Here is a 69,544-nt window from a genome sequence, read left to right on the forward strand (position 1 = left end):
CAACACAGCTCGTGGTCGTGCCAAAAGTTACGTGACGCCATGGCCATGTCCGATTAATTATAATCATATAAAAAATATCGGGCGTTGTTCAGCTTCTTGTGAGTAGTATAGTTGAACATAAAGAAAGGATGGCGCTTCAACCTTTTTCCCCCATGTACTTGGTTAGAGACACGGACTCGGTGGGTGCCTTGTACACGTCATTTTATACATTTTATGAAGGAATCGTCAATGTATGTCTGATTCAAAGTGGTGCAATGAATTGATGGTGATACATGGTTACTGGGGTTTCAAGTTATGAAACATAAATCTCCGTACCTTGTCTCAGAGATTTACATTAACACTAGCAGGCATGTTTTTACAGGGAATATGATATTACAAACAACACACCTTACCAGTCTGGGCAGGTTCAGTAAATACCATTACAATTGTTCATTCAGCGTGTATTATCAGCATTAAGACAAGCCTACGGGCACAGCATGGCAAAGTGGTATTCAAAACACATTATCTGTGGGGCTCGCAACATGTCACACCGTGTATATACATACTAAAGGAGATTCCAAACACTTGAGTTGAAGTCGCTTACAGTCTATAGGATCAATAGGTATTGAGACCCGTTCAAGAAATATCTTGAATTACTGCGTGTTCATTTTTAATATATTCTGAGGATCGGCTTTGGGTGATAGTTTATATCAGGCATACGTGTTAATCTGTTGGGTGAGGTGAGGTGAAGTGGGGTTTAACGTCGCGTCCAAGATTATTGCACTGATATAGCGACATGCATGCACGTGTGTGTGTGTGGGTGCGTGCGTGCGTGCGTGCGTGCGTGTGTGTGTTTGTGTGGCTGCTTGTACTAGTCCGGACTGATGCCGATTTATAGTGCTAGCACACTGAGATACCATGCATGCGGCAGTTTAACATGAATACCCCACTCAGACACAGTATACTGACTCCGAGCGGATTAATCCTTGTTTTAGCCCCTTAATGCCGAGCGCCGGACAGGCCATCTTTTAACGTCTTTTGGTATGACCCGGCCGGGGATCAGACCCCCGAACTTCCGCTGTCCGGGCGGACGCTCTACCACTAGACCACGGAGGCGGTCAGTTTATCTTTTGGAACGGGAATGAAAAAAATGTTTCTTACACATCTGTGGGTGAGAAACCCATTTGCGATAATTGGTATCAAATGTGTAAGATAAAATTACAGGCCCGTGATTGGCTACTTCATTACTTAAAAGCGGCGTTAAACATAACACACTCACTCATTCACTTAAAACAGTTTGTTACTCTAGACCATCATTCTATTTTTATATTGATATGGTTTCTATTTTCATACTTGTATGGATTTGTATGTTTAGAAAGGGACACAACTACTTTGCTCTGTTTTGATACGTTTGAGTAGCTGACCATATTTCAGATGAGTAATAGTATGTCTTTTTTCTTATTTGAGTTTGAATTTTGTATTTTGTAGAGCCACCTGCAAGCCTTACTTGCGTCCCATTGGGTTTGCCATTTGTGGGCTGTGGAGGCTTTGATTTTGATTTTCTCCAGTTTGCTGAAGGGAATAGGGTGTATCTCTGCTTTGTCCAGGACTAGCTTTGCCAGTGTGTCTGCTGTTTCACTCCCATGAATGTCTATGTGAGACAGGGATCATTTACAGATTCAAGTGTCTTATTTAGGCCTCTCTAAACTCAGATTAATTACTTTGTAGTTTAAACTTTGATCTACACTTTGCTAAACCATTGTGCACAACGTACCCCTCTATTCATCGGTGTTCGCCCGCTTAACCTAATTTACAGTACAAGACAAACAAGTACCTAGGTGCTCTGCCTTTGCTGTGCTTGACTGGGTTGATCGAGCAGGTGATGTGGGTATGGAAGAGCCCCCTCTTGAATTCTTAAGGAGTGACCAGGGAGCCCAATAATAGAACAAAACAAGGGTGACAGTGATACTAGATTTATTCACAGCATTATTTGTCAGGTTTTACCTGTTTGTGTGAACAATGACTTGTTTCAAACGTCCTCATCATATGTATGAAGTTCCCTCATATGTCCATGTATTTACATGCTGATTCCTTTGTTCAGGTTGAGTGCCCACGCTTACCCGGATTGCAGACAATACCTTCTTCTTTTATTTACAAATTTAATACGTTAATATATGTATATTCATATTGCGTTATATTTTGAGAAAAACGTCCACCAATGACACAGAAGAAGATTTTGGTCTGTAGGTACTGTCTTCTGTAATATGACGGGGCAGACGTCAACAATCTATCGATATATATACAAAAATGAGGTAAATATTCAATCGGTGTACATGTAATATATAATAAAATAATAAAGTCCACGTTAGTCCATCATCTTCTTTATATCAGTGTACACATGAGACAGCGAAAGTACTATGTCTGAAACTGATATAAAGAAGATGATGGACTAACGTGGACTTTATTATTTTATTTTTTGGGTTGAGATCAGAAATTGTTTTCAATGCTCAGGTGCTCAGTTATTTATTCGAACATAAACCAATGCTCAATTACTTTTCTCTTAAACTACGTACAAATAACGGGCTGTATTCTTTGAACGCTTTAATATAGTCTGTAAGAAAAGGACACATAATTCTTTTTTCAGCAAAACAGGGACTTTTAGAAACACGCACGCACACACGCACACACGCACACACGCACGCACGCACGCACGCACGCACGCACGCACACACATCCGCACGCACACACGCACGCACACACTCCTCTCGAAAACCAATGGTTGCTTCCTTATGGAAACTATCGGCGTCTAAATAGACGTTGAGTGCCACACCGATTGAGGACCGCGCTCCAGGGATGACCGTGCTCACCTGGCTACCACTATATCGCCCACTGGTTTGTCGGGGCAAGATTCGTTTAAAAAAGAGAGAGACAAGTCTGTAATATTGTAAGCTGAAAACAAATATGTTCCGGACGGGACTCAACCCAAAAAAGTACGAGAATCTGTACTTTACTAAGAAAGTGTTATTCCAAATATAACATTTGTTACATTTGACCACTTTCTAAATGGCATTGTGTATTCATAAATATATTCTATCCTTAAATTTTGGGAATGTGTTCATATTTAAGAACGAAATATTTGAGTATATTTATGTACTCGTCACAAAGCTGTGTCCTCCCCCTTGTACATCTGTTTCCTTATGTATTCGAGTCAGAATTTCAGCTCAGATTGGCAAAATCAAAACAAGGAGAAGAGCGTAGGAAGCAATATACACGACAGTAGAACAGTGGAACATGATTCAAAATGCCCCACCCCCCACCCCAAGTTTTCTGCTTTGGAAGTTGATTCATTATTCGTTATTAGTTGGAGTTTTCACTCAGAGAGAAGGACAGCAAGTGCAAGGTAGCCATGAAGGGGTCTATCATTTCAGTATGCGCGCGCGCGTGTGTGTGTATGTAAAATGCGACAAAAAAATAATTTGTCCTCACCTGTTACAATACAACCTGTAAATAGACCCCGCCAACCAAAAGTCGTTACAGTGAACAAAGAAGTTGTCATCCTATTCATGATAAGTATGATTGAAAACGGGGGCCCATCCCTGTTCGCAACCTTGTCTAATGTCAGAGTAACCTCGGAATCTAGTTCACTGGTCGTCGTGACACGTCATCCAAAGACGCAGGGTGAGTGTCTACAACGATTAGCTTTCTGTGTTTGCTGTGTATCAATGTCTACTCCACACGCTGTGTCCACATATGTATTTAGCAGTAAATGGACACTGTGAGTGTATCAATGTCTACTCAACACGCTGTGTCCACATATGTATTTAGCAGGAAATGGACACTGTGACTGTATCAATGTCTACTCCACACGCTGTGTCCACATGTGTATTTAGCAGGAAACGGACACTGTGAGTGTATTAATGTCTACTCCACACGCTGTGTCCACATGTGTATTTAGCAGTAAATGGACACTGTGAGTGTATCAATGTCTACCCAACACGCTGTGTCCACATGTGTATTTAGCAGTAAATGGACACTGTAAGTGTATCAATGTCTACTCAACACGCTGTGTCCACGTGTGTATTTAGCAGTAAATGGACACTGTGAGTGTATCAATGTTTACTCAACACGCTGTGTCCACATGTGTATTTAGCAGTAAATGGACACTGTGAGTGTATCAATGTCTACTCAAAACGCTGTGTCCACGTGTATTTAGCAATAAAAGGACACTGTGAGTGTATCACTGTCTACTCAACACGCTGTGTCCACATGTGTATTTAGCAGGAAATGGACACTGTGAGTATATCAATGTCTACCAAACACGCTGTGTCCACATGTGTATTTAGCAGTAAATGGACATTGTGAGTGTATCAATGTTTACTCAACACGCTGTGTCCACATGTGTATTAGCAATACATGGACACTGTGAGTGTATCAATGTCTACTCAACACGCTGTGTCCACATGTGTATTTAGCAGGAAATGGACATTGTGAGTATATCAATGTCTACCCAATACGCTGTGTCCACATATGTATTTAGCGGTAAATGGACACTGTGACTGTATCAATGTCTACTCCACACGCTGTGTCCACATGTGTATTTAGCAGGAAACGGACACTGTGAGTGTATCAATGTCTACTCCACACGCTGTGTCCACGTGTGTATTTAGCAGGAAATGGACACTGTGAGTGTATCACTGTCTACTCCACACGCTGTGTCCACATGTGTATTTAGCAATAAAAGGACACTGTGAGTGTATCAATGTCTACTCAACACGCTGTGTCTACATGTGTATTTAGCAGGAAATGGACATTGTGAGTATATCAATGTCTACCCAACACGCTGTGTCCACATGTGTATTTAGCAGTAAATGGACACTGTGAGTGTATCACTGTCTACCCAACACGCTGTGTCCACGTGTGTATTTAGCAGGAAATGGACATTGTGAGTATATCAATGTCTACCCAACACGCTGTGTCCACATGTGTATTTAGCAGGAAATGGCGACTGTGAGTGTATCAATGTCTACTCAACACGCTGTGTCCACATGTGTATTTAGCAATAAATGGACACTGTGACCGTATCAATGTCTACTCAACACGCTGTGTCCACATGTGTATTTAGCAATAAATGGACACTGTGAGCGTATCACTGTCTACTCAACACGCTGTGTCTACATGTGTATTTAGCAGGAAATGGACATTGTGAGTATATCAATGTCTACCCAACACGCTGTGTCCACATGTGTATTTAGCAATAAATGGACACTGTGAGTGTATCAATGTCTACTCAACACGCTGTGTCTACATGTGTATTTAGCAGTAAATGGACACTTTGAGTATATCAATGTCTACCCAACACGCTGTGTCCACATGTGTATTTAGCAGTAAATGGACACTGTGAGTGTATCAATGTTTACTCAACACGCTGTGTCCACGTGTGTATTAGCAATAAATGGACAATGTGAGTGTATCAATGTCTACCCAACACGCTGTGTCCACATGTGTATTTAGCAATAAAAGGACACTGTGAGTGTATCACTGTCTACTCAACACGCTGTGTCCACATGTGTATTTAGCAATACATGGACACTGTGAGTGTATCAATGTCTACTCAACACGCTGTGTCCACATGTGTATTTAGCAGGAAATGGACATTGTGAGTATATAAATGTCTACCCAATACGCTGTGTCCACATGTGTATTTAGCAATAAATGGACACTGTGAGTGTATCAATGTCTACTCAACACGCTGTGTCCACGTGTGTATTTAGCAATAAATGGGCACTGTGAGTGTATCACTGTCTACTCAACACGCTGTGTCCACATGTGTATTTAGCAGGAAATGGACACTGTGAGTGTATCAATGTCTACTCAACACGCTGTGTCCACATGTGTATTTAGCAGTAAATGGACACTGTGAGTGTATCACTGTCTACTCCACACGCTGTGTCCACATGTGTATTAGCAGTAAATGGACACTGTGAGTGTATCAATGTCTACTCCACACGCTGTGTCCACATGTGTATTTAGCAGTAAATGGACACTGTGAGTGTATCAATGTCTACTCCACACGCTGTGTCCACATGTGTATTTAGCAGGAAATGGACATTGTGAGTGTATCAGTGTCTACCCAACACGCTGTGTCCACATGTGTATTTAGCAGTAAATGGCGACTGTGAGTGTATCACTGTCTACTCAACACGCTGTGTCCACATGTGTATTTAGCAGTAAATGGCGACTGTGAGTGTATCAATGTTTAACTCTAAAAGCTGTGTCCACACATGAAGCAACCAGAGTATGGACACTGTGAGTGTATCAGTGTTTTCATCAGGGGAAGGGAGTAGATCCTGCAACACAAGGAAGTGCAGAGGTCCGTAGATTAATTGCGGACTCTTGCTGTCCCAAATGTGTCATCAACCGAGGGATATCTGTGGATGGCCTGTTTTGGTGCCCGATGTGTGGCTGGACCCAAATACAGGTGAGCTACAAGTCTCAAGTTGGGTTGCAAAAGGTTCACGGTTTTGGTCAGTTACTCTGCCTGTCAACACCAAATTTAAGACCTGCATCAAACTTAAGAAAAGAGGCATTGGTAACTTGGCACAATACCGTGGAGCCTTGGCTACGTATGGACATGGTAGGTAGATGACTCAGTATACTGACTCAGAGCCGACCAGTTCTTGTGTTAGCCCCTTATTGCGCAAGGTCTCAAGTGTCATCATTTGGTATGACGCTGCCGGAAATCGAACCCCGACCTTCCGCTCTCCGGGCGGACGCTCTACCACTAGACCACGGAGGCGGTGACATTAGAGTGAGTGAGTTGTGTTTAACGCCGCCTTTAACATTTTTTCCAGTTATATCGCGGCGTGTCAGCTTAATGTGGGAGGAAAGCCCGAAGTGATGCAGGTCTCAGAGGTTTACCACTTTTGTGAAACCCACGAGCACGGGTATGGTGCTGACAAACCTAGAAACTCTGCACAGCGAATCGCGGCGCCTTAGACGACTGGGCCTCGGTGACATTAGAACATTCCCATGTAAGAAAATATAACAATATTGATAATAAAACAGGCTATTTGTTCAATTATTTCAGATACGTTCATCAAACAGTTTTGAAAATTTTTGATAGCGAAAAAGATATTTAGGTCATAATAATTTTATTGGTAGTTCAGTTAAGTTTACTTTGTATCCTCCAGGAAAGTAGTTACAGAAAGTGAACAATCCAAACGCAACCAGAATCACCTCTGTCTGCTGGGGCGACAAGAGCCGAAACGAACTCTGCGTCACCGGTCTCAACTTGAAGGCAAACAGTTTACTGGTGAACGATTCGCTGGATGGTGCTGCGTTCAGAGTTACTGGAAGCACGTGGTCCCCCAGCAGACGTCTATCGGGGTTAAGTTAGAGGACAGTTTAAAGACGTTCCTCCATACCCCAGAACTCAATAGCCACACTTTCACTTATCGATGGGTAAATTTGGATTAGTTAAACAACACTCTGAGTATTCCCTTACACGTAGGTGCAGAATGGATTACTAACATGAACGGATATTGGGGTCAATTAGGGGACAAGTCGCGAAAACATGACACAGCGAAAGAGCTGAACTTTATCACAGCTATATTGAAGGGGAAGGGTAACTGAAAAAAGACTATTATCTTGTATGCCCTGAAATTTAGCGATTAACTAGTATTCCCCAGAATGTAACAATTAACTTGAATACCCATGTACTTATTAACTAGTGATGATACCAGGTGGTCGCGAAAATGTGAGCGTATCCTACCCCACCCGTCACAAACACATGCAAGGGCAAGTCAAAACAGGGAATAACATCATTTTTATCACCGATGAGTCAATTTGTCCTCCACGTGTCTACCAAAAGCTTTACTGAGGCCTTGAATGTTGTATCCCTGATCGAACAACTTCTGAGCAAGATTCGTATGACGCTCTTTGAAAGAGCATACTTGATTGTACCTTAAAAGTTGTGAAATATAGACACCAAAGACTGGAGCTGCAGGCATATTGCGCTACAGAAAGGGGAAGTTGACTATTGGAAAGTTGAAGTCATCCCTTTTGTCATTAGCTTGTTGAGTGTATCGTCGCTCTGAAACTTTATGCATAAATCTAAATATGAAACAGACGAGGTGGTCTCACTGTTCTCCTATAAAAAAAATTCTAGTTCAGGTGGGTAAATCAGTGGAAGGGAATTAGCTATTTAATGGTCAATAATTTTTTAATTTGAAGTTTACACGATATACGGCTTTTCCATTGGACGAGAGGTCGGTCACATGACCGCGAAATTGACGTTCATAAGTGTATGAACGACACAATTTGACGTTCACACGTTTTTCACGAGATCGTGTTCTTGAAATGACGTAAACACTGACGGACTACTTCCACATTCCTGGGGAAATCCCTGGGAATTCCCTAGCACGAAAACATACATAAGCATTTTTTCTGATCATTTAGAACCTTTATTCTTGGTCTCAGTGTTTCAGTATACATTGAGAAATGTCAGAGAGCGTGACTGCATGATTGTTCACGAATATCCTCGCTGCGGCGTATCCTAATGAACAAACGAAGAAATGCACATCTAGACTATCGTGGTATCGACTCAATCCGTGCCTAGGCTGACATTGACCGTCTCCAGCAATCTATGAATTTACCTTAGTGTCTGTTTGACGCATCTTTATTCACCTTTCAATGATCGGCCAGTTGATCAATGATGACTAAAACATGTAACCGCCACATGTTCATTAAGAACTTCGGAAATCTCTCCCGTCACGTTTATCGTCATTCGTCACCACTCGGCCCTTTCCGTAACCTGTCCCGGAATAACACGAGTTGGTCACGAATAGTTTATCGTGTCGGCCATTTTGACGTCTTGTACTTGATGTAAATGTATTACGACGCGCTGTCATTGTGACTGACTTAATAAGGTAGTTCTTTACAGACCTTTCTCATCTAATAAGGATATGATTTGAACATATGTGCTGAGTCAGATGTTTCTGAAGAGCAAGTTGTGTATCCATACGCCCATGTCACCTCTCTTTTTGAGGAACTATTTTACTATATAGCTGGTGGTTGTACGGCTGTCAGTGTAAACATGAAGTCACACGTACTAAATAAAATTGTGTTTAGATTTTGGCCTACATGATTTGAGGTAAGAAATTGTGATAAAAAGTTTATAAGAATTGACTTTCACTTTGTGTGAGTTCATTGGAGTATGAACCTTCATAGAGTGAGGGCCAAACATTGTATGATCGTCGTCGCAAGCTCCGACGTTCATACAGTTTGGCCCTCACTCTATGAAGGTTCATACTCCAATGAACTCACACAAAGTGAAGGTCAATTCTTAATTGAACGATATCAGATCATCGATGTCCCTGAAGTTAAACTTCTTGGCCAAATTACCTTGTGTGATCGTCGCCAATCCGAGCAGAAAGTCCGACCGATTCATGTCAAGAAAGAAACGGCGGCATGGTATCTCAGTGGGCTAGCACTATAAATCGGATAGTACAAGCAGCCACACAAACACACACACGTACATGCACGTCGCTATATAAGTACAATAATCTTGGACGCGACGTTAAACCACATTTCACCTCACCTCAACTCTTCGTATCTTTTGGCCCATTGTTTTTGACATATGCTTCGACAGCATCCATAATGATCCCAATTGCTAGGAGGCTGCTCGCGATATTTTGGTCCATATCTGAATAACTGACGAAGGTTGTTATTGTCAACAGAGAGACGTCATCAGTGATCACATGACTTACAGGTTGGTTGAAGTGTGATGAGTCTTGTTATGTCTGGAGTGAAATATGCATTGGTGAACCCAGTGATGTGGTTATGTTTAGTGGTGTCTGGAGTGAAATGTGCATTGGTGAACCCAGTGATGTGGTTATGTTTAGTGGTGACTGGAGTGAAATATGCATTGGTGAACCCTGTCATGTGGTTATGTTTAGTGGTGTCTGGAGTGAAATGTGCATTGGTGAACCCAGTGATGTGGTTATGTTTAGTGGTGTCTGGAGTGAAATGTGCATTGGTGAACCCAGTGATGTGGTTATGTTTAGTGGTGTCTGGAGTGAAATGTGCATTGGTGAACCCAGTGATGTGGTTATGTTTAGTTGTGTCTGGAGTGAAATGTGCATTGGTGAACCCAGTGATGTGGTAATGTTTAGTTGTGTCTGGAGTGAAATGTGCATTGGTGAACCCAGTGATGTGGTTATGTTTAGTGGTGTCTGGAGTGAAATGTGCATTGGTGAACCCAGTGATGTGGTTAATGGGCATTGGTGACCCAAAAATATGAATGTGCATATGTTAATAAAATGTCCTTGCAAAATATGTTTAGCCAGCATTCCGCTTCACACAAGAGGTAGGAGGTACTTATGTATTGTTGCAATCAACCAAGGGATATGTTTAGTTTACCCTTATGACCAATGTGAGGACACTGAAGGAACAGGCGTTCTACCAGTCTGTTATGGCTTAAATATTGACAAGAGGCTGAAGTCTACATGATGCAGCGCATCGTTTAACAGAACAGTACCAGACGTAGCCCTCCCTGACAATATTGCGATGATCAACAGGATGTGTACGTTGTACATAACCAAATGGTGATTGCCATGATGAACCTATTTTCATGGATTCGGTGAAGAAATGATTCTTATTATCATGACCGCCTCCGTGGTCTAGTGGTAGATCGTCCGCCCGGAGAGAGGAAGGTCGGGGGTCAGATCCCCGGCCGCGTCATACCAAAAGACGTTAAAAGATGTTATTTGTTGTTACCATGTAAGGCGCTCGGCTCGGCATCACTCACACACACACACACACGCACGCACGCACGCACGCACGCACGCACGCACGCACGCACACACATCACTCACACACACGCACGCACGCATACACACGCGCACGCACACACACACACGTCGCAATAAAAGCGCAATAATCTTGGAGGCGACGTTAAACCCCATTTCACTTTACCTCTAATTATTTTGTACTGTAACGATTTTCAAAATATTATACGTACGAAGTTTTGCAATACACATAATTTTTAATGTGATTGCATATATTATAAAATTTGTCCAAAATAACCATTCATGTGAGTTAGACATGAACAGGTTGATAGCATCGTAGATAGCCTCATTGATAGCCTCGTTGATAGCCTCGTTGATAGCATCGTTGGTAGTATCACGATGCATATCGTGATCAAGTATAAAATCCCACGTGGAATAAAACAATGGCACGATGTTACATTGTTTGCCTTCTGTAGCATCCACCCTCAGGGGTGCAGCTTTGGAAGAGGATCTCTCCTTAAATCCATGTCCCACAAAAACGTCTATTGAAAGGTATTATGGAAGGCATATCCATAAGTGGATATTGTAAGCGGACGTTAAAAGATTGTACTTGTTGTTACCCTGTCTGGCCCTTGGCATTAAGGGGCTAAAACAAGGACTGGTCAGCTCGGAGTCAGTATACGGTGTCTGAGTGGGATATTCATGTTAAACTGGCATGGTATCTCAGTGTGCTAGCACTATAAATCGGCATCAGTCCGGACTAGTACAAGCAGCCACACACACACATATACACGTCGCTATATAAGTGCAATAATCTTGGACGCGACGTTAAACCCCATTTCACCTCACTTCTCTGGTACATTTAATCATTAAAAGCAAAAAACAACCAGAATGTTTTTATGAAAACAACAAAACCCTTTCCATAGACATTTCTGTTTACAGCTGAGTCGATTGTACGATTCCGACTGTATCATGAGCACGAATTTCAGATACGTTGGGAATTTGAGTGAGTTAGGTTTAAGGCCGCTTTCGACAGTATTCCAGTTATATCACGGCATGTCAGCTTGAGGTAGGGGAAACCTGATGTGAAGCGGCTCTCAGACGTTTACCACTTTGGTAAAACCAAGGAGTACGGGTATGGTGCTGAGAAACCCAGACACATAGTTGGGACGAACCGGGAATCGGAGCCACGATCATAGGTTTCTGGAGTGGCAAGGAACCCAACTCTGCACAGCGAATTGTGGTGCCCTAGCCTACTGGGCTACCTGTGCTCCCTTGTGAATTTGAAAACTACTTAAATAATTTACCTATAATCATAATCGGTTGGATTAAGAACACCGTAGAGGTGACTCGATGGACTGGTATTCCACAAATCTCATTGACCCGTGAAGATCCGGGGTAGAATAGGTCACCAGCAACCCATGCTTGCTGTAAAAGGCGACTGTGCTTGTGGTAAGGGGCGACTCACGGGATCGGGTGGTCAGGCTTGCTGACTTGGTTGAAGCATGTCATCGATCCCAAATGAGTGGATATCATGATATCAATCACTGCATTGTCTTGTCCAGACTCGGTTATTTACAAAGCGCCGTCATGCAGCTGGAATATTTCTGAGTGCGGCGTAAAACAACCAACAAATCTCATTAAAATGAAATCTTAGTTCTTGCTACTGCTAAACAAAGATCTGAGGGCATCCCATCACAGGTCACGTCAGAACGACCTTCCGCGAACTTTGACCCACCAATGAAATGACTAGCAAGAAGTCGACATCAGCCAATCAGAAAGCAGCTTTCTCGAGCATTACGGGACTGGTTTCAAACTGGCGACATCCATTACAAACTACGCTTTGAACAATATTTGACAAAATTCTCCATTCAAAATCTGGAAAATGAAAGCTGTGATCAGTGGCGTTCGGAATCACAACGAGCCCACTGGGCCAAGGTCAACAATTTCTGATGAAGGTCGCAGCATAAATTGAGCCTTTGCCTTGCTGGTTCTCACCCCAACCTCTGCCGAATGGGAGACCTGTGTTGAAGGTACCACTACCCAGCTTTGTGAAGGGGGCACCTTAGAAAACGTCAATACAGACAGCCCGATCTCGCCTCAGTCACGAACAAGAGGCAGACGTGTATTAATCAATATTTGGACATAGTGTCACATCTGACTGCATATTAGTTTCTGAATCAATGTTTGAATCAACGTCTGAATATGAATGTAGTTCATTGATTGCACATCCGAATATATCAGACATCGCATGTTTTAGTCTGAATTTCGGGCTGATGCATTATCCATGATATGAGGAAACAGACTACACCCGGCTTTTCTCTGAGCTTGACCATCGTGTCAATACTATACAACAAGGGGCCGGAATAGCGGGACGAGAGAGAGAGAGAGAGAGAGAGAGAGAGAGAGAGAGAGAGAGAGAGAGAGAGAGAGAGAGCTCTTGACCTCGTTTCACTCGTACTTGACAGTTCTTTAGGGACCAATTTTCATTTGTGTGTGTGGTGTGGTGTGGTTAGTGTGACGTGTGGTCTGTGGTGTGGTGTGGTGGTGTGTGTGTGTGAGAGAGAGAGAGAGAGCGAGAGAGAGAGAGAGAGAGAGCGAGATTACTATTGGATGTGAAACATATTTTATTACCCCTTTATCCACGCTCTTGACCTCGTTTCGTTACCCATATTCAGTTATAGATTTGTTATCGTGTGTGAGGTCATCGTTACCTCGGTATGTTACACGTGGCATCCGGCTGACACTGTGTCTTCCGCTGCATAACAGGAGGAGCCACCACAGCAAGCAAAACAGGTCGAGCTCGTCACAACCACCGCACAGGGCCAGTCAGTGATTGCCAGCGTCTATACTCAAGGTAAGTGCACATGTATGGCTTCTTGCAGTTTCTCCCGCCAACCATGCAGTAAAGGTTTTTCACTTATAAAGCCCCATATCCCCGAAGCTTTGGGATAAAGTAGGCCCCTAGTACCCTATGCTTGGCGTAAGAGGCGAAATATGAGTGAGTGAGTTGGGTTTAAACCGCTTTGAACAGTATTTCAGTAATATATGAGGCATGCAAATTTGACGCGGAAGGAAAGCCCAAAACGAAGGCATTATAATTAGACTTGCAACACGTTTGTTTGTTTGTTTGTTTGTTTGTTTGTTGTTTAACGCCGCACTCAACAATAATCCAACTATATGACGGCGGTCTGTAAATAATCGAGACTGGATCAAACAATCCAGGGATTGATCAACCAAGTGATTGACATCATGAGCATCGATCTAAGCAACTGGGAACCAACGACATGCATCAACCAAGTCAGCGAGCCTGACCACCCGATCCCCTTAGTCACCTCTCACGACAAGCATACTCACCAAGCATGGGCTGCTGAAGACCTATTGTACCCCAGATCTTCACGGGTATGTGACACGGTGGTGAAACCAGTGAGCGGAGGCGGGTGCTGACAAACCCAGCAATATTATCAGGATGAATCAGGGAGTCTAACCAACGAGCATATGTTTTTGTGCATGACTCTGCACAGCAAACTGCCTCGCTCACTTGTATTCGTTCTAAAATCTCAAGGTTTTGACCCCAAATTTCAGAGTTATGCATAATTATTGATTTTATTTACATGTCGAATATTTTGAAAAACATTCCATAAGTTAAATAATCGAATTTGTGTAAGGTTCTTAAATTTTGATTCAAGGCGCGTTTACCCCCTCTGTAACAACTACGGAGATCTTCCCAAAGAGCGGCAAGGTTGTTTTCGTTGTCTTCGTGTAAGATGCCCCCGATCACCCACGCCCTTTTCTTTAACTTGGCCTTTAGCTCCGATTATAAGTGGTTGGCGTTCCGTATTATCGAACTTGACACTTATCTGGTTTCTTCTTACCAAGTCTGTGAGCTCTCTCGATTACTCTACAGTTCAGCTTAATCATTGGTAAAACACTGCTTAACAACTCCATAGCTCTGAGAGTGTGGGTTTGAATCCCAGATGAGGCTCAACCCAAAAATGTACTAGAATTTGTACTTTACCAAGAAAGTGTTCTCCTAAATATGTTTATATTTTATATATATGACAGTGGCCTGTAAATAATCGAACTTTACACATCAGTGAGTGTTATTATGAGCAACGCCCCATGCCGTCAAGGACGATGGCACACAACCAAATAGACGCCAAGCCAGACCAACCCATCCACTATCTCTCTTCTTGCAACAAGTAGGTCACAAGGGATATATGGTAACTGGAACCCTTACTAGGACCGTTAACATGAAATGTTTGTTTACAGAGTTTCAAGATGTCCTACAAGGTTGAAACAGTTCTGAAGAACCCTGTGTCCACCATCGGCGAAGGTCCCCACTGGGACGACGCCACACAGACGTTGCTGTTCGTCGATATCATGAAGGGAGACGTTCACAGATACGACCCCGCCACTGGCAAAGATGACGTCATCAATCTAGGTGAGCTGACCGTTACCCATCCCGCATTTTTCAAACAAATATAACTCTTTCAGTTCTAGTGTCTTGAGAAAAAGTTAGTTTGCAAAATTCGTGTCAGTTCAGCTTCAGACGAACCAAATCGTCTGCAAAGGCAACATCTCTGCCAGTATTCTGAACATTGGTGTAACAATATCGGCTACTGCTGCAGTTTCCTTCACGATGCGTGCACATGTCGGTAGGGCAGCCCAGCGATTATAGCGTCCGCTCGTCTCGTCGTAGACCCAGGTCCGATTCCCCACATGGGTACAATGTGTGTAGCCTATTTCTGATTTGTTGTTTTCCCCGCCGTGATATTACTGGAATATTGCTTAAAGCGGAGTAAAACAATACACACTCTCACTCACTCCTTCAGGTTGTGTTAAAGCTTTCGCTTGTCACGTCGAAGACCCGGGTTCGATTTCCGACATGGGTACAATGCGTGAAGCCCATTTCTGGTGTCTCCCGCCGCGATATTGCTGGAATATTGCTAAAAGCGGCGTAAAACCATACTCACTCACTCACTCATTTACGTTGTCAATAACGCATGTCCCACGTTCTGCTGAACAACTGTTTTATCAGTGGTGACATGTGAAGGAACATATAAGAACCTCTTTGAACACTTAACTTGACTTTGCATGTGTTTGTGACGAGTGCCACCGGTGGGGCAGGATACGCTCCAGACGATTCGCGAACACCTTGTTTCATCACTATTTGATAGTGATTCATAAACACATGCTCACATTTAGAATCGTACATTTGGATTGTGAATGTTTGAATATGGATTGGGCTTAACGCTTTTATTTAGAATATAACAAGGAAAACACCGTGAAAGAGATTTCAGTGCATGGGACCATCATGATCGCTGACGTCTCGGCCGAAATTTTGTTGATGTATCAATAAGCTTCACATTCTAATAGTAATAGTTTATTTATTTCATTTTATTTTTAATTTATGCAAATATTCGCATTCTAGATATGATAGCCGTTGTGCATTAATGGAACATTTCCTTCGCATGTTTTATTCATTAGATGATCAAGCGGAATGGCCACTTTTCGTTCCAATAGTCTTTGACTACATTCCATGTCATTCCGAGCACTTCCTGGTACGAAGTGGAAATAATCTTTTTCATTCTACATGGGTCCTACTCCACAGACGACGTTGTGGGGTTCGTTGTTCCTCGCAGCAAGGGAGGACTGGTCGTGGGGCTCGGTCTGGCGTTCGCAACATTGGACTGGGAGACGAAGACGGTGACTACACTGGCGGAAACAGACCCTGGAACAAAGAACCACAGGCTAAACGACGGGAAGTGTGATCCTAGAGGGAGGGTGTGGGGAGGTGAGTAGACCCTGGACCACAGGCCAACACGGGAGAAGTATGACCCAGGGGGGATGACATCATGAGATCCTTTAACAACCAGCCACAGGCTACACGACTGATAGTGAGACCCTAGGTGAAGGTGTGTGTTGGTGTGTGAGAGTGAGAAGACCCTGGAACACTCAACCACAGGCTAAACGACGGGAAGTATGACCCCAGGGGGAGAAAATAATTATAATAATCCTATAATTAACAACCACAGACTTCACGACATTGCGGACTTTAGTTGTGTCGGACTTTGGCCTGTAAGCCTAATTCAACAAGTAGATTCTTACATTTGTCTCCCGTGCATGTCATGGTGGGCATAGTATGGGTATGCCATTCCCTCCATGGCGACGTCGCATGTTTCATGTCGCTCCGGTTGTTTCCAGGAACCATGGACAAGGAGTTCGCCCCAAAGGAAGGTAATCTGTATTGCCTGGACACAGATGGCACTCTGAGCAAGCAGGATGAGAACATGACCATTTCTAATGGCATGGCGTGGTCTCCAGACAACAAGACCATGTACTTCAACGACACCACGCCTCGGGAAATCTACGCCTACGACTTCGATATCGAAACAGGCAAACTGTGTACGTATTATAACATCAATACATGGTATATAATGTAGGTACCACGATACTAACTCGGGCAATACATATTATTACCATGACATCGACACAGGACAAACACTATGACATTGAAACAGGGGCATGGCAGAGTCTATACCACATGGATTAGTCAAGGACATGATACATTCAATATCACATGAATTCGTAAGGACATCGCAGTCTATAACAAATGTATTAGTCCGGAACATCACAGTATATAGCACATGGATTAGTCAAGGACATGATACATTCAATATCACATGAATTCGTAAGGACATCGCAGTCTATAACAAATGTATTAGTCCGGAACATCATAGTATATAGCACATGGATTAGTCAAGGACATGATACATTCAATATCACATGAATTCGTAAGGGACATCGCAGTCTATAACAAATGTATTAGTCCGGAACATCACAGTATATAGCACATGGATTAGTCAAGGACATGATACATTCAATATCACATGAATTCGTAAGGGACATCGCAGTCTATAACAAATGTATTAGTCCGGAACATCACAGTATATAGCACATGGATTAGTCAAGGACATGATACATTCAATATCACATGAATTCGTAAGGGACATCGCAGTCTATAACAAATGTATTAGTCCGGAACATCACAGTATATAGCACATGGATTAGTCAAGGACATGATACATTCAATATCACATGAATTCGTAAGGGACATCGCAGTCTATAACAAATGTATTAGTCCGGAACATCACAGTATATAGCACATGGATTAGTCAAGGACATGATACATTCAATATCACATGAATTCGTAAGGGACATCGCAGTCTATAACAAATGTATTAGTCCGGAACATCACAGTATATAGCACATGGATTAGTCAAGGACATGATACATTCAATATCACATGAATTCGTAAGGGACATCGCAGTCTTTAACAAATGTATAAGTCCGGAACATCACAGTATATAGCACATGGATTAGTAAGGGACACCACAGTCTATAACACGTGGATTAGTCATGTACAGTAGATAGCACGTGGACTCTGAGGCTAAATACTATTATCATATATACTTCTCATGTGAGAATAACGAGATCGGATTGGTCCACGTGATCTTGATAAAATACTATATATATTTCTGAGAGGAACAATAAATCCCTTATATCTCGCCACGAAGAAAACAGGCTGCACGTGGATTTCTCAGCGGGAGAATACATCCCTTCTACCCCGTTTCGAAGTAAAAGGCCACACTCTTTGAAAGTCACGTGACATAATACAAATTAGCCTCAGCTCAATCGAACAGCTGTTTTCTATGAATTTGAATTAATTTTATTTCTTTAACAATAGCAGATCACAACATGGAGGTAAGATAAATTCGTTGTAGCAGGATCACTTGGCGTACATGTACCCCTCGTGATCCTGCTACAACTTGTAGTATACCCCTTTAACAGCATGAGGGGCACGGGTGGCCCAGTCGTCTAAGGCGCCGCAATTCGCTGTGCAGAGTTGCGTCCCTTGGGCACGCCAGAAACCTATGATTGTGGGTTCGAATCCCGGTTCGCCCCGATTATGTTTCTAGGTTTGTCAGCACTATACCCGTGCTCGTGGGTTTCACCAAAGTGGTAAACGTCTGAGACCTGCATCACTTCGGGCTTTCCTCCCACATTAAGCTGACACGCCGTGATATAACTGGAATACTGTTAAAAGCGGCGTTAAACCCAACTCACTCACTCACTCACTCACTTTAATAGCATGCAATAATAATTATGGTACAAGAACATATTATGCATTCCAGCAAATCGTCGAGTGCTGGTTAATTACAACGATATCCCCGAACTGAGCGGAAAAGAAGTATTTGGCCCTGATGGCATGACAATTGACACCGAGGGCAATCTATGGGTGGCCTGTTTTAATGCCGGGTGTGTGGCCAAAATTGACTCGAAAACAGGTGGGTAATAAATAATCCAATCTCCTCCCTGACATAACAGGTCTACAGAAAGTGTGTGTTTATCAATAGTACTGTGAGTGGTTAATAGCGGTGGCAGCATCAGATGTGACGCAATATATTTTGAGTGAGTGAGTGAGCATTGTTTTACGCCGCTTTACTCCAATAATATCAAGGCTGGGAGATACCGGAAATATGCAATGCACGTGGGGAAATGAACCTGCGCCCTTGGCGTAACGAGCGAAAACTTTAACCACTCGGCTACCCAACAGCCCCATCACATAGTGAATCATCATCACAAATCCGTGGAACGACGTTGCTACTGGCATACGATGGTGTGCGTGCTCCAGTTCTAATCTTTTTTGTAGACCACTATGAAATAGTTCATATGCCGGTGGCAATTTACGTTAGGTTGACATGTGCTGTTGACGTTCACTCGAAGCCGCCATGACATTCTGTTGACACAACATGTTTAGAGACGAGGCGATGTTGAAATAATTATTGGATTCGTGGCCGTCGTTTATTTGTTGATATACTGCCAACACCGATGGCCACCGAGAAATACTCAATTTACTGAAACGCCCCAGAAATACTTGATATATTATTGACGTAAAAAGGTTAATATCCTCATTCGGGTGCGTGGGTGGCCCAGTCGTCTAAGGCGCTGCAATTCGCTATGCAGAGTTGCGTCCCTTGGGCACGCCAGAAACCTATGATTGTGGATTCGAATCCCGGTTCGCCCCGATTTTGTTTCCAGGTTTGTCAGCACCATACCCGTGTTCGTGGGTTTCACCGGAGTGGTAAACGTCTAAGACCTGAATCACTTCGGGCTTTCCTCCCACATTAAGCTGACACGCCGTGATATAACTGGAATACTGTTAAAAGCGGCGTTAAACCCATATATCCTCATTCATGCTGAGAAACATGTATTGAAAAACGTTTGTTCTTTTAGCTCTGCATGCTAAAACTTGTGTTTGTGTTCTGGTCTGTACCTGTAAATGTCTGTTGTGTTTATATTATTTTAATTATTGTTATAGTCCGGTTCTATCCTTTTTATTTGAATAAATGTCGTAGAGTAACAAACCTCACATCACATCACATCATACCACCTCATCTCACCTCACGTCCCTAGGAACACGGGTGTCCCAGTCGTCTAAGGCGCCGCAATTTGCTGTGTAGCGTTGCGTCGTCCCTTGGGTTCGCCAGAAACCCTTGATCGTGGTTTCGAATCCAGGTATGCCAAATATGCTTCTCGGTCTGTCAGCAAGTGGTTTTGACCAAAGTGGTAAACGTCTGAGCACTTAGCGCATTCCCCCCAAAGTAGGCTGAAAAACCGTGATAGATCTGGAATACCATTCAAAGCTGTGCTAAACCAACTCACTCACTCACCCTAATATCCACACTGTATTTAGCGTGTTTATTTCATTCAAAAGCGGTCAGTAAAAGTCCAAATGTATTATCTCATGTCATTTCAGGAAAATTATTACAGAGAGTTGAAATCCCCAATGCAACCAGAATCACCTCTGTGTGTTGGGGCGGCAAGGACCGAGATGAGCTCTACGTCACCAGTCTAAAAATGCAGCCAAACACGAATTTCACCGTCAGAGACACGCTTGATGGAGCTCTGTTCAGAGTTACCGGCCTTGGGGCACGTGGTGCGCCAGCAACTATTTATCAAGGTTGAACTTGCTAATGGGCCTTTACACAGGATGGCGACCTTTGTGCCTCCAGTGTACGACCATATCATTTGCCAGGTCGTCTTTGGGGGCTCAAAAGAGGCAGAATGGTTGCCTAGGTCGTTCAAAGGTGGTACACAGGAGGTTCAGACATCGCCATGGACGCCATGGTCGCCGTGAAGTTTTGAACATGTTCAAAACAGTCGCACAAAGGTCGCCGAGGAGGCTGGTTGGTCAAAGGTGGCTCAAAGGAGGCAGATGGGGGGCACAAGCATTGCCGTTGTTGCAGAATGAAGGCACAGTGGTCGCCCAATGGTTGCCTGGTAATAGATGCGTTCTGCTGCAAATTTTCCCGTCAATCTGGGCGATGCTTCTGCCTCCCTTGTGCCTCCTTTGGGCGACCAACAGCGTGCATTGAATGATGACTGTGGCGACCGCCGTGCCTCCATTCGGCAACCACGGCAACCCTTGACACACCATGGCAATGCTTCTGCCTTTTTTCTGCCTCCCTTGAGCCCTTGTGCCTCCTCAGCATGCCTATAAATAGAGGGCGTGTACCTGCAGTGTATCATTGTGGTTGCAGACGCTGAACGAATCGAGCAGTTACTGCTGAACAACTGCTGGAGCAGTTACATAGAAACATGATTTTCTGGCGTCCTGGCCAGTTTTTGATCGCTGTAAAGGGGCCTTAAAATTAGATAGAGACTGTGACTCTGTGCGTGCACATAGTGTGCAGTGTGGTATGGCTCGGCCTAATTTTACCTACTTATTGTATATCGTTTTTTCGATACTTTTTTAAGAATAAAATTGTATATTCCTGGACATGATAGATTTGTATTGTCTTCATCGTCGGCGTCACCCATTCCCCTTCTGGCATAACAGAGTTTATGACATTTTTACTTACACAACTCAACATGCTAGCATCATAAGTATACACGAAAACACTTACATGCTGGGCCAGTTTATACAAGGCGCCGCAGACATGTTGGTTGGGGGTTCGAATCCTACATCATAACTGCATGACAAGATTTATGATGCAGGTAAAATTGGTGAAGGTAAAATTGGTGAGATTATAGGTCTAATTGTTGAGATCATAGGTAAAATTGGTGAGATTATAGGTAAAATTATGCACGACCGGACGACAGACAATGGGTAAACAGTTCACATGTACATGCGAATGGTATGGAGAAAATCTAAACTTCAAAATAACAAACAAAAAAGTCAAACATCGTGGATTTTATTACATATGACACTTTACTACATCACACGGTGAGGAATACTTAATATTTTACCTTCGCACAAGATATGTATTGCTCAAGGTGTATTTTTCATAAACAGAAAACATATCTCCACCTTCAAATCGCCATCCCTGTTGCAAATTGAATTCAAATCCTCGCACTTCTTGCAGTAAGGGTTCCACGCATTACGACATAATTAACACTACAATTTTAAGGAGAAATGAAACAGCGCACCAACAAATTTCAGCATAACAACAGACATAACTGGCATTGTTTGTTTGTTTGTTTGTTTGTTTGTTGTTTAACGCGGCACTCAGCAATATTCCATCTATATGACGGCAGTCTGTAAATAATCGAGTCTGGACCAGACAATCCAGTGATTGACATCATGAGCATCGATCCACGCAATTGGGATACGATGACATGCATCAACCAAATCAGCGAGTCTGACCACCCGATCCCGTTAGTCGCCTTTTACGACAAGCATAGTCGTCTTTTACAGCAAGCATAGGTTGCTGGAGACCTACTCTACCTCGGATCTTCACATGTCCATATTGTATTATGAATAAAGTATTGTCATCCATGTCATAGTACAGGTGCTTGACGTTATGTGGTCGGTGGAGCAACCTTGTGCTTATTGGCAGGATTGGTACAGTATTAAAGTGACGCAGTGTGTGACGTCATACGACGAGTGATTGATATTTTCTGAGCCTCACATAGAAAGGTGAGGTGAGGTGAAATTGGGTTTAACGTCGCGTCCAAGATTATTACACTTATATAGCGACGTGCATGCACGTGTATGTGTGTGTGTGGCTGCTTGAACTAGTCCGGACTGATGCCGATTTATAGTGCTAGCTCACTGAGATACAATGCCGCAGTTTAACATGAATACCCCACTCAGACACAGTATACTGACTCCGAGCCGACCAGTCCTTGTCTTAGCCCCTTAATGCCGAGCGCCAGACAGGGTAACAGCAAGTACAATCTTTTAACGTCTTTTTGTATGACGCGGCCCGGGATCGAACCCTGGACCTTCCGCTCGCCGGGCGGACGCTCTACCACTAGACCACGGAGGCGGTCCTCACATAGAAAGTTCAACAGGTTATGCTTCGTTTATGGTCTCGCCTTTTGGAAGATAGTATAACAATTAATAAATGAATAATAAATAATAAATAAATAAAATAAGTGTATTTATATTATAACTATGAAGACACTAAGTGTCTGCAAATTGATATTAAATATTTTACGTACACACAAGGAATAGGAAGGGAAATCTAGCAGTGAAAATGTTTTTGGAAGAGGAAAGTCTTTAAGTGGGATTTGAGTGTTGGCAAGAGCCGAATATCATGTGACAGGGAGTTCCACAGAACTGGAGCAGCGTAACTGAATGAACGGCAGCCGAATGATTTTAGGTGCGATTTCAGTGTTCACGGGAGATCGACATCAGCAGATTTTGACGATATTGCGAGAGACACCCCCGGCATCCCAGAACACGTAGGCCATTACCTTCTAGTAGATGGGACAGTTTGGTGGCGGCGATGTCAGACGTTTTCACTGTTTCGATTGATGTTTGGTCTCAGACTCGAAGTGGTGAACTCTGGTTTCATCCATGGTGTCATGCAAAAAACTTTCTGGCTGAGCTTCAATCAGAGCTAGATTATCACGGGACATGCTGTGCCTGGTGCTTTTATATCAGATGTTAGAAGCTGTTGAACATAACGAGCTGATACTGTCTTCATTGCCAAAGTTTCTGGGATAATGGTATGTAATTTCATGTTTGATTTCATTTTTAGCCACCATCAACATATAGGTGTAAACTTGTCCGGCAGTTTATGTATGAAATCATCAGGCTCCGATTTCTGGAAACTGAAAAGTTTCTTTCGAGAAATCGCGGCCTGGTCCCCGTTCCACAAGGCCATCTTAGCGCTGAGGTGATCGTCACTTGCATTACAATAACACTGGTTTACGATAGTGGGACGGTGTCCAAGAAACTAAAATACAGAAAGTTTGCATCTGGCTAATCTGAACATTCTGAAACTGGCGAATTATATGTACATATCAACACTAATCTGTCGATCTCAGATGGTGTTTGACGTGGCTCGTGATAATAACTCCTGCATATTATTCAGTGACATGCGTCTAAAGTTAATGATCCATGTTGATATAACACACACACACACACACACACACACACACACACACACACACACACACACACACATCGTTATTGATAGTTACAGTTCATTATATCTGATGATCACGCGGAAAGTCACTGGCGCCACCTGGCGGTGAGAAGTGCACGTACATTGGCCGGAGTGAGCGTTGTGATGGTGTTCAGATAAGATTGGACAAGCAGAAGCACAACATGGCGGCGGTAACTCTCTCCCTCGTTCTTCTTGCGCTGGCAACGACAGGTAAATAATCACAAGGATACTATATGCAGGAATTCTTTTTTGTCCTTTTATGTGTGAGAGTGCTCGGGACTTTTAAAATACGAGGCGAGGTGGATGTGGCGAACTGGGGTTTAACGCCGTGTTCAAGATGATTGCACTGAAATATAGTTACATAAATACGGTAGAGGCAATGCTATTGACGATTTCCTCTTATCATATAGCAAATCAGTGCTCTTGCTTGTCTATGCGCGATGCTGTGGTAGATTAAGTCTAGATTTTAAATGAGTATTCAGTTTCGGTAACTGCTTTCTTGCTTCGTTTGTTGTTGTTTTTGGGGGGGGGGGGTTTGTTTGACGCCACACTCAGCAATATTCCAGACATGTTATGACGGTGGTGTAACGTTATTGTGTCAACTAGTATCTATTCCTGAAGGAAACTGTTCCTTTGTTCTATATTCCCCCAGGGAACAGTTTTTGCTAGAAAATGTTTTCCACAATACAATAACACTAGCAATATTTGTTTCGAATGAAACTAATTTCACGTAGAACTCACCATCATTGAAAATTGAAGCACAGCGGTACTTGTAACACATGATGGCATCAGGGCAAGACACACTGTAGATATTAGGAACTGCATAGAAGTCCAAGACTGCATGGAAGTCCTAGACATGGTCGACCCGTGAAGATCCGGGGTAGCATAGATCTTCAGCAACCCATGCTTGCTGTTAAAGGCGACTATGCTTGTCGTAAAGAGGCGACTAATGGGATCGGGTGGTCAGGCTCGCTGACTTGGTTGAAGCATGTCATTGATGCCAATTGCGTGGATCGATGCTCATGATATCAATCACTGGATTGTCTTGTCCAGACTCGATTAATTACAGACCGCCGTCATATAGCTAAAGTATTGCTGGGTGCGGCGGTAAACAACAAACAAACATTACATTAATAATCAATAATTACTTAACAATACCTCAGTGACTAAGTCTGCTACAGGGACAGTTCGTTAAATGAACTACTTTCAAGTGGTGATGATATAGATGGGAATGGCAGGAATGCATTGATAAAAAAAACAGTCATCAGAGCTGTTTGATATCCAACACGTAGGCATTTCTTTCCTTCATATTGTGACAATGAGGGGATTTAAGTAAGTATACCAGGGCGATCCCCAAAACATCGACAAGGAGGGAGGAATAAAGGGTTGACAGTTATCGGCCCAAGCCGCCATGGTTCGAATTTCTGTTTCAAAACCAGACCCAGCACTGGTAACTGCCACGAATCAGGTGACATATTGCCGACTTGTTCATCTTTGACCATTTCCCCTTCAGGGTGCCTGGCGGCAGACGACACACTGCGTTTCATCGTGATCGGCGACAATGGAGGGGCTGACACATTCCCCTACACCACCCCGCTCGAGCTTGGCACGGCCGACCGTATGGCCATGTGGGCCAAGAAGGTGGGCGGCATCCACTTCGTCATGGAACTCGGCGACAACTTCTACGACTACGGCATTAAAGACGTGGAGGACGCGCGGTTTCAAGTAAGACACGGAGATAGAAAAGTGGACGGTTTGGGGGGTTACCGATTTGTACTGCTGCAGTATCTCAATCTGTATATATGATTACGCTTTGTGTGAAATACTATTTTGTAATGTCCTGTACTCTCTAAATAACCGGGGGTACGGGTGGCCTAGTCGTCTAAGGCGCCGCAATTCGCTGTGCAGAGTTGCGTCCCTTGGGCACGCCAGAAACCTATGATTGTGGGTTCGAATCCCGGTTCGCCCCGATTATGTTTCTAGGATTGTCAGCACCATACCCGTGCTCGTGGGTTTCACCAAAGTGGTACACGTCTGAGATCTGCATCACTTCGAGCTTTCCTCCCACATTAAGCTGACACACCGTGATATAACTGGAATACTGTTAAAAGCGGTGTTAAACCCAACTCACTCACTCTAAATAATCGCACTGACTGAAAAATGCTCAAATATTCGACTCGATTATTAAGAATAGAATGAAGCTGTGACCAAAAACAACACTCACTCGCTATCTGTTTCACATAAATGTCTCCAGGAAGAAACTCAAACCACACCAGTAGCGAACCCTCTGACAAATATCGCCAGGGAAATTATTTCACGAAACATCTGTCACGGTCGGAAACGTAATGTGGCGTGTTTGCCATCATGTGTTAAATTCTCTACGTGTTATAAGCCATCTTCCCGAGGCAAGGGAGTGTGGCCTTGACTGTGGCCAGTTAACTCCCTTGTTTTGGGGAGATGGTTAAAAGCGCATCTGTGATATTCTCCGACATTGCATGATTTAGCTGCTGTAAGAACAAAAACAAAACCCATTCACTTATCTGCTTCCTGTTCCCCAAGAACACCTTCGAGGACGTGTACACAGCCCCATCCCTGCAGGTGCCGTGGTACATCGTGGCCGGCAACCACGACCATCGCGGCAACGTCTCCGCCGAGATCATGTACACCAAGATGTCAAATAAATGGTACGTCACGTCAGTGAGTGAGTGAGTTTGGGTTTGCGCCGCGTTTAGCAATATTTCATCAATGTCAGGACGGGGTCCTAGGGGAATCGTACTCAGGTATTCGGCGTGACGAGCGAACGCTTTAACCACTGGGCTACTTTACCGCCCCACATGACGTCAGTGAGTGAGTTGGGGTTTACGCCGGGTTTAGCAATATTTCATCAATATCACGACGGGGTCCTAGGGGAATCGAACTCAGGTGTTCTGCGTGACAACGAACGCTTTAACCACTGGGCTACTTCACCGCCCCACGTCACGTCCGAGTCTATAAAAAGGACTTACAGCGTTGCTTCAATTCTTTAGCAGGTATTTGTCTGAGCTAATCCTTGTCAGTGACAGGGGACTGTGTGAGGGTGGCCGCCGCTTTGAACACTATTTCAGTTATAACAGGGCGTGACCCCGTGATGAGGTAGTGAAGCCCTAGTGATGTAGGACGTTTGCGCCTTTGGTGAAACCAACGACCACGGGTATGTTACTGATAAAGTAGGGATCATAATCAGGTCGAATTTTGGGATTCGAACCCACCATTGTAAGATTCTGGCACGTCACGCATTAGACGACAGGGCAACCCGCTCCCTCTTGGGATTAAAGCTTTTGGCGAACAACATCATGGTTAACTTTCCCCGTGTTTCCCGATGTGACTTTAATATAGTCAATATTGCAAACTGACATAAACCCCTCGCATGTTGTCCCCCACAGGCGGTTCCCCGACTTCTACTACCCCCTGAGCTTCAACATCCCCAACAGCAACGCCACCATCGACTTCGTCATGATCGACACCGTGGTGCTCTGCGGCCAGGCCGACGACGTCATACTTCATCCGGAAGGACCCGAGGACGTCAAGGCCGCTGCCTCTCAGTGGGTCTGGATTGACGAACAGCTGCGTTCCAGCAAGTATGTCACGTGTAGAGGAACATCCTCCGTTAGCCGGAATATGCTATGCCCATTTTCGTATCAAATACCCTGACCTATTCGCTGACGTTGTTTCTATTTTGGGAGTGAAGTCCCAATGTCCATCTATCTTATCAGTAGCTTATCACAGAGTATCTTGGATGAGTGTTATTTGAGTGAATGGTTATATTAAGTGTCTTGTCGTTCCATCAACACGAGGTGAGGTGAGGTGAGGTGAGATGGGCCTAAACCTCATGCTCAAGAACATTGCACTTCAACAGCGAGGTGCAATGTGCGTGGCTGCTTGTACTAGTCCAGACTAAGGCCGGTTTTATAGCGCAATCGCCTTTAGATCCCATGCCCCAGTTTAACATAGACACACCACTCAGACACAGTATACAGACGAGTCTTTGATTTATCCGTTTAATGCCGAGCGCCAGGCGGGGAAAGAAAGTATCGTCTGACCCGTGAAGATCTGGGGTGGAATAGGTCTTCAGCAACCAATTCTTGTCGTAAAAATACATCTATGCATGTCGTAAGAGGCGACTAACGGGATCGGGTGGTCAGGCTCACGGACTTGGTTGATGCATGTCATCAATCCCATTTGCGCGGATCGATGCTCATGATGTCAATCACTGGATTGTCTGGTCCTGACTCGATTATTTACAGACCTCCGTCATATAGCTTGAATATTGCTGAGTGCGGCAGTAAACAACAAACAAACAAACTGCAAACGTCTTTTGATATGACGCGGCCGGGGATCGAACCACCGATCCTCCGCTCTCCGAACAGACGCTCTCTATCAACAAGTCCACAGAGGCGGTCTGACTCAGTACCAGGGCGCTGGGGATGGAGTAGATGGGGTGGGAGTCAGCTGCAGCTTCTGATACTGTAGGCATGTCACTGGGTAAGAGAGTCAGTACAATGACCCGGGCTACAGTGGAGGACTAGATCAAGGACACTGGGGCAAGATAGCAGGTCTGATAGCAAGGACACTGATATCGGAGCTGGAACGCAGGTGTACTATCAAGGACAACTGGAGTGAGATAGCAGGAAGAAGAATGCGGTCTGATAACACTGGGGACCAAATCCAAAGCTGAATTGGTCACAACTATCCAAACTGTGTCTCTTTTTGGAGATTCCGGGGAAGAATTGTTTCCAGTATCCACTCAACACATGCCAGATTTGGGATAACACCTTCTGAACACTCCCTGATTGGACGCAACCCTAAAAGTACTAGAATTTGTACTTTACTAAGAAAGTGGTATCCTACATATAAGATTTGTTACATTTGACCACATGGGTAGGGAACAGGTCTTTAGCAACCAATGCTTGCCGTAAGACGCGACTAACGGGATAGGGTGGTCAGGCTCGCTGACTTGGGAGATGCATGTCATCGATCCCAATTGCGTGGATTGATGCTGATATTGTTTATCACTGGATTGCTTTGTCCCGACTCGATTATTTACTGGCCGCCGCCATATAGCTGTATTATTGCTGAATGCGGCGTTTAACAGCAAAAAACAACAACTGCATGCTGGCCATTACCCGTTTTTCTCTGTTACAGATCCACCTATCTGTTCACTGCTGGTCACTATCCGGTTTTCTCTATGTTACAGATCCACCTATCTGTTCACTGCTGGCCACTACCCGGTTTGCTCTGTTACAGAGCCACCTATCTGTTCACTGCTGGCCACTATCCGGTTTTCTCTGTTACAGATCCACCTGTCTGTTCACTTCTGGCCACTATCCGGTTTTCTCTGTTACAGATCCACCTGTCTGTTCACTGATGGCCACTATCCGGTTTTCTCTGTTACAGAGCCACCTGTCTGTTCACTGATGGCCACTATCCGGTTTTCTGTTACAGAGCCACGTATCTGTTCACTGCTGGCCACTATCCGATTTTCTCTGTTACAGAGCCACCTATCTGTTCACTGCTGGCCACTACCCGTTTTTTCTATGTTACAGAGCCACCTATCTGTTCACTGCTGGCCACTACCCGTTTTCTCTATGTTACAGAGCCACCTATCTGTTCACTGCTAGGCCACTACCCGTTTTCTCTATGTTACAGAGCTACCTATCTGTTCACTGCTGGCCACTACCCGGTTTTCTCGGTTACAGAGCTACCTATCTGTTCACTGCTGGCCACTATCCGATTTTCTCTGTTACAGATACACCTATCTGTTCACTGCTGGCCATTATCCGGGTTTCTCTATGTTACAGAGGGGCGGGCAGGTAGCCTAGTGGTTAAAGCGTTCGCTCGTCACGCCGAAGACCCGGCTTCGATTCCCGACATGGGTACAACGTTTGAAGCCCATTTCTGGTGTCCCCCGCCGTGATATTGCTGGAATATTGCTAAAAGCGGCGTAAAACCATACTGACTCACTCACTATGTTACAGAGCCACCTATCTGTTCACTGCTGGCCATTATCCGATATTCTCTATGTTACAGAGCTACCTATCTCTTTACTGCTGGCCACTACCCGGTTTTGTCCATCGCCGAGCACGGCCCTACCCTGGCGTTGGTGTCAATGCTGCAGCCCCTACTCTACAAGCACCGAGCCAGCGGCCACATGTGTGGGCATGACCACAACCTCCAGGTGTGATGCACTGACTAGGACACATAGAAATAGGCAGTGCCAATACCGGGGCATATATCCTCCATATATTTTTAACAGTATTCAACGCCGCGCAATCTAAGTGAGTCAGTTGGGTTGAGTTGGGTTTAACGCTGCTTTGAACAGTATTCCAAGTAAATTCACGGCGTGTCAGCTTAATGTCTAAGGAGAGCCTAAAGTGATGCAGGTCTCAGACGTTTACCGCTTTGATGAAACCCTTGAGCACGGGTATGGTGCTGACAAACCTAGGCACATAAATGGGATGAACCGGAATTCGAACCCACGATCATAGGTTTCTGGTGTCCCCAAGGGATGCAACTCTGCACCGCGAATTGCTGCGCCTTAGCCGACTAGGCCACTCGTGTCCCCTTTAAATGTAGGGGAGATAATACAGGTTTGAAGTATGACGCTAAAAGGAATAGGGACGTGGCTCAGGAACTGGCTGAACTGTTTGAAGAGCTAACAGTAAAATATTCTTTCACGCCAGTTCCAGACCAAGCGCCTCTCAGTTGCAAAATGAAGCCAGGCATTATTTAACGCCAGTTCCTGACCACGCCCCGCTCTGGTCATAAAGTTTGAAATGTACGCCAGTTGTGAGATAATAAACTCGTTGACTTGGTCCTGACCTGATGTTCCTCCATCGCAGCACCTGCAGCAGACGAAGGACGGTGTGACCTTGGACTTCATCCTGTCTGGGTGTGCCGACAAGATGGACACGAGCGAGGCTCACAAGACCAGCGTTCCCGAGGGAACATCCAAGTTCCACTGGGCCGACCCCACCAGCAAGGGAGGGTTTGTGTACGTGGAGGCGTCAGCGTCCAAGATGGTGTCCACCTACATTACCGCCGAGGGCGACATCCTCTACAGCACTACTACGTACCCTAGGGAGCTGAACTAAATAGTTCGTGAACATGTAAATATCTGGCAGTGGGATAAAACACATTAAACGCAACATTGTCTTGGGCCTTTTTCATTACTTGTTTAATGAAGTTTCGATACGTATTTAGACGTAGAATCTTTTAAAGTATACTCGTATATACTACGTGACATCAGTTATTCGTTTATCCGGATTAACGGGAGTTCATTGGAGATGTGACACATTGTGGGTTGCGGGAAGCCTGGTAATTGGTAGAAAAGCACTGACACATCCTGGAGAAATACTTAAAAGACTGCCATTATTTAATTCTCCATCAATGTGTCAATAACTTACACACCTCGTTCAAAATACTCCAACCATAGCACCCATGAAGATCCGGGTAAGACTAGGTCTTCAGTACCATGTTTGCCATAAAAGGCGACTATGCTTGTCGTAAGAGGCGACTAACGTCACTATGATGCTTATTATGGTAATGGCATAGGTCGATGCTGATGATGTCAATCACTGGATTGTCTGGTCCAACCAGATGATTTACAGATCGCTGTCGTATAGCTGGAATATATATTACTGAGTTTAGACAAAACAAACAAAACTCCAGCGATAGCATGGCAGAAGAAATGGCTTCACATATTGTTCCTGGTGGGGACATCGTATCCAGGCTTCAGCTTCAAGGTGTCGCTTTACCCACAAGGCTACCCCACCCTCCTAAGAATATTAGAAAGATTGCAAATCAGGAGACCCACATGAATATGTTGTGATCTCTATATTATCAACAGTTTGTGATCAATCTTCAACATGAGTCACCTTTCTATAGTAGACGAACAAAACCTGTGCATGAAAATTATGGAACATGCATTAGTCAATGTTCACGATCTCCCAAAGGTTCCCTCAGTGCTGGTATATCAGTGATACATGAGTTCGATTGGGACAGTGCATGTGTTTTTACACCATCACAGTAGTCATAACACAGAGGCTCAAGTTTCATTAAAAATTTAACAAGTTCACACCTAAGTTGACGGAGTCATTCTGTTTTCATGATATTCATACAAACAATGTAACAACCACAGCTGATCTATGACGCCTGGTGCTTGCCTCGTCGGGACCACTTGAGGGTGTAAGATCTCGTCACACACCTTAAGTTGCAATGGATATAAAAACATATCCGGTATATTATTGTTTGTTGTTTAACGCCGCACTGAGCTTTCTATGACGGCGGTCTGTAAATAATCGAGTCTGGACCAGACAATCCAGTGACTGAGATCGATTACATACATCCACCAAGTCAGCGAGCCTGACCACCCGATCTCGTTAGTCGCCTCTTACGACAAGCATAGTCGCCTTTAATGGCAAGCATGGGTTGTTGAAGACCTATTCTACCCAGGATCTTCACGGTCTCCGGTATATTAAACGCCGTCACGTATTGAAATCATGAGCAACTATCCATGTTATCATAATCAACCATCAGCAACATATTTTCACCAGAAAACCCATCCCACATTGTAAATAGTGTTTTAACACTGTTCACTTGGTGAATCTGGTCCTAATGTCCAATCTGCAAACTGTAACCTGAAGTACAGACCAGTTGATAGCTGAACACACAACTCCAAGCTTGGCCTAGAACTGTACACCCACATACAAATTAATGACCCTTGTCACCCTGGCGCATGTAACTCTCCATTGAAAACAAACACTTTGCATCTGATCCGATGTATTTATTTGGGGTAAAATGTCACTGTGATTAAGACAACTAAGACAAATGCATATATGGTATATAATGATGATCGAAAGTCTAGCAATGAATGTTTATTCTGTACTTTTCTGGACACATAATAAATAAAATCAATTGACTCCACAGTTTTTTTTCTTAAGTTTTTTAGGGATAGAGGCATGTTTACATAATGATAATTAACCTTTACTTTCAAATATTTGATACAATGCATTGCAAAATGTATGATGTTCAATGCTACAGTTTCACAGATCTAAATGGTTATACAAGCACTGCCCAGGCATCAAGGAACATCCATAAAACAGCAATGTGTGCAATGGAATTCACATTCTTGGAGTATCTCTCAGATTGACCAGTTGCTCATTGGCAAAGCTTTCCAGTGCCACAATTGCTGAGGTTGCAGAACTTTTTACTCATATACTCAACTTAAATTTGACATGTGACTGATGAATACTGAACTGGAGATGTTAGGTAAGTACATCAGAAATTGTCATGCAACTAAAACATACAAGATTTACAGAATGATCATGTCATATGTCAACTACAGAACCAAACAAATAGGAAAAACATTCATAAAGGTGTGTACATAAACCAGAATGTCAGAATTACACCATTGTATCCCTTATCCTAAATAAGGTGTTAAAGCAATCATGTTTTCTCATTTCTACTTCGTCAGTCATGTTTCAAATTTTAATATTCTGTATTTTATATCCAAAACTGCATGGAAACAAGCCTGAAATGTTCAATCGTGAAGTCACATCTTCTGTCAAAAACTGACATCAGTATGGCATTCAACAGTATCTTCAGCGACAGAACACATTTGCTGGAGTATCACTTCATACCTCAGCCTCGTAATGCACTGGATGTAACCACCACCCTACTCGGTCAAGGTGTCCTGGAACAACCAACAGTCCATCAAGGTCATGATGGAACAGGTCTCGAGAGCGCCACCTGTGCACTGACAACAATGTGCGATGTAGGATATGAGTGGTTGTTTTAGTCACTCATCTCCATGTCGACCTGCTGCTGGTTGGAGTCCAGATCCTTGGATGAAGGTGGAGGATTGGGTGGAGGCGGGGGAGGCGGAGACTCCTCGCCTGCTGAAAGTACCGGAGGTTTGTCCTTGTTTGCATCTTCAGGCTCAGCAGCTTTCGGCTCTTTCTTCTCTTCACTTCCACTGTTGAAGCCCTTCTCTTCCTCATCGTAGTCCCGTTTTACTTTTGTATCCTTATCCTTGTCCTTGTCCTTTTTCTCTCGCTCCTTCTCCTTATCTCGACTTTTTTTACTTTTGCGTTCCTTCTCTCGTTCTTTTTCACGATTACGTTCTCGATCTCTACTTCTGTCCCGGCTCTTATCACGGTCTCTCTTCTTTTCCTTCTTTGTCCTGAAAATAACATACCCAAATCAAGTCAAAAAAGTACAATCACATGAGTAGATCTTATACCACTTTTGATAAACAAAACAGCAATACAATGGCCATGAGCAGTAAGAATGAGCTCCACATGCAGGAATGAATCCCTAGTCGTGATGAACCAATGCGTGTAAGGATCCTGCTTACCTGTGCCTTGACCCACTTCGAGACCGCGAGCGACGTCGAGACGTGGATCTGCTTCGGCGACTTTTCTTGGACTTACGACTGAAACACATATGAAGTAAACTTACTAGCTATAAATTAGCTTGGATTTCCTAGTAATAGAAATAACACTCAAAATAAAGGGGAGGTCAGGTGAACAGGGTTTAAGGTCGTGTTCAAGATTATTGTACTCATAAAGCAATGTACACGCCATTGTTCATGTCTGTACATGTGTGTCTGCCTGAAATAGTTCGGACGTTTGCCAGTTTTATAGTGCCTGCCCACTGTGATACCATGCCACAGTTTAACATGAATACCCCACTCAGACGCAGTATACTGACTCAAAGCTGACCAGTCCTTGTCTTAGCCCTTAATGCCAAGCACTAGGCAGGGTCACAACAAGTACCATCTTTCAACGTCTTCTGGTATGACAAAATCACATACCTTGGTGACCTTGATTTTCGTCTTGGGCTCCTTGAACGTCTGGAACTCTTCTTTGGGCTGCGACTTGACCTCCGCTTGGAGGTCGACCTTTTCTTAGGGGTTAGGCTGCGACTTTTGCTACGTCGCTCACTTGATGATCTGAAACACCAACAATGGTGTCATGGTAACTGACACATTCACTTCAACAGGAGACCAGTGTTAATTAACAGTGGGGTGTACCAATACTGCGGGGAGACAGTATACTGACACAACTGGACATTTCACAATACAAATAAAAAAAGTATGATCCTATCCCAATATAAGACTTCATCAATATCTGGAATTGGTAATTGTGTATGGCTATATTTCAGGTGATGATATTGTTACAGCCCAAGTACATGTAAGTAAAGGCAGCAATGTAATGACAGCAACCACCACACTAAGCAGACCAGTACAGGGTTAGATGAGGACCTCAATACTTAACATTAAGAACAGAGTTGCATGTAGGTCATTATCATAGGCTTGATTAGTGAAATGATTTCATTCCAAACATGATAATCTTGAAATCATGTCAAGTGATGAATACTGATTCTAATTTATGAATCATGGTCACATGAGATGTTAAAACAGAACATTTTCAGGAAGGAGAGTGACATGCAGCTGTCAAGATAGAAAAATGTGAGTTTTAGGCGAGGCGAGGTGAAATTGGGTTTAACGTCGCGTCCAAGATTATTGCACTTATTTAGCGACGTTGTGCAGAGTTTTAGAATGATTAGCGAATGATTAGCATGTGCTGAAGGGTGTTTAGTGTGTATTAGTGAATAAGTACATTGATGCTGCAGGCAGCACTATTCCAGCTATTTGACAGGGGCCTATAAACAAGTCTGGATCAGACAATCTTGCGATTGATATTGTGAGCAACGATCCACGGTCAGGGTACAATGACACACAATCAAACAGGCCTGACCACTCAATCCATTTGCAGGGCTTGATTTAGCTATATCAAACATGCACCAGTGCAACTTATCACTGAAAAAAGCCAACTAATATATATGTGGACATGCACCAAGTGCATATTATTCATTTAGACTAGTTGATGCATCTGTTTCAACTTTGAGAAATTCATAGGACCATATTGCAACCTGGTTTTGTCTGGTGCAACTAGCTTTTCATGTCAACATACACCTGGTGCAAGTTAAATCAAGTTCCTTAAATCGTGCCCTGATTTGGATGCCTCTTAAGACCAGCATAGGTTGCTGGTGACCTATTCTCCCCCGGAATAAAAACAACAACAGTATAACACAGCTAGGAGACACATAGTAATTATTTCATCTCAGTCCATTATTATGCAGAGCTAGGATTTGCCATTGGGTGGTACACAGGGAAACTTAAGTACCAGGTATATACCTTTTTTCTTTTTCTTTTTTTTTTTGGGGGGGGGGACATCTCTCATTGAATGAACACTTTGGGACAGTGCTTGTAGATGGTTTATCCTAAACAAACATTCTAAGCACCAACTACTCTATATTTCAAGATGAATACAACTTAAAAGATGTTACAGACCACACTTTTCTTTCATATAACTTATGTTGTTAATCTGTCATGGCATGACAGTAACTATAATATTGTGATAAAAACGAGGTTCCATAACTTCTTTGGAGTAGTATTTGTTCCTGGATGTAGTAATTTTCTTGTTAGTAAACTAAAGCAGTACATTTATTTTGGAAAATGGCAAACTTGTAGACAGCATGTTGTGGAAGTACATTTCGGTGTAACAAGAATCTGATATTTACCAGGGCTAAGCTACTTCAGGCACTAATATGTACACTGTCCAAACAGTTCAACTACACAAAACATTTCATCAAATCCTATTAGATTACAGTGTGGAGTTTTGTGAAGCTGCTGCAGTGTGACCCAGGACCAGTGGTTGCCTGTGTGTGATCAACCAATGTCACATACATGTCATGTGGCGAGTGACGGGAGGAAAGAAGATATTTTCACGAGTGGCATAGCCATGAGCGAAAATATTCCCCCCCCCCCCCCAACCAATCACGAGATGAGGGAAACATGATATTACACAAGACACATGGAATATCCTATTTATTATATACTTTTTGTGTAGAAAATTAAATTATTTCATTTTAAATGTAAAACCTTGAAATGTTAATTCTCCCTACCTAACAGAGGGACGGTTCACCATCCCTGTTTTTGGAAGCGAAAGAATACACGCTGGTTAAGTAACAAAAATGGCGCTTTGCGAAAGTCTTGATTGACAAGTTAAGTGAGAAATTTACAGTTTATAACCAAACATTTTCAAGAGAATAACAAACAGCATGAAGCAATATTAACACTTGTTAATGTGGAACTAACGCAAAGAGGAAGTCAACAGTTTGTTTACGCACGAGACATTAACAATAAAGGGAGACAATTTAAGGGGAGGTCACTCTTGTATGACAATAGTTCCGTTAAAGTGTTATGTTGACAGCAGTGAAATATCAATTGTTATGTTCACAACAATGAAATTATCACTTTTCTCAACTTCAGAAAAACACTTTCACACTTAAGTATATAATACATCCTTGTAACACCTAGTGATCTTCCTCACTCTGCAGCTAACATGGTCACCTGAGCTATTCGAACCTGGGGAAACACCTACATTATTTCAAAAGGTGCTCATGGGGACTTTCACATACAAAATATTACTGTGCCCTTTAGAGCAACATATTATCAAAACACTAAATATGTTTTCGATCGTATCTTCGGCTTTTGATGTTAATTCAAAGGTAAGTTTTATCAATCTTTGTCAAAATCGGAAGAAAACACATTTTTGCGATTGGAATATGTTAACCTTTTATCGTAACCTCAAGTCTTCAGTTAGCATTCAGTAACGATTGATTTAGAGATACATTCCGAAAATAATGACTGTTGAAATGTGAGGCATGTTTTGATTGGCTAGTTCAATTATAAGGCCCAATTGGCTTTAAGCTTTCATTTTACAGTCTCATATCCCTGTCACATGTGGTAGCCAGCTTGTCATAGCATCTGAGAAACAGAAGCAGACTAAGGGAAGTTTAGTGAATTTTCACCAAAAACAATGTACAATTGATAGTCAGATGGTCCTGGCTACAGATAATAAACAGTCTGCCTGCCAAAGCCATTTAGTTTGGAATCCTAGATGATAGGGCTGGGACGAGTCCAAATTTACTGGAGAAGCCTGTGAGTAAGTGATGGTCATTCAATGTGTTCATAGTATGATAGTTTATTTAATTCAATTGGATTAACATACAATAGTGGTGTAAAGGGGGTTATAAAAGTTGGTATATTTTTACTGACTGACATTCTCATCATGAGTTTGAAACGAAAACGCCATGCTTACGATGTTGAATTCAAACTGCGAGTCCTCGCTCTAGCTGAAATATTTTCTCACGAGTACATAATTCTATATACACCGATTCACAAAATGGCGCTTCGTTGTTGATGGCAACATATAACGATCATTATGAGATTAAAAAAAAACACGAGAAACAGCTTCCCACATTATGAAAGTGGACGACTGGTTTGTTAAATTTTTATTAGAAATAATAATGACTTTTTCAATATAATTACAACGTTTTTCATCTTATATTTTTGAATATCTGCGAGTACCGGCACATGTCTTGCAGTCCGACTTCACAGTGTTTTTTTGCCTTTCAATTCCTGGCTCGGCTTATCTGCGGGTCATATCATTTTCTTTCGTATTTCAATGGTCAAGTTAACACCTCGGCTTATCTACGGGGTTGGCTTATCCGCAGTCATATACGGTACCCAGGTACCGCCCCTCTATTACCCGCCCCAACCCGGGTACCTGCTGTAGGTCATAAGTTGGGCACAAAATGTTAAATTGGGAATTGTTTTACCAGAGCCCCTGCAAAAAGTGTTCAGATATAGTATAAAACAATCTGATTGTGTATACACTGAAGCTGACTGAAGCTTTGTCTTTACTCAAACATATAAAAGTCAGAATGAATGTGCCAATAGTCAGAATGAAATGCGAACATGTGGGACTTGTACTTGTGTAACCATGGAATTTTACTGTTATTGTCATTTAACCATTATCACATGACTAACCATGGGTCCGGGAAGTCCTGCGGGTACCCGGGTCCTACTCAGGATCCACCCTACCCGAGTACCCGAGTTACCCGTCCCAGCCCTACTAGATAAATCTGTGATCAAGTACCAATATGACTGAACTATTTCTGGATACTAACTCCACAAATTGACAATTTCCAAGCAATTCACATGAAAATGAACCACACTAACAGAAGAGTAACTTCTACTAAACTATCTGAATCAATACAGCAACTACACAATGCTGTCATTGATTAGTGGCTGAAAAAAAGACGAATGCATAAATTCAGGAATAGTTACCTCGGTTTGGAGGATTTAGATTCACTGGCAGTCACACTAAATAAAAACAGAAAATATGGATACCTACAGACATCTGATGAATCCTGATGACAATGAGAATTTGTTCATAATATTCAACGTAAAATGCATGAAGCAAAATGGCTACTCTGCTATGTATATCCCAGAGTGAGTGAGTGAGTACAGGGGAGGTACAGCCTGTAACTATGTGTTGACCTGCACCCAGCCAGATGTCAGTGAATGTGGTTTTACTCTACAGTCAGCAATATTCCAGCCATGTCATGGTAGCCTACATATACTTGAGTCATCAGCAGACAAACTAGTGGCCAACAGACGAGCAACAATCCACTCACTGGGGTGCGATGACACCCAATCAGCCAGGTCATGCTTATTACCCAGATCAACAAGTCAAATTTCTTCTCACCTAGCCAACTTTGTAAGTTCAAATGTTTAAGGATGATTAATTTCACACTGCTGTGAACAACATTACAGCTCAAAGATGACTTTTCAAATACATAAATCAAGCATAGGAGTAACGTCTATTGAAATTTATATCCTAGTGTGTAAGACAAGGAGAGGAGGGTCCTCTCTTGCTTTATTGGTGTTGAGTTGTAATCAAGGTCGAGTATCCTCAATTGCAAATACTACTCACATGCAATCATTTCTTAACCTTATTCCTGCTTAAATCATCATAGACAAGAGCCTATGCTAGTTGGCTTGCATAATATCTGCTGTCATGACTGAAATCTGCACATTGAAATCTATGTTGGTTATGCAATTTTGATTGGACTATGCATAGAGACCAGTCAAACAAACTCTGGAATTCCAGCCTAGTTGAGCAAGGGTGGAAACTGGGCTTTTACAGTCAGTTACCAGCCGTGTCTCGGGAAGAAGTGGAAAAAGTAACTGAGCAGCAGAATGCTGGGGATATTTGAGAAGCTCATTTCTATAGTCACCACAATACAATCTCGACTTTACCTCTTGCTGGTCGGTTCAACCTTGATTGGCTTCGAGCTGGGACTAAGAAATACAGAAAACTCCTCTGAACATACAAAGCACACCAAAAGTGTAACACACCTTAATATATGCATGATTTATTCTTATCCTAACTGAGAATCTGTCTCATTTACCATTATTTACTTGCTAAAACATCTTCCTATGAAACCAAAATGATACTTCTAATTACAAGGGAAGATGCTTCAACTAAACAAAACTGTTTTTATAAAATGTTTTTGGAAATGATGCTAATTGCAAACGGTCAATGTACTGTTGGATTATGAAAAATATTCAAAAGAAAAAAAAATAATAGGACGTTTGAGGTATGATCATCAGATAAAATGAAATAAAATAAACCCAATTCACCTAGCTAAAACTTTAAAATGATATGAGTACACATGGATACAAAACATCACTCTGTAAAAAACAAAATGTATGTGCCAAGAGATGTGGCTAAATATCAATGTCGTTTCAGGTTGAACCTAATTCTAGAATAGTTAAACACTTCAAAGATTTCCCTTCAGCGGACAGGGATTTGATTGTTGTTGTAGAACACATTCCTCCATGGTATTAAACAGAAAAAAAACAAATATAAAGTTGAACCGAGGACACTGCTACAGACTATGACAGACATGCAAGAGCCAAAATAAAGGGAGATAACTGACCTTCTCGACCGTCTTGGCGGCGAGTCCCCACCATCACCTTTGTTTGCGGGTATGGAGCACTCTCGCTCCAGCTTAGGAGGGGATGGGGAACGGGACACTGATTTTTTCTTCTCGCGGGACTTGGACTTGGACTTGGACCTGTGCCGACTACGAGATCGACTCTTACGCCGACTCCTATTGTAAAAATTTGGTGCAATGATAAGTTTTGAATATCTGTCAGATGGTTTCACATTACGATCAGCAAAAGTTGCGGAGGTCTTCAGTTCTTGTACTTGAAACAACTGTAGGCACGATTCAACGTGACAGAATTCTACTGCATGTTTGTTAATACCTATATGATCATTTTCCTAAGATGTGTATTAGTTTTGTACAAAACTGATGAAATATGGCCATAAAACATGAAATATGAATGGAAAGGCTATGTTTTTGCCTTACCTTGATCTCGATCTTCTGCTGCTGAAAGCTTTCGGAGGTGTTCGCGATTTCTTTCTGTGAACAAAATGTAAAGTTCTACAGAAATGATACAAATATTATCTATCAATTAACAAATGAAACAGATCATTGGTTTTATAAAACATTTATTCCATCGTCTCGGGTTTGAGCAGTGTTACCATAGTTACGGAGGTAATGGGGACAATTGTAACCTAATGCCGTTACCATAGTTTATTCTCAATATGAGAAATCCATTCACTTGAACAGCTTCTAGTATTAACGCATCTGGAAAGCATGGTGAAAGAGTCATGTTTGACTGATATTAGCTGTATTTCATGTATATCATTGCATGGTCGCTCAATGTGGGAAAATGGTTACCATTTATATAAAACCAATGAGCCCCGTGCTGACGGACCATAAGAGGGCAAGGCGAAATGGGTTTAACGTTTAACACGTGTGCGTGCATGTGTCCTTTTACTACTCTGGACAAATGCTGGTTTTCTGGTACACCCTCATAGGATAATAACCAGAGCAACTTTTGGATTGAAAGCCAGCTACTACAAGCCATTCTGACAATTCTGATTGGAGATTGCATTGCAAGACTATTTGTACTTAAAAATCAACATCAAGGTTAAGGTCACTAAAGTAAACAGTGACTTACCTGGAACGAGATCGCCGTGACCTGCTCTGCTGCTTTGACTTAGATCTAGATCGTGACTTCCTCCTCTCACGTGACCTTGACCTCCGCGATCTGTAGAAAATGAACGAGTTCAAATTTCTTCCATACATGACTTATTTAAATGGCACTTAACGTCAAGGGCAATACATCTCAAATCAGAGCTGAAAGCAAGGAACAGAGGTAATAAATCACATAAGGGCCATTAACTGCATGCAAGTCTACCAAAAATGTGATTAATTTGACGCAACAAACATACATAACATTTTTCATACAGCAAACATGTTAATCCAAACTGTTCAGTGAAATGGGTCCAGATGGTCAAAAGTGAGCAAGTGATTGTTTAATGCCGCATCGGCAATTTTGCAGCAATACGCAGCAGTAATGCCCAAAGAAACATTCCAAAGAGTAATGAACAGAGGGATTTCCTAAATAACAACAGGACACAGGACTTCACTCTACATGCACATTGGACATTTACACAAGGACTCTACACCACAATAAAGGGACACATAAATAATTATAACATCAGGTAGCAATGCAAGGATAATGCCAGGCCCTTATCACACAAATACTGAGCAGGTGAAGAAACAGCTGATCAATAAAGTGTGGCAGCCATGACACAGGCCAAACAACAGGAGCCACAGGTATGTTATGGGTGCACAGTTTATTCATATAACTAGAAGCACAACCAAAAAGAAAATTTGCAAATTCAATCAGTATCATCACATCAATGACAAATGACACTGAAAGAAATCATGCAAATTTTGGCTGGAAAGTGGATTTTTTTCATTTTTCATTCAGGGTCTCTGTGTTGTCCTAATGTGTTTCCACCCTTCATTTATTGGTTTCTGTCATTATTATGTTCCATCAAAACAAGAATCCACCATCAGTAAGACAAAATAGTTGACAATTATAAATTGGCCAGATTATTTATCAATAAAATTTGTGGCTAGGTCTCAGTGAAAGAATGTACCCAGTCAGCAATATTCCAGCTATAACACAGTCTCCTGTAAATACCAAGTCTGGCCTAGACAAGCCAGAGGTTGATAGAATGATACCCAGTCCACATCTTCATACAATGACATATCAGTGTTCAAACACCGTAACCATCCAATGATCCTTCTAGTTACGCGCATGGGCAATTCAGCCCTAGAACGGCAACCAAGAATTGAGAACATTTTCACATGTGTTTTGTTGGTTTAACGCCGCATTCAGAAATACTCCAGCTATATGACGGCAGTCTGTAATTAATCAAGTCTGGACCAGACATTCCAGTGATTGATATCATGAGCATCATTTCAATATGAATTGGATTGACAACATGCATCAACCAAATCTGACAATCCGATCCATTTGGTCACCTCTAACAACAACCACAGGTTGCTGAAGACCAAATTTAACTTGTGTGAATGTATGTGTGTGTGAACAATCATGAATGACAGTTAATGTTTCTGTTGAAGTTGTGTTGTACAGAATGTCATTGTAAACAAATAAACTAAATTCCCTTCATCCACCACATACAACAGAATAAGGCAGCTAGCACTTTTACTCCTACCAAGTCCCTGTATCCCATTAGGGGACTATTCAACTTGACCTGTTTGTACAGCTAAACATTGAGATGAATCCCATCCATCATGTTATCACGAAACAGATTTCAGTTGGCTCATTTATACCTTGTTTTCATATGACTAGCCTACCACCTGAACACTGATCAATATTAGATGAAGCTTTCATTCAGAGAAGGCGGTCTGGCCATTTGGGAGTGAGCGCGGGAATGTCATTAGTCAGCGCCGTCAGCAATATTCCAGATATTACATGGATGTGTGTAAATAACCAAGTTGGTGGAGGAACAACTGTGGACGACAGATCTCACCATTGTATACACGTTACTGGCCTCGAATAGATGGGTACAGAAAAACAATTGACACAAACAGTCCACTTGTTATGGTATAAACCTGTCAGCGCTGCAAACCTGTTGCCATGACAATAATGTGGTCTCGGACATGAGGGTAGCAGGATGCAATAAAGCAATAATCATGGCGATACTCACTGAACCAAATAGAAAACCAAAAAGTAAAATCTCAAAGCACCAAACATATTTGCAAAATCTAATCTTTATGTACAATATATTCCCACAATGTTTCTATTGGTGGCAGATGTAGGTGTGTGAGTGTGGTGTTTCAGCTGATATACTTACACCACAACAGGCGGGGCTATCCCAGACCTACAGCAGAAACCTAGGCTTCAGAACCACAGCTAATACATACACGGCACACACAGGTATTACATGTCAAAATGTTAACAGGAAACCTGGACATGTGCCGACTCCATTTTATTGTTTCATGCTCTGTCAACTTAATGACCTTCCAGTCCAGGACTAGTGAGGGGGTTTGGCTTGTCACCGCTTTCAACATTATTTCAGCAACAGCACGGTCTCAGCTGGACATGGATGGGTGGGGAAGCCTACAGTGATGCAGGTCTGAGACATTTACCACTTTGGTGAAACCCCTGACCATGGTTATGGCAGTCCCGGACTAGACAGTACTGAAACAGATGAACTATTCCTGGAAGATAATATTGGATGACAGCCAGGTTGTGTGTATGGATATTCAATACAAAACCACTTCCTGTTATAACACACATATGAGATCAGGGACTGACTAAAATGGTGGTTCTGGTTCCTTGGTTGGAAAATCAAAATTAAAACATTTTAAAAATGTATCAGTTATTAGTTGAAGAAACTCAATAAGGATGGGGGGTGATCATTGTGCCTGCAATACAGCTACTTGATACACGTAACTGTATGTTATTCAATGCACTGTGTGCAACATAGGGAAAGACACATTACACTGAAGACATCATGATGATAAAGAATCTGAAGACAGTATATCTAGGATGCTGAATGATATACACAGTTATACAGAGAATATAGGCATGGACAGAGGGGCTTGCAAGTACTGGCACAAACAGACCTTGACCTTCACCAGGACAACTTCTGACGATGCATCTACCAGGTCTCAACAGTAACTGGCAATGAATGATACAACCCTGTTTCACAATAAAACTCAAAGTCAATCTTTGATAAACACCAACATTTTATGTGGTAGGATTTGTACCGATACATGCACTGAGAGGTAGCTTGTTGAAGGGCTTTTCTCAAAGTAGGGCACCATCCAGGAGAATGTATACTTAATTTAAAGGTACATAAATTTCTAGCATGTGACCATGACCTTTGACCTTTGACCTCACTGCAAGTGCAAATATAGAATCCCTAGGTCGATGTGGAATAAGTCCATTGTAAGGTGTCAATTACCTCAAAGTGACCTTCACCATTGACATGCAATGGACATTTTATGTTGTAGGTGTAAAACATGTCAGTATAAAGTTTCATGTCTGTAGAGGTAATCATGCCTGAGAAACTGATATAATAAACCGTGTTTAATCAAAGCCTGAATGACGACCTTGAACTTTAACCAAGCTTAACCGAAACCTTTACAAAGCAGGGCTCCATCCTAGGAAAATATATTCCAAGTTTAATATAATAACTGCATCTATTTTTGTGTAACCACAAACTTTCATGTCAGTATATATCTCATGACCTTAACCTTTTCATAACAGGTGCCAAAGAAATGCCCATTTGGAAGAAGTCCATGAAAGAATAACCTCAGATGTCTAACACCAGCAGCGATGGCAGTGGAAACATTCCATCAAAATGTTAAAGCAGTCCCGTTTTATGTCAGTGGATATGACCACTTTTAATACTACAAGTGCAACATGTTTTAAATCATAATCACACCACATTCACATTATTTGACACATGAAGCAGGACATCTCAGACTATCACCTCCTAGATGCGTCACTGTAGGTGTCCCTCCCAAGTTACAAAAGGATCCAGCTGAAGAAGCTGTCAATTCATCTCCCTAAGCATGGACAAACTGAGTTCACAGGGAAGCAGAATCTCTCCCTGTAAAGGTTTAATCAATCTAAAGAAGTTGTGACATAAGTGAGGGTGAGGGAAGATGGCAATGCACCACTGTTATCAATTCAACAATGGAGGGCAACAAGAATGGTTTCCTACATAGCACTCATTTGAGTAAAAGACTTGGTGGGGCATAGAGGTGGTGGGGCATAGAGCTGGTGGGGCATAGAGCTGGTGGGGCATAGAGCTGGTGGGGCATAGAGCTGGTTGGACAGAGCTGGTGGGGCATAGAGCTGGTGGGGCATACAGCTGGTGGGGCATACAGCTGGTGGGGCATAGAGCGGGTGGGGCATACAGCTGGTGGGGCATAGAGCGGGTGGGGCATAGAGCGGGTGGGGCATACAGCTGGTGGGGCATACAGCTGGTGGGGCATACAGCTGGTCGGCATAGAGCTGGTGGGGCATAGAGCTGGTGGGGGATACAGGTGGTAGGGCATAGAGCTGGTGCGGAATAGAGCAGCAATGAGTAGAGCTAGGTACAACCATCCAATACTATACCAACTAGACTTTCCCCCTGCCATGAACATGGAAGTCCATGAATCATTTGTGCAAGCAAGTTTCAAATTTGAGCTTTCACCTTGATTTCGATCGCCTTCTTCGTCTTGTCCTTGATGTTGACCTTGACCTGCGTTTAGGGGTTCTGCTACGTTTCCGTGAACGAGATCTACGGCGAGATCTGGATCTTTTCCGAGATCGTGATCGCCTGGACCTTGATCTCCGTCTCGACCGTGACCTGGATCTGCTGCGACCTTTCGATCTTGACCGAGATCGTGAGCGGCTTCTTCTGTCTCGTCTTCTGTCTGAAATATGACAAAGAAAGCAGAAATAAATCACTTCTTAACATATGGACCCTTCTAATCCTACATCTCACATATATGTAGGACACAGATCTATGGTAGGACTGATCCATGACCGACTCTCAGGTCGGTGGCGGATTCCTGAATGGGGCAGATATTGGTGCATCCTCAGATCTATGGCCGTTTATCATATAATCTCAATAAGCTGCAATTTCTATGACGCTAAACGTTGTATAGATTCATATATAGCGGCAGACTTTTCATTATCGATGTTGTGATTTCTCTGGATTATTATTATCAATTCCCCTTTGGAACACCAGAATCAGTGCAGGGATTGCATATGGTCGCATTTCTTAAAACATTCCCCTAAGTTTCATCGAAGAAATAATTTTCTAAGATGTTCCACATCATCCTTGCATTTGCTGGAGTTGATGAAATCCTGAATAGTTTCCCGCTTCCCCGCTTTGGATTCAGAGCCTTTGTAAGAGGAACTTCTTGGATTTTTGAAAAAAACATTTGAAAATGATCCAGCATTTTCTATGGTGTCCGTTCCAGCATTTTTTAATGATTGCTGTGTCTATCGGTAATAGACGTTAAACTTACATGACATCATCATAGGCAAGAACTCATGATGTCATCTCAAGAATGATGTCATATAATTGAATTGAGTGTCTGTTCACGGATATGATTTTGTTTGTTTGTTTGTTTGTTGTTTAACGCTGCACTCAGCAATATTCCAGCTATATGACGGCGGTCTGAAAAAATAATCGAGTCTGGAACAGACAATCCAGTGATTGACATCATAAGCATTGATCTACGCAATTGGGTTACAATGACATGGATCAACCAAGTCAGTGAGCATGGTGAGCCTGACCACCCGATCCCGTTATGACAAGCATAGTCGCCTTTTACGGCAAGCATGGGTTGCTGAAGACCTATTCTACCCCGGAATCTCACAGATATGACATCATTGCAAACATAACAATAAGAATCTGCCACGGATTTGAGTCCCACCATAGAGCTGAGTCCTACAAATATGTTACTGCACAGGTGCTTCAAGTTCGTTTTAAAGGAGCACTTCATGTGTGTGTTTTTGTTAACGCCGCACTCAGCAATATTCCAGCTATATGACGGCGGTCTGTAAAATAATCGAATCTGGACCAGACAATCCAGTGATTGACATCATGAGCATCGATCTACGCAATTGGTTTACAATGACATGCATCAACCAAGATGGTGAGTATGACCACCCGATCCCGTTAGTCTACTCTTACAAGCCTTACAACTGAAGACCAATTTTAACCCAGGTCTTCACGGGCGACATAGGTCCATGTACGATTAAAATACATATCGTGGTAGATGTTACCATGGTTACCATAGCGCATTTCTAATAGCAGGCCCAAGGTTGTTTTCAAGGAGCACTACATATATGTCACTACACTGGACAAGTATTTCACACTTGAGCTCAGCTTCTATTGACTGTATTAAAGAGGGAGTGAGTGAGTTGGGTTTAACGCATCTTCCAGAGGCAAGAGAGTTAACTGACTATAAAAGTCCCGTTTCCACCCTTGCCGAACTAGGCTGGTATTATGGAGTTACATTTTGGCTGGACTAACAAGTCTATGCATAGTCCAATTAAAATCTCGCAACGAAATTAAAAGACAGGGTGGAAACTGGACTTTTATAGTCAGTTAAGTCTCTTGCCTCGGGAAGATGGGTGTAACGCTGCTATACAGTATTCCAGCTATATTCAGCTTGATGTGGGAGGAAAGCCCAAAGTGATGCACTTTGGTGAAACCCATGAGCACAGGTATGGTGCTGACAAACCTAGAAACATAATCGGGGCAAACCCACAATCATAGGTTTCTGGTGTGCCCAAGGGATGCAACTCTGCAGAGCAAATTGCATCGCCTTAGACTGGGCCATCCATGCCCCCTGTATTATAGAAGTCTGAATGAGGGGCTATCCAAATAGGAAAGTTGGTCAAAGCTCATCAGTATTTTTCCAAACTGTCGTTCTGAAAGCAGGCTAATACTAACTGGTGACCAGTCCAGCATGTTCAGTTGACTATTCAGTTCAGCTAATTCAACAAATTTTATGAGGGACTGTCATACAAAACAATGTCGACAGCAAATTCTTAAAAGTTAGAATCTGGAAACACACTTGCTGGTGTAGAGATGTGCCAGTGTAAAGCTCTATTGCTCTATGACCAATTGAGCAGCAACATCTTGTTCCTGCAGACTCCCCTAGAATAGAGCTGCCGACAACAATTAGGAAGGTGAAGATGTAACAAGTAGTTGGCTCACGTGGCGTCTTACCTCCTGCTGCGGCTGCAATGAGAGACTGAGCTTCCTTCACCTTCTTCATGGCCTCCTCAATCTCACGCTGAGACGCCTCCTGCGACTTTGTCAGCGGCTTCACGATGGCAGACTTGGAATGCATCACCCTACAACACCAAACACAGGTCAAGCAAAGAGACAGATAGTCTAGGCACTTATACATCTACTACATATTGAAATGCAGTCACATCTGGGGTATATCACCCATATTGTGACCAGAACATTTATTATCCTTACAAAAGCCTCAGGACGATAAGCAATTACAACCGTCAACTGGGTGCTGGTGACCTATTCTAACCCAGGTCGCCATGAGGCTGTTGAAGGTAATTTGAGCAAAAGAAAAAATGGCAACCCAAACTGTTTTTTTCTGTTAAGTTGGTCCATATTGGTTTCATAGTCGCAGAAATAAAGGATAACCCATGCATTGGTGGTACTCCAGTCCCTATAGCCTTCATCCAAGAATAAACAATGTGAAAATCATTATGGCTCAGTCAAGACTTGAATTACCTACCATACACCCAGGGTTCATCAGGATATGTCAGGATATGTCAGGATAATGCAAACCACGCAATCAACATGAAAGCAGCTTCCTCCCTGGGTCCCTCTCCCCCAACTAGGCTACTTATTGTTCAGTTCATAGCTGTTTATTGTTTAAATCCACACTCAGCAATATTCCAGCTGTATGACAGCAGGTCTGGACCACCCATTCCTCTGATTCATATTATGAGCAACCATCCATACAGTCTAAGGACCAGCCTAGGGTGCTGGAGAACAATCATCACCAAGGTTACCAGCAGTTACTTACTTAAGAGGCCTCCTCTGGAACATCACGCCATTGTAGGTGAGGGCCGTGGCCACAGAGCGCTGGTCAGTGAACTCCACATAGGCAAACCGGGCAGGCTGGTTCTCATCCCCGGCCATACTCACATACTTCACCTCGCCCACCTGGCCGAAGAAGTTCAACAGCTGCTCTGAGGTCACCTGAATTAACAGAAGGGGAGATAATCAAATGTGACATATTTTTAAATGACTAGATTATTATTTTTCACATGAAATATATGCTATAATCCTAAACTACATACAGTGAAACTGATGAGGTCCTTCATTCTGGTCGAGTGAGTATTGTTCAACGCTGGCTACTGTAAGTACATCTTCCCCAGGCAAGAGAGTAACTGACTTTAAAAGTCCAGTTTCACCCTTCCTGAACTAGGCTGGAATTACTGGGCTCGATCGTAGCGCCACCAGTGGCTATTACCAGTCATGTCCCTTCTAAGCCTCTCCTATGGACCAATCACATTCCACCTCTCGTATCACTTGCGTTTGCTTCACACAAAATGGTGGCGCCCGGTCAGTTAGATCTGATCGACAATCAAGATCTATATTCTGATAAAACGGGTCTTACATCGCGAAATGCATCAAATCACGTGAGCACCTTGATTAGAAACATGAAAACATTTGGAAAATATCTGCAGACAACGAGTTGGCGGTGAACATGCTTTGCAAATCCTGCAATCAACCAAAATCTGTATGACAGTGTACGGACTGGATTTTGATTTCGGTGAGCGATTTTGATTGGCCTATGCATAGACTCGTTAGTCCAGCCAAAATGTAACTCCATAATACTAGCCTAGTTCGGCAAGGGTGGAAACTGGACTTTGATAGTTCGTTAACTCTCTTGCCCTGGGAAGATGCTGTAAGTACTATTCAAGCAATATCACATCATCGCCGTGATCAACGCACATTCACAAATTCAGGGCTTCAGCACCAAATGATGGAAAGCAATAATTATAAGGGAACAATAATCAGGTGATTCATGTTTATGCATAAATGCTTCATACCAGTGAGCAATGTTTGAAATAATTTTGAAACCAAACAAGACAGTCAGGTAGGTGATCCATCTTCAAAGTTACCTGCCCACATTCAGACATTTAAAATATTGAAAAATCATATAAAATAAAGGACAAATCACGCCTTGATTCAGTTGAAATAATGCAAACAATCACTTGAGAAAATACAAAGAATTATTATTAAACTGAATTGTAAGTAGTCAGGCAGGTGAAGGAAAATTTCATGCAGCCCGACCGAAAAGTTACCAGCCACAGGCAGGCGGGCAGGCAATTATTTTGGACACTGCCAGTGAGAGGTATCTCATAGTATCAGTATTTGACTTGTATCAATTCTTCATAACAAAATAAGATGAGTAAAGTTGTCAAATACCGGCAAATTATATCGAGTCATATTGTAGGAACAAAGTTAGTGTTATGTAAACCCAGTCAGCAATATTCAAGCAATATCCCCCAGGGTCAGAATATAAGTAATATGGGCCAGACAAGCAAGTGGTTGATATCATGAACAAGATCTCGTTTGATGACATACAATGAGTCTGACCAGCCACGGTAACCTCCAGACCCTACGGGACCTATTCTTCCTGATCCCCCACAGGGAAGGATAAACGAGTGACAGGTGTACTGACCGTAGTGTCGAGATTGCCGACGTACACTGTCCGGCGTATCTCCTCCACCTTGGTGGGGTCAGTGCAGGCTGGGAGGGAAGGATACTGGGTGAGGCCCAGGGCCGTCAGCCGGGGATCCGTCGTGTTGATCACCTGGTTGATGCCAGTACCAGATATCTGAAATCAGTCAGAAATAAGCATACAAAGTGGACAAAACAGAGGACAAATTTGATCATTGCACACACAGAGCTCCAGATAAGCTTTTGGTGTTATGCTTATTTTACCCATGCATTTTAAAATAATTGGGTATCAGTTATTCTATGTGGGTATTCAAATTTCTGTTACCCACTAGTTTTTACACATGTGGGTATTAAGTTAAATATTTAAAAACACTATTCATCTAGTCCCTGCAAACTGGTGTCGTGTGGGTTCGAGAGCTTTATAGGACTCAAAAATACCACGATACTTCCACAAGAAAGTGTGATGGCAAATGATCATGATGTAACTGTCATCGTGGAGTTTGGCAAGGTTGACGGAATGCAGGTTTATAATTTCAAAATAAGTTGTTGATTTGCTAAACGAATACGCAGGGTTACTTCACAATAATTTGATGATACGCACAAGTTTTATTTTTGTAGCGTATCTGTAATGTTCGTTGCGTATTTGATACGCTTGGGTTTTATTTTACTGCATACTTCTGCATTTCTGATGCTTACTTTACGCAGATACGCAGTTTATCTGGAGCTCTGACACACATAATGATTACATTACTTCATCCAAAATATCAAGTGCCTGCCTGCCATCATGACGCAATTGATTCCTCATCATTAATCAAGTAGCAAACTGTAATCATCTGACACCAGGCACAACATGGACAAACCGCTGCAGGCTGATCATCAGTGACAGGCCTCGCTATCTTTGAAAATGAAGAAAAACTACGAGTATAGACATATTTTATAACATCAGCATATTTCCAGTTGTAATTTACCTGACTGGTGACGTTGCTGGGCCAGGTGGGCTGACCAGGAAACATCCCGGCCACCGCCTGGGGTGTCAGCTGGAGCGCCTTTCCCTCATCTGGGATCTTCCCTGGAAGACAAACACAATGGTCCACATCAAAAACAATGTCAAATCAGAATTATAACAATTTCTACAAACCTTTACTAACATTATGAACATACTCAAATTATCAATTCAGAAGGATCTCTTTAAAGAGTTTAACGAGTGGCCTGTTTCTCATTGCAGTTGAAACATGTAGCTTTTCATTTGACACCGCATCATTGGGATAGTTGTAATCACTGAAACAAGCATGTAGCAAACATTCACTGGTTACACCCGATGTATCCAAGTTGCCTTACAAAGCCATAAAAATCAATGTCCCAACAATTGGGATAACTGTGCCTATAGCAGGAAGGTCATGGAGGGGAGCTTAAAGTGAAAAACGACAGTAGGTCCCTAATGCCCTTGCTTCTGTGTGTGTAATGAATGAATGAATATTGTTTTATGCTGCACCAGCATTTTCACGCTATTCACTGCGAGAACCAGTTAAAATTTTAAACACGTACTTATAAAGAACAACCCTAAAAGTCTGTGTGTAAAACAATGATACTCAATACCACCTTCCACTGAGGACATCAAGATTGATTTGATCTGGAGAGTTGCAAGGTAAGTGGGGAAAAATATGCCAATTTACAGTCCAGCAGATATTCAACACGGTCAAACAGTAAATTTTAGTTTGTAATTGTCAGGTATTGCCATTAATATGTGTATGCTAAGTGTACACAACTGTCTCTCATAGCAATTGAAATATGAATGACTCATCTGTTGTCATCAAGAGGATATAATCATTAAGACAGTTGTGCAGTCCACCTTTTCAAGAATACTCTCTCATCTCTGTCAAATGATTACATTCTACATGTTGTCAGGGCCAATGGAACAAATTGAGAAAAAAGGTAGTTATAATGCTTATCATGGTTATATAATTATTACTGATGCATTTGGGATGAAGGTTGGGATCTTACTATAAGTAAGTGAGTTTGTGTTAAACATCTCGGCTACCTGACCACCCAATCCTGTTAGTCACCTTTTAGGATTGGGTGGTCAGGCTCGCTGACTTGGTTGATGCATGTCACCGGTCCCAATTGTGTGGATCGATGCTCATGATGTCAATCACTGGATTGTCTGGTCCAGACTCGATTATTTACAGACCGCCGTCATATAGCTTGAATATTGCCGAGTGCGGCGTTAAACCAACCAACCAACATAATTACCTCCTGTAACCAATTAAGTGGACGTCAAACCAGTTGTTAATAGATAATGACAGCAAAAGAAACAATTCAGGCTCTTGTTCCTCATAACAATCTTAGCGCTAAAGACGATCGTAACTCTCATATTTCAAAATAGACTTAAAATCATAGCACTACGATTGCTTTGTGAGCAAGGCTTCTGGTCTGTGTACAGTAGCAGTGACACACACTGAAATCATCAATTCCACTGCTCCTAAAACAAGTGTTGGGCACAACATGCACTAGGTACGTATTCTGCCTGGAATCCCTAAAGAGTTGTTACATGATCAGCAACCTTGAGCCAAAGAATATGAATCTAGCTGGACAAAGGAGACATGTAACAGTAATAATCTATCGGTGTCAAGCCGCAGCCCGTTTCTCATTGCAGTTGAAATACATAATACATCAAATATCTTTGAATCAGTCTGAGGAATATTTAAATCACTGAAACAGGCATTTTCTCATAAAATTGTAAAATAATAGCACACTGAAGTGTTCAGGGAGTCATTTTGATTCTTAAACTGTTTCAACAAAGATCAATCCCTTAAATCTTGAGTGTTTGTTGTTTACTGCCGCACTCAGAAATATTCCAGCTATATGACAGCGGTCTGTAAATAATCGAGTCTGGACCAGATAATCCAGTGATTGACATCATGAGAACTGATCCACGCAATTGGGATACGATGACATGCATCAACCAAGTCAGCGAGTCTGACCACCTGATCCTATAGTCACCTCTTACGACAAGCATAGTTGCTTTTTACGGCAAGCATGGGTTCCTGAAGACCTATTCTACGCTGGATCTTCACGGGTCAGGAGACAAGGAATCAGTATTTCTCCTTTACAGTGCTGTCCCACATAAACATTAGTTTGTTTGTTGTTTAACGCCACACTCGGTAATATCCCAATAAACAAGGTGATGCAGAAGTACACAGCTAACTCCTCATGTCTGAAAACTCATACATCCTTATACAATAAACTCAACACTACAAAACATGCCACATAACTTAGAACATAGTAAGAAGCTGACAGTCTCCAGTGTAATTAAAGCTTGCCATTTATCGAATCTCTTTGCATCTCAAGTCTGAGTACCAGGTCACCTATATCACTGCTCACACCTAACAATTTCTTGAAAATGTCCATCTCAACCCCACTATTATCTTATTTGAAATCTTAAGTAATCAAAAACTATCCATCAATTGTGGTTGGCTGGTCACTGAGCATGGACATTGCTTATAAACTGTTCTATCAAAAGTTATGTTGTCAGTTGTAAACATTCAAGCCATATCATGGCAGCCTGTAAATTATCGAGTCTGACAGATGAACCAGTGATTGATATTATGAGCATTTCTATGTTATATAGGGGTACCATCCAACCAACCAAGTCACAGAGCCTGACCACCCCATCCAACTTAGTTGCCATTACTAGCAATAGAGTGTTCAGTACCAGGACCTATTCTAAGTTACCACTGGGCTGTATCAGAAGTAACAGAAGCAATCAGGCACAATGTATACTTTACTGGAGTCTAGTGTGTAAAGAGTGGTGTATCCCAACAACTGTCTCTCATAGCAATTGAAATATGAATGACTCATCTGTTGTCATCAAGAGGATGTAATCATTAAGACAGTTGTAGTTTTCTAGGACACCAAACACAAAGAATCCACAAATTGATTTCATCGTAATATCAACGTCGATAGCTTGACACTTGAGAAATAAATTCATCTCAGTCATGAATTGGCTAATCTTAGCAATTTTAATATATTCAAAAAAAAGGTAGCATTAACAATTATACACAAGTCTTTTGCTTATTGATTATGGTTGGCCTTGACTCAAACATTTACAGAGATATGATATGGCTGGAATATTGCTGACTAGTGATAAACATACACTCACTCACAATATCCACTACCTGAAATAATCAAGTAATCCACAGAAGACATTCCATAATGCATATGACAAAAATTCAAAAATCTCAAAAGAGATGAGTCTTCCATTGCAAATTGATAATCAAAAGTAAAATACAGTACGTAGTGCAGTAAAATATCACCGAACTGTTTAAGTCTTCTTAACATTCTTATCAAGATGAAACAGAAGGCAAAAATGAGAATGCTCTTGATTTAAGAATCTTCTTTTTTAATTCATGATCAACCATCATTCATTTCTCTTGCAATCAATCTTAGACATTTAGTGATTTCCCAACAGTAGTACTTGTAATAAGTTTTTCAAACAGATACTTAGCCACAAGCATCAAGATGAGTCTGAAGAGCAACACAGTTTGACTCCCTATAACCATGAATTCACCCAGATACATTTAACATTACTATGAAAATATTTAGCTCAACATCAATGTTATCAGTTATCAGAATGTCAGACCTGTTTCTCATAGCAATTGAAATACACAATGGCTCACGGACATCACCGAGAAAATTGTAATCATTGAAACAGGCTGACACAATTTGAGTGAGTGAGCGAGTTTGATTTTACGCTGCTTTTACTTTTAGCAATATGCCAGCAATATCACGGCAGGAGACACCAGAATTGGGCTTCACACATTGTACCCATGTTGGGAATCGAAACCAGGTCTTTGGCGTGACGAGCGAATGCTTTAACCACTAGGCTATCCGACCGACCCTGACACAATTTGAAGTAAAACCATTTTTATTTATTCATTAACAGTTAAAACGTTCCAGAACAGACACTTACCATCCATGACTGGCACGACAATGAGTGCTCTGTCGATGAAGACAGTGTTTGTAAGATGTAAAGCCACGCCCACGTGGGTTGTTTCATCATACTCAACATAGCAAACTCGGGCAGACACTTGTACATCAGAACTGAAAAAAAGAAATAAAGATATATTCCAAAACGCCATTTAAAAAGCAGAGAAACATTGTCAGTTAAGTTTGTGCTAGAATAAATTGTGCTTGTTTTGTTTAACACCATACTAAGCAATATTCCAGCAATATGACAGCAGTCTGGACCAGACAATCCAGTGATTGACATCATAAGCATCGATCTGAACAATAGGGCTACAATGACATGCATCAACAAAGACAGCAAGTTTGACCACCAATTTTTGCTAGTCGCCTCTTACAACAAGTAGGGTTGGTGAAGACCAATTCTAACCCTGATCTTTATGGGGAACAACAAATTGTGATAAACATGATAAACAGATAAACAGATGCATTAAAGGATGGTTCCATGGTACGTGAATTGATATGAAGCGAACATATCATTCCACACAGATAATGATTACATTACTTCATCCAAAATATCAAGTGCCTGCCTGCCATCATGACGCAATTGATTCCTCATCATTAATCAAGTAGCAAACTGTAATCATCTGACACGCAGGCACAACATGGACAAACCGCTGCAGGCTGATCATCAGTAACAGGCCTGGCTATCTACGAAATGAAGAGCGCTGCCTCTTACAACCATGGGTTGCTGAAGGCCAATTCTAATCCTGATCATCATTGAGGGATGAGGGGGTAATAAACTGTGATAAACAGATAGTTTTTGTTTTGTTTTTTGTTGAACGTCGCACTTGCAATATTCTGTCTGTAAAGAATTAAAATCTGGACCTGACAATCCACTAATTGGCATCATGAGCATCGATCCACGCAATTGGGATACAATGACTCTTATGACAAGCATGGGTTGCTGAATACCTATTCTAACCCAGATCTTCAGGGGTGTAAACAGATACTGCATTACATGATGGTTCCCTTGATCATGTTTATATGCAAATTGCAACAGTCACATTCTTATGCATGGTAGTAATATTACAGCATCTAGACAGACTGGTCATCGAATCAAGGATTCTTGCCACTTCTCGAAGGATCGAGGTGGTTAGGTGCCATCAATTTTCAGTTTACAACAATGTCAATAGTGATGTCAATTTAACGATTGTTAAACAATCTAAAGTGAACTATATGAAAAATCCAAATTGCAAGATACGTATTTTCTGTTTCATTGATAAAATTAGGTCGGTTACATTTTCAAATTTGAAATTCATCAATTTCAACTTGAATGATTAATTCTTGTTATTCACTTCTGTGCATTTGCATTGTGGGTCAATCAAATATATTGAAAAGCTGAATTTCGTCTGATTCAATAATTGTTCAACTTACTCTGGGGGATACATTTTCAACTCGCGGATCCTACCGATGAATCCGAACAAAGTTTTCATTTGATCTTTTGTCGCAGTCGGCGCGACATTCGTCACCTGAATAACTTTCGTGTCGAATTTGTCCGACATTTTGAGAGATCGGTGATGGTGTATACACACCACTAACTATAAATGCACAGTTGTTTCAACGAATTCAGCAATTTGGGACACGAAAATGTCTTATTGCGTCCAACCCGCGTTTCGGGTTGGCACACCACGCGTTTCGTCAGGGAAATGTTCGTAGTGCTGTACGCGAGAAAGCGCTTTACGGCATACTGAACGACGAACAACTAATGTTGTAAAACATCCGTGAAGACGTCAGACGGAGGTAAATCAGCACGATCACCTGAGTGCAGTTCACAGCCAGAAAGTGATGGAAAAGTAATGTATGAAACATTAACTTTCTAGATGTTTGGACGATGAGTCACCATCCTCATCTTCGTGTTGACTGTGAAGTGCCATGTATTGATGAGTCACCAATCAAAATATGTTTCGTTTTGCTGACACAATTGCCACGCGGGTATGGCGCATGGAAACTAATCCACTTCACCTCACCTGTGGAAGAATGCATGAAATTTGCTGCGTTCATGCGAACTTATTATTCGTGTTCCAGATTGGCGTTTATCAAGCTGACGAAATGAACATCTCGTGAGAGCGAGTGAGTCGGGTTTAACGCCGCTTTTAACAGTATTCCAGTTATATCACGGCGCGTCAGCATGATGTGGGAGGAAAGCCCGAAGTGGTGCAGGTCTCTGACGTTTACCACTTCGGTGAGACCCACAAGCACGTGAATGGTGCTGACATATTTGGATTCATAATCAGGAGTGAACCAGGATTCGAACCCACAATCGCGGGTTTCGGCGTGCACATAGACGCCCAGTCTGTACCTATTTTGAGACAATGACATGAGTGAGTGTGTCGTACTGATTTTTACCAATTCACATACGTATGTTAAAATGCTTTCACGCAAGCACTAATACAGAGAGGGGGCGGTCGTGTAGCCTGGTGGTTAAAGCGTTCGCTCGTCACGCCGAAGTCCCGGGGTCGATTCCCGACATGGGTACAATGTGTGAAGCCCATTTCTGGTGTCCCCCGCCGTCATATTGCTGGATTATTGCTAAAAGCGGCGTGTGTGTGTGTGTGTGTGTGTGTGTGTGTGTGTGTGTGTGTGTGTGGCTGCTTGTACTTTGCTTTTCCGGACTGATGCTGATTTTATAGTGCTAGCCCACTGAGATACCATGCCGCAGTTTAACATGAATACCCCACTCAGAGTATACTGACTTCAAGCCGACCAGGCATCTTTTAATGTCTTTTGGTATGACGCGGCATGGGATCGCTCTCCGGGCGGGTGGTCTAGCTACCACTAGATCACGGAGGCGGTCTGATTACGTCGTAATAGTTGTATGCGTAATTAGGTTGATACTATTACGCGGACATTGAATGTAGACGTTATACAGACATTTTTTGTTAACGTAGTATGAAAGTACGACACAACAGTTGAGGTGAGGTGAAATGGTGTTTAACGTCGCGTCCAAGATTATTGCACTTATATAGCGACGTGCATGCACGTGTGGGTTTCAGTGTATGTGTGTGTGTGGCTGCTTGTACTAGTCCGGACTGATGCTGATTAATAGTGCGAGCTCACTGAGATACCATGCCGCAGTTTAACATGAATACCCCACTCAGACACAGTATACTGACTCCGAGCCGACCTGTCCATGTTTTAGCCCCTTAATGCCTAGCGCCAGACATGGTTACATCAAGTACCATATTTTAACGTCTTTTGGCATGAATCGGCCGGGGATCGAACCCCGGACCTTCCGCTCACGGGCGGACGCTCTACCACTAGACCACGCAGGTGGTCTAATACAGACACCATTGCCGTCATAGATGCATGCGTAATTTAGTGGACATGATCATGCGGACATTGATTGTTGACATAAAACAGACATTTTATGTCGACGTTATATGAACGGACGACACAATACTTGAGAGTATGGTTACACGACGCATTTAGCAATAGTCAAGCACTGTAACGAGCGAATGCCTTAATCACACGTCTACCACACCGCTCCTGCCAAAAAATAAGAACTTCACGCTGTACTCAGTTACACTTTTTTGTTGCGCATAGAGCATATTGCAAACAATTGCAAACAACCCATAACTTATTCAATTTCTACTGGACTTGGTCTGTCATGAAGAAACGAAAACATTTACTCACTATTATCTACTTACCTCATGTCGGAATTATAGTCTCTACTTTATAGACATTTCATACATACAGTAAACAGCGACTTATTCGACATCATTCCGATAATATATTTTAGAACGGTGATTATTTAGTCTCATATGTACACAATCGAGAGATGTTTCAGTACTGTTTTATTAATAAAGCTAGTGTTAAGGAATATGTTACAAGGTTGTTGAACGCGTGCCATCATAGTTACCTCCCTGTAATTTTATTTACCACATTCAATTCGATCAACATTTCAAACTGATATAATATGCAACACCCAGAAATACCATAACCACTATTAGTTGTCGCAATTCACTTGTATATTTTATTAATATCAGCTGATCCAATATCTGAAATAATGCATTTGCGACAACAACTTTACAACACGTACCCACAAGTTCACTTCCGGCATCTTTACCTGCACTAAACCTGAGAATTTGGAATTGTCTAGGGTAAAAAACCACTTATTACATTTATTAGTTGCGTTGGCAGTTTTGTATTTTGTAATTGCTTGTTGTGTTAGTATATGTCTGTGATGTCTCTAATAGCGTTGATGGACAAGACAGTGAAACTGACCTAGTCACATGGTCAAGTATGTACACCATGAGTAAGCCTTGGCATCGTACATTGTCTATTGGACACCTATCAGTTGCATTTAGACAGAGTTTTATCAATCAATTCCGTTCGTAGACAAGTTACCCCTAATTAATTTAAAGATACAAATTAACCAATACTAGAGACAAATATTGTTCCACACAGGATCCTTATATATTGCGAGAGTGATTTTGATTGAACAAAAAGAAAAGGAAAAACTTCGAAAACCTCATTTAATAACTACAGTGTTATAAATACTATACTCATAGAAAGCCAAAGAAACACCTTATCACAGTTCTCCATGTGAATGAACCAGACAACTTGTCAACAGTCTGTATGGAATAGTTCTTTGGCATCTGTATTTTCTCGTGATCATGTCTTGCTTACACTGTTGAACACTGGTGTAATAGTATTCTGAACGAGTTGCACCCGACTCGCCTAAAAAAATCTGACCCGACTCGCCTAAAAAATATATATAATATTTTGGTAGGCGTTTGGCAAATATAACTTAGTCTAGGCCTAATGATCACAATTACCAGTATATTCATACACAAGTATGGAAATAATATATGAAAAAAACAATGTATCATCCATAGAATTTGTCTTCTGTCATGTTTACATCTGCACTTCATGTTGAGTCAGTGAGTCAGAGCCCAGTTGCTATTGGGACCGAGACTACAACACTAACATTTAGGTACATTATGTGTATGAAATGCATTACTATGTATTTCTGATAGTTACATACTTATTCTAAAATACAAAAACCGACCGTAGTTTGCTCCAAAAAAAATCTTTTTAGGCGAGTTGGGTGTATCCCTTCTGAACACTAGAATTGCCTTGTCTGTAGGTCAGATAGTTCTGAGCAAACCTTACAGTAACTTTGCCAGCATTTGTTCATGAATTCCAGTATTTGCCTGGTTCTTCAAGCATTGTTCACACAAGTATCTTGTGTTTGTTTCCCATTTTCAGGATTGCTCTTGACATTCTAGCCAGTGGAGTAGTGATCTGTGTGAAACTGTTACATTTATGATTTGGTCAGAGTTATTAGAATAATAATGAATCATGGTTTCAGTTTGTTCCTGTTAACTGGTAATTGCCAGTTTTTCACTGGTAAAATTAGGCTTGGACCGGTAATTCCTGTGACTGCCAGTCACTGTGGACTGGCAAAAAGGTATCTTGTAATCTTTGTCGTTGAACAGAACATTCGTCGATAGTAAAAAAATTATACTTTGAAATGAAGTCAGCTTGTCTGTTATCATCAGGGTTTCCCGTTGTCTATTCTAAGAACAATTAACTAATATTTCACTTTGTTCGAGGTTAAATATCTATTTGAAGTGACTTAGTCTTGAATCAAAGTGAAATATTCAGAAAAAAAAGAGAAAATTGTGATCAAACTTTGTGTGGATGATGTGTAGGTCAAAAGAAGTTACTTGTGAAATGACGTCACTGAATTTATCCGCCATAAAAGTAAACTGCATTGAAATTGATGTTGAAAGAATTAAAGCCAGGTTATTTTCATACAGTATGTATTTGTTCAAAGTTGGGACTGACTAAATTGGGTGGGACTAGTAATTTATATAGTTGTCAGTCCATTGGGACTGGCAGTTTAAAAGCCAGTAGGAACACTGCGGTTTGTCAGCACAATACCTGTGCTTGCTAGTTTCACTAAAAGGATAAATGCCTATGACATGCATCACTTTTGGCTTTCCGCACAAATTACACTGACACGCTGTGATAAAACTGAAATCCTGTTCAAAGCAGCATTATACCCAACCCAGTCTCTTACTGCAGTAGCATATACAGGTTAAATTCATTAAACCATGGCTCCTTTGTTTTTGACCAGGTTGACCATTTATTAACGAACTGAATTGTTGTTTAAACACCACTTGGCACTTCTACCTTAATGATAAAACAGTTTCACGAAGAAAAATCTATCGCCAGCAGGATTTGAAACATCAAAGTCCAAACCTAAGGCTAGTGACTGTCCTCTGAAATGGCGACATGGTATTTACTTACATTCAAGACTAATACTTTATGAAACAGTGAACAGTGAAATGTGTGTTTTATGCAGTATGTTTTACAATATTCTAATCATTGTACAAAGTTTTGATTTGGTAGCTTTACGTTCAAAGGAACAAACAGAAAAGAAATTACTCTTCACTTGATCAGGGCTATGTTTTCTTGTAATAGGCCCATCAGCACTGGCAATTATTAATATTGTGTAAGTTTTGTTGATTGATAAATGTAGGGTTCCATATGAATTGTATTCATCCCAAGGGAAAGAAGAAAGAAAGATTCCGGGAAAACTTTCACATGCATCACACAGGGCTGACTCACATAATGTTCTCACAGCTAAGCATAGAGTTATTGAATATCTTTCTGGTATATATGTCCAGTTATCCGAATATATGTCCAGTTATCAAAACAATGTTATTTAACTTAAGCATTTTATGGGTAGTAGGATTCTTTGAATGAATGTTGGCCTTGGTTTAAGTAGGTTAGGGCACTCGGACCTTGGAGTCTAATTGTTTGAAAATCATGCTGAGGACACTGCCAAACCATTTCAATGGTTGGACAGTGACAGACACCATATCAGAGTGCTCTAACCTACACCTGAAGCCATGGTCCACCACCGAGTTCATGCTCAGGTTCTTCACTGGAACTTAAGCACCCAGTCATCAGTGAACTCAAGATCTTAACTGAAACAGTCAGCTATGATGAAGAAGATGATGGTGATAAACTGTTCTGTTGACTTCATGGACCATAGGACCTGTGGAGATCTGAGTTAAAATAGGTCTTCAGCAACCTATGCTTGCCGTAAAAGGTGACTATCCTTGTCGTGACAGGCGACTAACAGGATTGGGTGGTCAGGCCCGCTGGCTTGGTTGATGCATGTCATCGTATCCCAATTGTGTGGATTGATGCTCATGATGTCAATCACTGGATTGTCTGTTCCAGACTCGATTATTTACAGATGGATGTCAAATAGCTGGAACAATGCTGAGTGCCGCATTAAATAACAAACAAACAAATCATGGACCGAAGAGGAGAGAATATTACAGTGTCATGAGGGATGGGGAATCACAGAAAGTTCCTTGGTATTTGCCACAACAGAATGTCAGCTAATCAAAAGTATGAAGTCATGTTAAAATTTACATGAAAAGTATTGCATGAAAAGTATCTGTCACAAGTTGAGGCATGGCAGTAATTATCATGCTCTTGTTATCTTGGCATTTAAAGGTTACCTGCTTGGCATTAAAAGGTGAACACTTTAGAAAAGTATAGGTGATTGTTTCCAATTGATTAAGTTCTGGCAACCATGTTGTCAATGTTTCAAAATGTCAGCGTTTGTGTTTATCAAAATAGTCATTTGATTAACTAGGTTTATCTCTTTTTGGTTTTGGGTGATCAAACCTTTGTTTGATTCAGAGACAACCTGGATAACTATCCCCTAAAAACCAAAACTTTTTTATGCTTACAGGACTTAAATCACGTTATTTGACTCAAGTAAGAAATATTTTCTTAAAGCACAATGCTGACATTATGTCCTGTAAGTCATGTAATGGGAGTTAGAATCCCAAGGCCCTGTGATTGGAGTAGATCGATCCATGACGCAAGTTGGTTAGTCGCACAGAAAGCTATGGGTTGTTCAGTCATCAATATAGACATGACTTCATATATGAAATGGTATGACACAACAAGATTGTTCCTATGTCTGCAGGTTGTCACAAACATCTTTAAGAATGGCAGACGTCAAGAAGTTGGTGTATTCCATCCTGAAGTTTCTGGAGGACCAGAAGACGGCAGGGTCGCTGAGTGACGATGCCGTGGAAAGTGTGGAGGGTACGTGTACCAGACTTCTCACCTACATAAGGCCGCCTCCATGGTCTTGTGGTAGAGCGTCCGCCCGGAGAGTGGAAGGTCCGGGGTTCGATTCCCGGCCACGTCATACCAAAAGATGTTAAAAGATGATACTTCTTGTTACCCTGTCTGGCGCTCAGCATTAAGGGGCTAAAACAAGGACTGGTCGGCTCGGAGTCAGTATACTGTGTCTGAGTGGGGTATTCATGTTAAACTGCGGCATGGTATCTCAGTGAGCTAGCACTATAAATCGGCATCAGTCCGGACTAGTACAAGCAGCCACGCAAACATGTGCATGCACGTCGCTATGTAAGTGCAATAATCTTGGACGCAACGTTAAACCCAATTCCACCTCACCCACCTCACCTCAGCAAGCCTCCTGCAGGGATTCTGTTCCACAAAGTTCACAGCTTTGGGCTTCCCAACCATATAAAGGAGAGATTCTGTGAGATAACTGAAATACTGTCCAAAGCGGCGCCATGGCTAAGACCTTCCCATCCTAACCCCTCACTTGGAATTCCAGGTGAGAATTGGTTCCCCATGGTTGTTGTAAGAGGCGACTTTATGGATTACGTGGTCAGGCTCGGTGAATTGGTTGATTGTGTGTCATGGTTCCCTGACGACATGGATCGTTGCTCCCAATGTCAGGATTTCTGGTCCAGACTGGATTATGTACATGCTGCCAGCTGGAATATTGCTAAGCTGGGCGTAAGAAAGAAGCACACACATAAACATATTGTTGATCAGCAGAACATCGCGTTATAATGGTGCTTTTGTTTACACAGTTGCCATCCAGTGTCTTGAGTCCGCCTACACCCTAAACACGCGCAGTCAGGACATGGCCGCCAAATACAGCGTGAGCAAAAACCTCCTAGACATCTTCAACTCCCAGCTCAATTGCGAGGTAAGTCACAATGTTTCATAGTATTTGACTCTCAGACGACATAGGCCACTTGTTTGTTGTCAATCAGTGCCTCAGTGAGCTGGCTATGTAGGAAAGGCAGTCACCATGCTTCTTATGAGAGACACTGGAGAGAAGGATCACAGTAGCTGTTGAATAGTGAGAAAAGTTTCCTGTAACGAAAATGACATATGTTTGTCTGTCAAATTCCAGAAGGGTACATTCATATTCTCACTTAGATTTGTTCACCATAATCTGTATTGGTATTACATTATTGTGAACCTGGGTTACAATAGGCAGAGCTCCAGATAAGCTGTGTATCTGCGTAAAATACGCATCAGAAATGCAGAAATACGCAGTAAAATAAAATTTTGAAATTATAAACGGGCATTTCGTCAACCTTGCTAAACTCCATGATGACAGTTACATCATGATCATTTGCCATCACACTTTCTTGTGGAAGTATCATGGTATATCTGAGTCCTATAAAGCTCTCGAACCCACACAACACCAGTTTGCAGGGACTAGATGAATAGTGTTTTTAACTTATTAACTTAAATACCCACATGTGTAAAAAATAGTGGGTTACAGAAATTTGAATACCGAAATAGAATTATTGATACCCAATGATTTTAAATTGCATGGGTAAAATACCCACAACACCAAAAGCTTATCTGGAGCTCTGAATAGGTCTTCAGCAACCCATGCTTGCTGTAACAGGCGATAGTGCTTGTCGTAAGATGCGACTGACGGAATCAGGTGGTCAGAGTGTTGACATGGTTGATGCATGTTATCATATCCCAATTGCATGGATTGATGCTCATGATATCACTGGATTGTCTGGTTCAGACGCGATAATTTACAGACCCACGTCATATAGCTGGAATATTGTTGATGCGTTAAACAACAAACAAATTGTGGACCTAGTTTGGACAGAATTGGTCCTCAGCACCCCATTGTTGGTCATAAAAGCCAAATTAATGGGGTGGAGTGGTCGATGACATGAAGACTACGTGCAATCGTGCCCCCAGTGGGTATGGTTGTTGCTCATGGTCTTGACACTGGTCAAGACGTGACTGTTAACAGAGCTCCAGATAACTTTTTGAGCAATTGAGTTTTTTACTCTAGGGTTTCTATTTTAATTGGGTTATTACATTTTTCATTGGGTAACCAATATTTTTTCACTCATCTATTCATAACTATATCAACTATATCAGTGCCGTAGCCAGCCTGGGGGGCAGTTGCCCCCCCCTGGATTTTTCACAGAAAACATTTTTCCTTGTGAAAATTAACTTGAATAAAAAATGAATAATCTTATTTGCCCCCCCCTGTCAAAAAAAGTTAACTGCGGCCTTGTATATTGTGTTTTTCCCCAAAAGAGTGACCATTTTAAGATTTTAAAAAATGAAATAAGTTTTTAGATGTATATAACCATGATAACTTTTCTAAATATATAGGCTTGACTCGGAAAGTAAATCAGCTTGTAATTGTGTTTTGGAAATTAGCTCCTTTGTACGCATGCTGAAAAAACTTCATTGGGTATTTACGCGTGCTGTTTTTATAATTTGAGGTTTTCATTTAATGCATGCGTTTCTGTATGGAAGTTTATTGAAAGTAATTGGGTTTTGAATATTTTTGTGGGGTATTTTACGCAAAGATGCTGCTTATCTGTAGCTCTGTTGTTAACAGGCTTCCATGATATGGCCATCTTCCCGAGGCAAGAGAGTTAACTGACTTTAAAAGTCCAGTTTCCATCCTTGCCGAACTAGGCTGGAATTACTGGGCACGATCGTAGTGCCACCAGTGGCTTTTACCAGTTAGGTTCCCTCTAAGCCTCTCCTATGGACCAATCAGATTCCACCTCTCATATCACTTGCGTTTGCTTCACACAAAATGGTGGCGCCGAGTCAGGACGATCTGATCGATAATCAAGATCTATATTGTGATAAAAGGGGTCTTACATCGCGAAATGCATCAAATCATGTGAGCACCTTGATTAAAAAAATGAAAAGATTTGGAAAATATCTGCTGACGAGTTGGCGGTGCACATGCTTTGCAAATCCTGCAATCGACCAAAATTTGCACTACAGTTTACGAACCGGATTTCGATTTCGGTGCGCGATTTTGATTTACCTATGCATAGACTCGTTAGTCCAGCCAAAATGTAACTCCAGCCTAGTTCGTCAAGGATGGAAACTGGACTTTTATAGTCAGTTAACTCTCTTGCCTCGGGAAGATGTGATATGGCTGGACCATTGCTAACTGCAGCTTAAAACAACATTCACTCTCTCATTCACTGTACTAGGATTACATAATAGTGATGTTTATTCCCTATTTGATTCCAGCCTGACTCAGATTTTGCTAGCATGTCTTTGCATGAACCGACTCCACAGGAGAAGGAAGAGGCAGAGAGATTGAAAAACAAAGGTAAGTAGCTCTGTGTAATACACCCTTCATTGTCCAGTGTGTCACATCCCCATTTCGTCAGGACAACCACGCTGGACCATTCACTACAACAGATTCTAAACAGGCCTTGTTCTTATGACATGATGCTAAATATAGCAGTCCAGTCAAATCACACACATTGGCGAGAAATATTCTGTGCTGAGTTAATGATACGAGAGATTTGATGGTGATGTCTTTTTCGAATGGAAGCTTAGCAGATGGGTCCACAATCTCATTAAAATCAGACCTCAGTTCTTGCTACCACTAAACAAAGATCTGAGGACATCCCATTACGGGTCACGTCAGAACGACCTTTCATCCGACCAATCAGAGCATCGCTTACCAGATTATGAACGTGACAGTCGGAATGTGATTTCTGATCATGCAGCCTCGAAAACTTTAACTCCTAACGATAGTTACGGGTTTAACGACTGTATCCATACAATCTAGCCCACCTATTAGCCATTCCTGAATGTTCTTGTGTTCAGGTTTCAAATTTGTAATCGACAATTTGTCAAAATATGTTTCGAAGCGTAGTTGCCAATTTGAAATTAGTGCCGTAAAGCTGCCTTCTGATTGGTCATTCCATTGGTCGGACAAAGTTCGCTCTAAGTCGGTCCGACGTGACCCGTAATGGGATGTCCTCAGATCATTGTTTAGCGGTAGCGAGAACTAAGATCTGATTTTAATGAGATTGATGGGTCCAGGGTATGTATTGTCATAGAAAAGAGATACCGTAGTACCATATAGATAATTTAGTGGATGCTGTTACAGTGACAGTGACAGATTTGAGAACAAAGAATGTACCCACCAGCAGAGGTAACTGATGTTGAAAAAAATCTCATCCCCCCTCCCCCACTACAAAAAACAATAAGCAAACAACACTGTCCCTGTGCAACAGTGTCATGGTAACAAATTATATGCCATTGTCTTGTGCTGCTTCTGACCGCCTCCGTGGTCTAGTGGTAGAGTGTCCGCCCGGAGAGCAGAAGGTCCGGGGTTCGATCCCCGATTGCGTCATACCCAAAGATGTTAAAAGATGGTACTTGTTGTTACCCTGTCTGACGCTCGGCATTTAGGGGCTAAACAAGGACTGGTCGGCTCGGAGTCAGTATACTGTGTCTGAGTGGGGTATTCATGTTAAACTGCGGCATGGTATCTCAGTGAGCTAAGACTATAAATCGGCATCAGTCCGGACTAGTACAAGCAGCCACACAAACACACACTAACATGCACGTCGCTATA

At 42.1% G+C, this 69,544-nt stretch overlaps 4 protein-coding genes across 10 annotated transcripts in view; 3 read left to right on the forward strand and 1 right to left on the reverse strand.

Moving 5' to 3' along the window:
* The first annotated feature begins 3,565 nt into the window (after window positions 1–3,565).
* LOC124146236 (regucalcin-like) lies at window positions 3,566–21,612 on the forward strand. 2 transcript variants are annotated; one of them, XM_046516423.2, is made up of 7 exons: window positions 3,566–3,657; window positions 13,536–13,623; window positions 15,039–15,210; window positions 16,381–16,563; window positions 16,974–17,174; window positions 18,965–19,117; window positions 20,590–21,612. In XM_046516423.2, the coding sequence occupies exons 3-7, from the start codon at window positions 15,048–15,050 to the stop codon at window positions 20,796–20,798; spliced, it is 909 nt and encodes a 302-aa protein (XP_046372379.2). In that variant the 5' UTR covers window positions 3,566–3,657; window positions 13,536–13,623; window positions 15,039–15,047; the 3' UTR covers window positions 20,799–21,612. The 2 variants fall into 2 exon arrangements, with proteins under 2 accessions (XP_046372379.2, XP_046372378.2); XM_046516422.2 differs by lacking the exon at window positions 3,566–3,657 and having other exon boundaries at window positions 13,441–13,623.
* A 2,691-nt stretch (window positions 21,613–24,303) lies between these two features.
* LOC124146238 (tartrate-resistant acid phosphatase type 5-like) lies at window positions 24,304–31,416 on the forward strand. The gene is made up of 6 exons (XM_046516431.2): window positions 24,304–24,442; window positions 25,746–25,957; window positions 26,792–26,916; window positions 27,655–27,849; window positions 30,299–30,446; window positions 31,111–31,416. Exons 1-6 carry the CDS (start codon window positions 24,394–24,396, stop codon window positions 31,360–31,362), a joined length of 981 nt encoding a protein of 326 aa, XP_046372387.1. The 5' UTR covers window positions 24,304–24,393; the 3' UTR covers window positions 31,363–31,416.
* A 1,622-nt stretch (window positions 31,417–33,038) lies between these two features.
* On the reverse strand, window positions 33,039–58,527 carry LOC124146237 (splicing regulatory glutamine/lysine-rich protein 1-like). Of its 6 annotated transcripts, none has more exons than XM_046516425.2 (16): window positions 58,225–58,526; window positions 56,795–56,925; window positions 52,794–52,894; window positions 51,827–51,982; window positions 50,159–50,334; window positions 49,321–49,460; window positions 46,795–47,017; window positions 44,437–44,463; window positions 42,222–42,311; window positions 41,564–41,617; window positions 41,129–41,302; window positions 40,446–40,487; window positions 39,471–39,506; window positions 35,085–35,222; window positions 34,626–34,703; window positions 33,039–34,451 (listed from the first exon to the last, which is right to left on the reverse strand). In XM_046516425.2, exons 1-16 carry the CDS (start codon window positions 58,350–58,352, stop codon window positions 34,064–34,066), a joined length of 2,082 nt encoding a protein of 693 aa, XP_046372381.1. In that variant the 5' UTR covers window positions 58,353–58,526; the 3' UTR covers window positions 33,039–34,063. The 6 variants fall into 6 exon arrangements, with proteins under 6 accessions (XP_046372381.1, XP_046372382.1, XP_046372386.1 ...); XM_046516426.2 differs by having other exon boundaries at window positions 49,333–49,460; window positions 58,225–58,525; XM_046516430.2 differs by lacking the exon at window positions 41,129–41,302 and having other exon boundaries at window positions 58,225–58,527.
* Window positions 58,528–60,837: 2,310 nt separating this feature from the next.
* LOC124146239 (small glutamine-rich tetratricopeptide repeat-containing protein alpha-like) overlaps window positions 60,838–69,544 on the forward strand; it is an 18,074-nt gene continuing 9,367 nt past the window's right edge. The window contains exons 1-4 of the mRNA XM_046516432.2: window positions 60,838–60,950; window positions 64,814–64,935; window positions 65,739–65,857; window positions 68,200–68,281. Of these exons, the coding sequence (XP_046372388.1) occupies window positions 64,836–64,935; window positions 65,739–65,857; window positions 68,200–68,281 (301 nt within the window). The 5' untranslated portion in view covers window positions 60,838–60,950; window positions 64,814–64,835. The remainder of the gene's footprint in view (window positions 60,951–64,813; window positions 64,936–65,738; window positions 65,858–68,199; window positions 68,282–69,544) is intronic.

This window comes from Haliotis rufescens, unplaced genomic scaffold, assembly GCF_023055435.1.
Source record: "Haliotis rufescens isolate VD_foot unplaced genomic scaffold, xgHalRufe1.0.p SCAF_2, whole genome shotgun sequence".
NCBI lineage: Eukaryota > Metazoa > Mollusca > Gastropoda > Lepetellida > Haliotidae > Haliotis > Haliotis rufescens.

Bases quoted from the DNA above. Each gene is read 5' to 3' on its own strand.
- LOC124146236 (XM_046516423.2), top strand. From the start codon at position 15,048: ATGTCCTACAAGGTTGAAACAGTTCTGAAGAACCCTGTGTCCACCATC. The intron at 16,564-16,973 runs GTGAGTAGACCC...GGTTGTTTCCAG, and splicing joins TAGAGGGAGGGTGTGGGGAG to GAACCATGGACAAGGAGTTC. The intron at 17,175-18,964 runs GTACGTATTATA...TATGCATTCCAG, and splicing joins TATCGAAACAGGCAAACTGT to CAAATCGTCGAGTGCTGGTT.
- LOC124146237 (XM_046516425.2), bottom strand. From the start codon at position 58,352: ATGTCGGACAAATTCGACACGAAAGTTATTCAGGTGACGAATGTCGCG. The intron at 56,926-58,224 runs GTAAGTTGAACA...TCTTTTTTTCAG, and splicing joins TTGAAAATGTATCCCCCAGA to TTCTGATGTACAAGTGTCTG. The intron at 34,452-34,625 runs GTAAGCAGGATC...TGTTATTTTCAG, and splicing joins CGAAGTGGGTCAAGGCACAG to GACAAAGAAGGAAAAGAAGA.
- LOC124146238 (XM_046516431.2), top strand. From the start codon at position 24,394: ATGGCGGCGGTAACTCTCTCCCTCGTTCTTCTTGCGCTGGCAACGACA. The intron at 24,443-25,745 runs GTAAATAATCAC...TTTCCCCTTCAG, and splicing joins TCTTGCGCTGGCAACGACAG to GGTGCCTGGCGGCAGACGAC. The intron at 25,958-26,791 runs GTAAGACACGGA...CTGTTCCCCAAG, and splicing joins TGGAGGACGCGCGGTTTCAA to AACACCTTCGAGGACGTGTA.